This window comes from Andrographis paniculata, unplaced genomic scaffold, assembly GCF_009805555.1.
Source record: "Andrographis paniculata isolate CXL003 unplaced genomic scaffold, ASM980555v1 Contig87END, whole genome shotgun sequence".
Taxonomy (NCBI): Eukaryota; Viridiplantae; Streptophyta; class Magnoliopsida; order Lamiales; family Acanthaceae; genus Andrographis; species Andrographis paniculata.
Window position 1 is genome coordinate 2,549,330 of NW_026137625.1, and position 60,948 is coordinate 2,610,277.

Below are 60,948 nucleotides of genomic sequence, written 5' to 3' on the forward strand. Positions count from 1 at the left end.
TCAATCCCATAAGAATAATACAATTTTTCATTTTAGTTCGTTCCAAAACAAAGATACAATTTTCTAATTTAGTAATTATACTACATACCTAACATAATTAATACCCTTACAACTTATAATATATTATACAAATATTACTTTAATATCACAGAATCTAATGGCGGATATTTTGTCTTTTTTACTATACATCAATATAATACTAATATTAACAAATCTATATAAAAAAATAAATATTGCTCTTCTTCCCAGACGAGGATAGAACTCCCTCCGTTTCAAACACTTTTGCAATATTTCTTTTGTTATTTATTTCAAACTCACTGCAATATTTTTAAATTTAGAAACAATTAATTATATTTTTATATTTATCTCATCATATTAGTCAAATAAAATAAAAAATAAATAATTATTTCACTCTCAAATCACATTACTTAATCACCTAAATTCTTGTGTCGAACATTTGAGACGGAAGAAATATATATTTTTATAGTTTATAACTGCCGCGTTATCATGTCGGAAGCAAAGTACGTTTTCTGTTAAGTTTATGACATCTGCAAAACCTTCGTTCTTGCCTAAATATGGTTCCCACCATTCCCTTTATTTCCTTGCCTTTCCATTTCCTCTTTCACTTTCTGTCTGCATTAATTACATCCCCTCTCTCTCTCTCTCTCTCTCTCTATATATATATATATATTATATATACATACATATATATACATATATATGCATCCATATAAGCATCCCCCACTGTAACTCCCTCCCCCACTCCGGCAACTCTCTACAGTTCCCTCCCTCCAATTCCCTGCAGTTATGCCTAATCTCGCAACCCTAATTCTCCCACTAACCCTAATCGTCGTCTTTTTGGCACAATCTTCAGCCAACGTTTTCAATATTATGCACTTTGGAGCCCGGCCCGACGCCATAACCGACTCCTCCGCAGCTCTCCTCGAGGCTTGGTCGCTAGCCTGCGCCTCCGCCATGCCCTCCACTGTCTTCGTCCCACCTGGAAGATTCCTTCTCCGGAATGTTCTATTGCAAGGTCCTTGCCGGAACCCTGCCATGGCTGTCCGAATCTTCGGCACCCTCCTCGCCCCCGCCGACTACAATGCCATCGGAGATAAAGGCACCTGGCTCCACTTCGAAGGACTCGACGGCCTGTCCGTTCTCGGCGGCACCATCGACGGCCGCGGCGCCGCCCTCTGGGACTGTAAGAAAACTCGCCGGAATTGCCCCTCCGGCGCTACGGTACGGACCTGATGATTAATTAGCTCGATTTAATTTGGGGATTCAGTCATGGCGGTTTTAGGTCTAGGGTTTAGTTTTTAGTAACTGCTGCGGTTACTGCTCGATTAATTATTACATTTTCATTTTTTTTGAAGAATTTGGGGGTGACGAAGTCGAAGAATGTAATGATCGCCGGCGTGACGTCATTAAACAGCCAAATGTTCCACATAGTGATCCACAGCAGCGACGGCGTCCGCCTCCGGGGAATCTCCGTCGAGGCCGCCGGCGACAGCCCAAACACAGACGGAATCCACGTCCAGCTCTCCGGCGACGTGTCCATTTTCAACACTCGAATCGGCACCGGTGACGACTGTATCTCCATCGGCCCCGGCACCGACCGTCTCTTTATCCACAACGTCGCCTGCGGCCCCGGCCACGGCATCAGGTCGGAATCCGTCAAAAAAAAAAACCCTAATTAATTAATTCCCCATCTCCGGCCGCCGTGAAATTAATTAAATTAAATTAAATTGCAGCATCGGAAGCTTGGGTAAGAGCTACGAAGAACCCGGAGTTCAGAACATTACAGTTGAGAACGTGGCGTTTAAGGAAACGCAGAATGGGGTGAGAATCAAGACATGGGGAAGACCGAGCCGAGGTTTCGTACGAGGAGTGGTTTTCCACCACGCCACCATGTCCGACGTCCGTTACCCCATCGTAATTGACCAGAACTACTGCCCGGATAACAGAAACTGCCCCGGTCAGGTACCTAGGGTTTAATTCCAATCATCGACGAGGAAGACGACGACGACGACGACACTTCCTTAATTAATTAATTAATTATCAATTATTATTATTAAATTATAAATCGACAGGTGTCGGGAGTGAAGATCAGCGACGTGAGGTACGAGGATATAAGGGGGACTTCGGCGAGCGAAGTGGCGGTGAAATTCGACTGCAGCAAGGCGAATCCATGCGAGGGGATAGAGATGGAGAATGTCAACCTGAGCTACATGAACCGGCCGGCTCGGGCGTCCTGCTCCAACGCCGCCGGTTCGGCTTCCGGTCTAATAAATCCCACCAGCTGCTTGGACTGACCGACTCACCAGACCCTTTATATATGGAGGAAGACGAACGACCCGAGCCGAGCCGACACGGCTTCTGCGCTTCGTCTTTGCTTGAGCTAGCCTCATACGGTGTCGTTTTGCCTCCCACAAACACACCATACACGCACACGCATTTATTAATTTATTGATTATTGAATATATAAAATTATTACGTTCTGTTAATTAGGTTAATTAATCAATTAAATTAAATCAAATAAATTATCATTCTACTTGTTATGCTCTCTTACTTTTTACTATACTTTAGTTATAATTTTTTTATTTTTTTAAAAAATATTCATTTAATATCTATTTTGTATTGGTAACATTATATTAACTAGTTCTATATACTAAAATACTAAATAAATTTTTAAAATATATCTAACCAATTGAAAATAGTGAAAAATAAATTTTTTAAAAAAAGTAATGAATATGACATTTAAATAAAAAATATACTTCTAAATAATGCAAAAATACAAAACACAAAATTCGAAACGCGAGTGAAGACAGAAACACGCTGTAATGACTTGTGTTAACCTGCAGGGTCAGTCTATGATCCCGATACGTCTGACTTTATATAGTTTACGGGTCAGAGTGTCAAAAAGCAACAAGAAGGCATTGTTCGGGATTAACAGAAGCACTTATTGTGAGGAGATTAACCGTCATGGCTATCAAAATATACTCTTGTATACGGAGGAATGAGTGGAGAATAGAATCGCCTTATCAAGCCCTTGACATTTCCATTGCTTTTCAAATCTTCACGACACTAGATTGATTGTACAATTCCTTGTACTCTTTCATATTTACGGGTCGTGTTTTTATGTCATCACACAGACATTCAACATTAAATTTGGTAGTATTGATAGCCAAATTCCGACCTTCATTGATACATGACTTCAGCTCTGTCAACTTCATCCATAAACATAGAAGAGACACACGGTATGGGTCGAATGCCTCTATGCCGTAACATTCTTGATTCGAAGGGAAACTACATAGGAGGTCAAGAATGGGGTGAAATTTCGACGATTCTGACAAATTTAAGGCTATTCCAATCTCAAATGGCTCAAAAAGCATATTGAAGACGAAGACCCAAACTTAAAGATGGTTGAGCGGCAGCAATTAACAAATATAAATTAATTTTTTTTTATTCCTCGAAAAATAATACTTCACTTATTTCGTCATATATGATCCATTTTTCTTTTTAATTTTATCCGTTCCAAAAAAGATGATCTTTTTTTTATATATAAATTTATCAGTCTTAAACAACTTAACAAATATAAATTAATTTAATTAAATTTCTAACATCTTACGCATATCACTCATTCAAAAACCCGTTATTTCTATATCTCTTCTCAATTAACAAATATTTTTATTTACCTCTAAAACTCCCTATTTCTTTTTATAAAACTAATTTATGGCAAATGATAAATAAATAAATATAATCTTTAATGATTTGTATTATATAAAATTTTATTTTTACAAAAGAATATTCATATAGTATAGATTTTATTGAGATATAATACTAAAAATCTTTAAACACATTTTTAATTTTAAATTAATCATTAAATAACTAATTTTCATTATCTAAATTTCATTGCCAAAACAAAAGACTTTAGGTGCATTTGGCGATTAGCTGATAGCTTTTAGTTGTTAGCTATTCAATTAATTATTAGTTGTTAACTGATTCAATTAGTTGGTTTGACTAGCTCATTCAATTAGCGGTTTGTATTAAAGTGTTTAATAAAACAACTATTTTACATTAGCTAAAATGACTATTAAAGACATTGATATGTTATATTTTAAAATATTTAATTTTGTTCATTTTGGTTTAAAATTGATGAGAATTTTTGTTATTAATTATTGAAAATTATAAAATATTTATTTTTATTTATTATTTAGATTTGAAAAAATTATTTTTACTAAAAAATAATATTTTTTTATTAAAATTATGTAAAATATAAAATAATACATCTTTCGTATATATATTTTTATTATGTTAATTATTGTTTTAATATATAAATAAATTAATAACCTTTATTTTTTCTATTTGATTTAGTTTTAAAAATTTCTATATTGTACAAATAAAATAATTTATATGTATAATTAATAATAGTAATTATTTTAAATTTACAAAATAAAAATATAATTTAATAAATTAAATATATTAAAAATAATTAATAAATACTGCTATAAAAATATATTTATATGTATAAAATAAATAATTAAGTTTTAAGGGTAAATAAAGAATAACCAAAATTAAAATAAAAATGTTCTTTCAAAACGCTGGTTAAATGAGTTTTTCATAAATTAGCATTTTTGGTCCAAAAAGCTTTTGAAAAAACTAATTAACACCTAAATTAGGTTTTTGACCGGTCAAACAGTTAAAAATTGTTGAATAAACTAAAAATTTTTCAAAAAATTCTTTCTCAAACACCCTCTTTATCTTTATTGGGACATAGGGAGTATGACTCAATTTCAACCGTCGACTATCCCATCCAAATCACAAATGGACAGTTGAATTCTTTTTTTTTTTTTTTAATGACAAATTATTAAAACACAAAACTGAGGCTAGAGCCGAATATCCCTGATAGCCGATTTGGCGTGAAAAAAAAAAAAGAAGATGCAACGATTGAACAAACTCGAATCGGTCAATAGGCAGGAGAACTTAGGATCGTGTGCAATTAAGAAATGTCATTTTAACCGATTTCAATTCAAACTTGACATATAATTTCAATGACGATTTCTTAATCGATCTTAAACCATCGCTCAACCAGTAATCATGCAATTTAAACTACTCACATTCGACAGTAACCAAGTTTAACCAACCAAAACACTAAGTACCCGATGCTAGCAACAAACTTAGTATATTCAATCTTATATTCCTCCGTCTCATATCTATATATTCATTTGTTTTTTTGCACGGAGTTTTAGAAATATTAGTATTATATTGGAATAAAGTAGAAATAAAAGTAAAATGACTAAATTAACCCTATTGGTATTGTATGATATAAAGGTAATCACATTTGTGTAATATATTGTAAATTTGAAGGGTATTTGTAATGTTAGGTAGATATTACAATTACTAAAAAAAATAGATATTTTATTATAGGACGGACCAAAATAAAAAAATTGATAGATTATTACGGAGGGAGTACAATTTATTGGGGAATTATTTAAATATCACCATTTTACATGTTTTGTACTTTTATTTTCTTCGGATTTACTTTCATAACTTATAAGATTTTCAAGTCTTCATGTTATAAAAATCAAATTTGAGTCTTCGCCCGAATTTTACTAATTTTTTCTTTTTTTATCTTTTCACGATTAATAAAAGCGGAGGGGAAATGAATTAACATAATATATTAGAATATATGTAATTCATATATGAAGTGATCGAAAAGTACAAATTTAGGGAAAAAAAAAGACCCTAAATATATATATATATATAATATGTTTTTATTTATAATAATATAAATAATTAAATAAAATAATTTTTAGATGAAAACTAGTATAAAAAATTATTTCCAAATTCTTGGGACATATATGCTATAAACTCAAGACCTCAATATTAAAAATGTATATCTACACCACCAAATTACAATCTTCTATATTTACATATGACAAATAAATTATATATATAAAAATTATACATATATAATATAAATATATAATAAGCTCCCTACTTCCACTGGGCTTCGAGCTGGCGTTCTTTTCGTTTGGATCCAGGGCTGGTCCTAAGTTGATGTTGTGGTTGTAGTGGAATAATGATACGATGATACCAAATGCTTAATCGCTTTGGGTCAATATTTTTTAGAATTTTTTAAATTATTATGTCAACAATGTTTAAATAAACTTATATTTTTTTTGTTTCAATTCAAAGAATTCATTAGTAATATCAAAATATTTTTAATTTTGACCTAAATTATAAATATATAATTTGTTATACCAATTTATTTATTTGAATTTAGGTATTGTGAACATGCACTTTCTACTTATAACAAAATTTCAGCCTCCTGTTACTAATTTATTTCATTTAAATGGCCTCATGAATACACATTATTAGATTCTTCCAATCCTAATCACTTTATTTTTCAATAAAACAATATTGAATGCTAATAATTTAGTCATCCTAACCCAAAGCAAGCAAAACTAAGCCACATAATAATTAAATTAAATAAATTAGGCTTTTTAATAAGCGTTTTGAGAAAATAAAAAATTAAAAAATAAAAAAATAGGAAAAATATTTAGTTGAATAGCGTCGTGGAATAAAGAGCATATTTAATTATTTCATATTTTATATATTGCATAGTATTTGCGACATATCGAAAATATTGAAAGGTATTTGGGACAAATGATGTTCATATTATTGAATATTTAATGTAATAGTATCTTACAAGAGAAAAAAAGTATTAATTTAGTCTAGTTCTTGTTTGTTGGAGTTTTTTTTTTTTAAAAAAAAAAGAAAATTCCTATTCACTAATTTTCTCTTTTTAAATATATCAAATCAAATTCAATTTTTAAAAAATTTTTATACTCCCTCCGTCCCAATATAATAATCTTGTTTATCATTTTTATCTGTTCAAAAACAATAGTCTTATTTCCATAAATAACCATATCACCGTAAAACTACCCATACTTTTTCATTTTTGCCACTGCTTTATATTCTAATATACTCATAAGAGTAAAAAAAATCTTTTATTCATACTTTTTACCAACTACCAACGTAATATCAATATTCTTCAAATCTCGTGTCCAACCCAGTTAAGACTATATTTATGAGACGGATGGAGTATTATACTAGAATTTTAGTTTTACATTTCAAACCCCAGATCAAGTATATATTCATATCACATCTAATATTATTTAAAAAAATATATTATTATTATTAATTAATTAATTAATAGTACTTAAACTTCTTTTAATGTACATATAAACAAAGAATTGAAAACTACATTAAGTAATATAAGAGAAGAGAAGTCCCGGCAGCCTTGTCGGAAGCCCCACATTAGGCCTCACGTTGTCGTGCACCCTCCACAAGCACTTCTCCTCATGTCTCCATACATCATTTTTGCTTTTTTTTTTTTTAATTAATTAATAAATTAATTTCTTTATTTTATATTACACCCCCAATTCTCTTTCACATGATTTATGATATATGAATATTTAATTATTATTATTATATTTTTACTTTTATGAAGTTGTCTTGAATTTGCATTCTTGCCACTTTCTGCCTTCGATTGGATTCTTTCGATCGAGTTTCCTCCCAATCCAAAATCTTTCCTTCTTCACACAAACTAACATTAACTTATCTATCTATTTGGACAACACCCACTTTGTGATAATCTTGTCTTGATAGATAGATAGATAGATAGATAGATTATCTTCTTTAATTTCTATCTTCTTATTTGATTATTTAATTAAATTGGAAGAGATTATTATTACATGATAATCAGATCAAGCCCCCCAAGATTCTTTCTTGATCATTCACATGGTCGGTTTAATTTAACAATTAGTATAATTTTATATTTGAATAACTAAATCCCATTTCTGATCCCAAGAATTCATCTCACAATTCGAGATCTAAACCTAAAACCCTCTTGGAGACATACATACATATTTATATATATATATATGTGTGTGTAATCTAAAAACTGTACTTTGTAAGAATTGTAAGAATTCTTCTTTCTATATGGGCAATCGGAAACTGATCTTCTTCCTAGCCGGCGTTATCGCCGCCGCCGTACATTTTCCGGCGACGGCAGGTTACAGCGTGGTCCAGTTCGGGGCGAAAGGTGACGGGAGGACCGACTCGACGGCGGCCTTCCAGGCGGCGTGGAAGGCCGCGTGCAACACGGCCGTGTCGTCGACCGTGTCGGTACCCAAAGGCACGTTCCTGCTCCGGCCGGTGTCCTTCACCGGACCGTGCCGGAACAGAATCCTCTTCCAAATATCCGGCACCATCGTCGCCCCCGACGACTACAACGCCATCGGAAAATCCGAATTCTGGATCCTCTTCTACAAGGTCACCCGCCTAACTGTCGTCGGCGGCACCGTCGACGCCAAGGGCCAGCGGTTCTGGTCGTGCCGGAAGAACGGAAACAACCATTGCCCCCCTGGGGCTAGGGTTTGCTCCTCCCCCAATTTGACACCATTGATGCTTGAATTGTTGAATTGAATTAGGGTTTTGATTCGATTTGATGTCGATTTGATGTTGGTGCAGTCGATTTCGTTCCAGTGGTGCAGCAACGTGGTGGTGAGTGGACTATCTTCTCTGAACAGCCAGACTGTGCACATCGCCATTAATGAATGCAGCAACATGAGGCTGCAGAATCTGAGAATTGTGGCGCCGGCGGGCAGCCCGAACACGGACGGCGTCCACGTGGAGTCGTCGCGGGGGGTGACGGTGATCGGGAGCAGCATCAAGACCGGAGACGACTGCATATCGATCGGGCAGGGAGGGATGAACGTCTGGTTGGAACGAATCGGATGCGGCCCTGGCCATGGCATCAGGTACCTACTGTCTCTTCAACCTAAGCTATAATTTCTTACATTTTTGAAAAATTATATAGTTCGACTGTAAGGGTCTCATTTACTTTGCGTATTGATTTTTAAATATTAATTATTATATAAAAATATAGTACAAATTAATAAAAAATATCAAAAATATTTCTATTAGTGTCAGTATAATATTATTATAATCACGTTTGTGCAAAAAAATTATATAAATATAAAGATATCTTTAATGTAAGGTACAATATTTTGACAGCACATTATAATTCTGTATAATATAATATATTATTAATTATGTCAAATCATATTTATACGGCACAGTACAAGTATAAAACTGCAGAACATATATAATACAACTATATGTTGCTGTATAAAAACAGAACAGATTTCATATTGAATATACTAAATTTAGCATGGTGATAGTTAGTTTTCACCTTTAATTCCTAAAAACTATAATCTGTTTCTTTTGATTTATCGATTTTTTATTATTTCAATTAGGCATTTCTCAAAAAAAAAAAAAAAAATACATACAAAATATTCTATCGAATATTATTTTAATACTAAATTTTTTATCAAGCCAATTGAAAGAAAAACAGGTTAGCCTTGTTTCATTAATGACTAAGATATAAGTACACGATATTTTTCTTCATTATATATATTGATCAGTTCAGTACAAATATGCACTCTAATATTTGAATTATATATATATATATATATTTATAGAAAGTCAATTTGAATTTAGTCAACTTATCGAGTTCAGATTTATTATTATTATTATTATTATATTGAAAATAGGTACGGTCACATGCGTTGAGTTAGTATAATAGAAGAAAATTAAATTCTTCGGTCGTGTCAACACATGATAAGTAAGTTATCATTTTTATAATAGAAATAAATTACAATCGATGTACAAAAAAAAAAAAAAAAACAAATCAATTTAAGGTTATTTAACCACTAATTATGTAAATATATTGTAATTATAATATATTCTCCTTGCTATATGATCAAAAATTAAGTTACCATAATATAATAAAAGTACTTAAAAGAGTATTATTTCAAATTTCTTATTTGTAGTGTAGTTTAAATAACATTTCAATTTTATCTTCATGAAATAAAATTACAAGTCGAATAATATTTCCTTTAATTTGAAATTTAAAAAACTAAAATAAAACACACTCTTTAAATTCTGAATAATTTCCGATCAACAGTGTAGGAAGCCTAGGCAACGGTTTTAACGAAGCCGGGGTGCAAAACGTGACGGTCACAAATTCAATGTTCACAAGGACACAAAACGGTGTCAGAGTGAAGTCGTGGGCGAGGCCAAGCGGAGGCTATGCAAGGAACCTTGTGTTCAAAAATCTCGTTATGAGGTACGTCGCCAATCCCATCATCATAGACCAACAATATTGCCCCGACAACCGTTGTCCTCATCAGGTACACAATTATTTCATCATTATAAACATTTTTAGATGAGACAGTTATCCACCAACCCATCACTGACATCATATAGCACATAACTCGCCCTCCGTAGAGTTCAGGAGTGCGAGTGAGCGACGTGACTTACAAGAACATTAAGGGGACATCCGCGACGCAAGTGGCAATGACATTCCGGTGTAGCCGGACCAATCCGTGCCGTGGAATCAAACTTCAAGACATTAAGTTGAGCTATGTCGATAAACTAAAGAGGCCCGCGATTGCGTATTGCGAAAATGCGTTAGGATCGAGCATCGGAGGTGTGTTTCCGAGAAGTTGTTGGAAGTAGGAGTAAGCGTGGAGGAATAGTTCAAGATTTTGATTTCGAAATTAAAATTTAACGATAAAAAATATTTCAAACTTAAAAGAGAAATGATAATAAATTTGAATTTGAATCAAATACTAAACATAGTTAGTATTTGAATGTTGTAATTTTGTTACATGTATATATAGTTTGAAATCTTCGATCATTTTCTTATACATCAAAGCTCAAAACAAAAGAAAGGGCCACCAAAATTGTTGGAAAGTTTATGTATGTTAGTGATTATGTTGGAAGTGATTAATAAAAATATTGATTTATTTTGGTAACATGTTACTAGTATTTTTTTGTCACACAAAAACCCGATATGAGATAGTTTGATCATAATGGTCTTCCCTGTCCACCTTTGTATCGCTTATCACAAAGGATCCGCTGCCTCCGTCCAGTCCACTTTACCGTCGAACCAAGCTCTGATACAACCGACTCAATATTAGTATGATATTGTCCATTTTGAACAGAATCCGTACGGATTTATTTTTGAACTTACTCCAAAAGGTTCATACTAGTGGAATTTCTGTGACTTATAAGGTGTTAAATTTTCTTCTAATCTTCTAATATAGAAGTTGGGTTTGCACCCAATAATTTGATGTACATTCAAAGAATTATTGTTGTGAGTTCTCTCACAAGTCTAACATGAGTTTTTTAATAAATTATGAAATAATAATATTTTATTGGTGAGTAGAAGTTTGTAAGAAATTTTGATATTTTTGTCGTTTGATTTTATATATAAAATAATTGTATGTATAATGATATATTTATAATTTAACTAAAAATTAAGAGTATTTTGGTATTAATGTACGATTATTTTTACTGATTTTTGTAATTTAAATAAAAATAGGAAAGTGATAATTTTGAATTGGACGGACCAAAATAATAAAAATGATACTTTGAGTTGAACCGAAATAAATATATTATATCCACAATAAAGAGAAAAAATCAATCATTTAGGGATTCAAATAATAACACACTCATATATATTATATCATAAATCAAATAATAATTAAATAAATAACTTTAATACAACTTCCAAATTAAAATCCAATCAGTAACCAATGACATCCCTAATCTATTGTAATGTTAAAATAATAATAATAATAATAGTAATAAATTCTAATAGAAAACTATTCGAGTGTTTTAGGGATTAAACCACATCCCAAATTTCTCAAAATATTATATTAAAATAATATTTAAATCAAAATTCAAATAAGAACCTACCGATACCAAAACAAACCTAGTGTGATTCAAATCGAACTATTTGAGTCTTTTAAGAATTTAAAAATAAACACACAGAACAATACACTATTTTCAAAGAACGTCTTGAATATATACTTCAAATGAAAAAAATTAATTATTCTAAAATCTGTTGAACTTTCATTTGCGGATATATGAATAATGGCTAAATTTTTCTAACAGTTTGAGCTTTTAGATGAGACGGTCATAAGTATCCGACATAGTATCAGAGCCTAAGTTTTAGATCTCGAGTTTTGTGCGCACGCCACAAACAACTCCTAGTGTTCATAATTAATTAATCTTGGCTTGAAATTTAGTTCATTGATTAAATAAATTTTAAGATAATGTCAAATTTGGAGGCAATTAACTATGATTATTATTAAAATTTTTTTGAAGGTTATTGAAAATAAAATTTTATAATTTTAAAATAATGTCAAATTTGTGTTATTTCAAAAGAAAATTATCATTCAAATATGCCCAATTTATCAAACAATTCAAATTTAAACATTTCTTAAATATATAATAAGATTCAAAAATAATTATATATTTAATGTTCAAATTTTAATTATCAATAGAGATATTATTTTATTACACTTGTATTTATTTATATTAATAAATTTTATTTTTATATAAAAAAATGTTCACAAAATATAATCAAATTTAAAAGTTTTTAAAAAATTAGATTGGCTCAGTTTGAAATCGGCCCAAGGTCTATGTTTCAAAGCCCAGTCTAAACTCGGGCCAGGCCCAGCCTGTCATGATTTTGAAGCTGACTGGGCCAGCCAGCATAAGAAAATTTGGATATGGGCTTAATGTATATTTATAATTATATAGTATAATAAAAATATTACTACCGGTTGTAAGGGTCTCAGTTATTTATCTATTTGTTTTCATATTTTTATTAGTATTTTATAATATTATTATATGATATTTATATAAAAAATTATACAAATATAAAAATATCTTAAATATTAAATACAATAACACAAAAAATAAATGAGACCTTATACACGGACGGAGGGAGTAATTTGAAGTCAAAATAGAAATATTTATATTTTCTGGTTGTACGGAGATAGTATAATTTATCTTTAAATAAAAAAATTCCACAAATAATATAATTAAAAAAAATAAAAATAATCAATAAACTATTGTTATTTTAAAAAACAAAAAAAAAAATAGTTTGTGTGTTTGTTTGAACGTTTGAATTTTAAATTGGAATTTGAATAATTAAATTTGTGAATTGGAATGATGGTATGACTTAATATATAATTATGTTAATATTAGTATTAACGTTTGTTTGAAATAATATATAAAATTAGTTTTAAGCATAATAATTGCGTTAATAATAAATTGATTGTTATTTTTATCTTGTTATTTTTTTAAAAAATTTAAAATTATTGTAAATTATAAATATAAAAAAAAATTAAAATATTCGAAGAATATTGTGAAAAATAGAGTTATAATTTAAGTAAAAATATTGTAACAATTGTATTTTTTTAGTTACAATTGTATAAATAAAATTTATGAGTTCGAGACTACCTCAACATTGTTTTGTAAGATTATTCCCATAAATATTATTTTATATGATAAAATATATATACATATTATTAAATTATAAAAAATTAATAATTTAACATAAAATAGAGTAATTTTTTATATTATCAATACAACTTTTTATATTTAGCATAAAAAATATATTTATTTAAAAATATAAAATGAACCTACCCATTTTCTGTAATATTAATTATAATAGATATATTTTGTTTTATATTATAAAAATAAATTATAATGATTATAATATATATATATTAATTATTTATATTATTTGTGTCCCTTCTTTAAAGATTTTATATAGTCAATACTTGACTGATATTTATCCGAAATGCGGCGACGATATACTAAAACATATTTCGAAATGCAAACCATGCGTGGCACTTGTGCATATCATGGGCCTGTTTGTTTGCATTTTCTTATGTTTTTATGATATAAATAAATAAATACTCTATTCGTCTCCATACAATAGTCTCGTTTATTATTTTTGTCCGTCTCAAAACAATAGTCTTAGTTTCATAAATAATCGTATCATCATAAAATTACTCCTATTTTTTTATTTTTATTACATAATTGCCATTATTTCTTACATTAATACACTCATAGGGACAAAAAGATCTTTTATCCATATTTTTTATCAACTGTCAATAAAAATAAACCTATTGTTTGCTTGTAAATCTCATTATTGATAAAATATTTTAAAAAATCTACTCTATTATTTGTGCCAAGTTTCCATATTCTTTAAACAATATACTCATATTTTCAAATATAGTACTCCTTTAGTAATATTATTTTAGCATTTTGTATGAATAGTATTTATTGATATTTTTAAAAATTTTAGCATTATATTACAATAAAATATATACAATATAAATATTATTTTGTAAATAATAAATTTTTTTGAAATAATATGAATAAATAAAAAATATATATCATTTTACAGTTAACTTAAAACTAATTTTATAAAAAAATAAAAATTTTAAATATAAATAAAAATATTTATTTACAGAGAAGAATTGTTGATTTAAAGGGGTTTTGAATTAGTCTTCTACGTGTAAGAAATTAATTTATACTCCCTCCGTCCAAGCAATAAGTAAACATTTACTTTTGGGCCGAGTTTAAAAAATAATAGTATTTTAATTATAGCGGGTAGGTAAAAATAGTGCAATGATATTTTTGCCCTTTCTTTTTTTATAAAAGTAATGATGTGATGTAAAGTAAGGATATTTGTGAAAAAAAATGAGGGTATTTAATGAAATGATTACTTTGTAGTTGTACGTCCCAAAATAAAAATATGTATACTTTGTAGCTGGACGGAGAGAGTATTATCATTAAATACAATATATTATACATTAATATTATATATTATACTCCCTCCGTTCCACATAATTTGTCCATACTTTCTATTTTTGTCTGTCCCACATAACTTGTCATTTCTATTTTTTGGAAATATTATTATGTACTTTAATCGCATTTAAATTTTAAATTTTACAATTTTATTAATTTTAATTAAACTATTTACTTATCTTAATTTTAATCTATAATTATTTTTACTAATACACTTCTTAATTACTTACTAATTATACTTTACCTAAATTCTCGTGTCTACAGTAATATACCCATATTACATGGAACAGAGAGAGTATCAGTTTACAAAAGCTAACCGGTTAATACAATATATTATTTTTTATATTATTAACATAATTTTTCATATATATATATACTAGAACCCGGCGCGCGCGATGCTGCGCCGGTGTGTACAATAAAAATAATTTCATATAAAACATATACATACACATGTAAAATAAGTAAACAAGTTCGATTGCAACAAAATCAAAGTAAAACAACTTCAACATTTAACTTAAAACGTGATGCAAATTTTAAGTCACTTACATTACTTGGAGAGACCAGAAATGTTAGTGGCTGGAAGTGAGATTGAAAATAAAAAAAGCTAAGCCTAAACCATAGACGCCCGTTTCCATAAAATGATTTCAGTTTAAGAGGGTGTTTGGGAAACAGAGCTTTTAGTTTATTAACACTCTTTAGTTATTTGACCTGTCAAAAAACTAATATAAGTAAATACAAAAATATTTTTTTATTTATAATTAACATAAATAAATTTTATAAAAGATGTGTATTTTTAAATATAGATAAAAATATTTATTTTTATAGAAATAAAGGGGTTTTGAGTGGGTCATACGTCATTTATGATGTTATATGTTATGTAGTTAATTAAGTTGATTTATATTTGTTAAATATGTTTTTATTTAATAATTTTTACCAAAAAATAAAAATGTTTCAATTATTACGGACAGACAAAAATGAAAATAGTGTAAATTATGGTGGGATGCATTTTACAATTAATAATTAGTTATAATATTTTGAAATTTTATAACATAATTAAATTATAAAATAAAATTTTTTATATAAAGTAAAAAGTTAAAAGATGGATGAACGATGACAGGGCGATCATGGCAGAGAATCAGAGAGGACGGGAGGCCACGGCAACATAACAAACACTAATGGAGAAGAAGACCAGCAGAGGGTAGGGTAAATCCGTAATTTAAAATAAAAAGTATAATAATTTTTTAAGTGGCAGAGGTACAAAACTCTCATTTATAAGTTATAATATATATAAAGATTGCATTCATCTCAAAGTACAAAAATGAACCCGCATCTTCTCATTTCACATTTTAATTTATTTAAAACTTAAAAACTTATTTTAAAAAGATAAAGAATTAAAAAAAAAAAATGATATTATAACAGGTTATTTGTCTTCACATTATTATTAGTAAGACCTCCAATTTTGACCATTTTATTAAATTGTCCAAACACCCCTATCAATATGTTATTAATTAATTATAAGTGTTACGAAACAAAAGACAATTGACATGACAAAACACAATTTAGATTTAGATATATAACTAACTATAAAATAATTTAATATTTCAATCAAATTAAGAATATGTAAATATAATTTATATATATATTAAAATATACTGAAAATTCAACATGAATGATTGTCACTATTTTCTATTTTCATCCGTCCCACGTAACTTGTCTTTTTTATTTTTGAAAATATAATTATGCATTTTAATCGCATTTTAAATTTTTTGAATTTTATAATTTTTTTAATTTTAATTAAACTATTCACTTATCTTAATCTTAATTTATAATTATTTTTACTAAATAATAATTATTTTTACTAATATATTTTTAATTATTTACTAATTATACTTTACCTAAATTCTCGTATCTACCGTAGTAGTCCCATATTTTCTGGGACGGGGGAAGTATAAAATTATACAGTATATTTTTATATTTAAAATGGAATTTTTTATTGTGCAATTAATAGAAAAATATTATACTTTCTCATTTGCAACATTTAATAAATATAATATTTTAGTGATAATTAGAGTATTTTTTATGTAAATATTATTTTATTTTTATATCTTAATTCAATTATATTTATATAAATAAATGAATATTTGATGATATTTCTAATATATATAGCAGTAAACACTTACTAGAATATAAAATACTCCATCAGTCTCACTTTAAAGGGCTTTTGGACTTTTGTAGTAGATTAAATAAATAATAGTATTTTATTAGTTAATGAAAATTAATAAAATAATTTTAAGTTTTGTCATTTGACTATAAACTAATTGTATGTGTAATAGTACGTTTGTAATTTAGATAAAAAAATAAATATATTTTGGTTATGGCCGTCTCGAACTTTTTCAAGATCTTGAGTAAAAATAAATGATAGGTCTGGTAAACACATGATTTTTTTTTCAAAAAAAAATACTATCAACGAATAATATAATAATAAATTTCATAAAAAAAATTTATATTAATTATATATACAATAAATAAAATATATGTGTCCGGTAAGAGATGACCGATTGGTGTGGAAGTGGACTGCCGAGCCTAGTTCGTGATAAATATCTTGACTGTTATAAAATTTTACAATATTTTGATTTATAAAGCCAATAACTCAATAATAATAATAACTATAAATTCTAATTGCTACAAATATAAGATTATAAAAAGTTTGGTTAGTTTATTATAATTAGAATTGGACGGTGTAATTGTAGAAAAAAAAAATAGATAAAATTTAAATTAAATTTTAATATATCTAATAAAAATTATGAGATTTACGAATTCTCAAGGCCACGACAATGGATTAATTTTAGAAAAATTATGGTTAGAATTTAATTTTAAAATTAAAATTAGATTAGATAATTGTTGAAAAAAATATGAGATAAAATTTTAATTTTAATAGGTCGTTTTGAAGTTGAGGTTTTGAGCAATTGTTCGGGTAACTCCTCCTAAGAATCTGCTCTCATTATGGTACTAGTGTACAATTACTTTTAATGAAATATAAAATAAATACTTTTGAATTGAGACAGACAGAAACAAAAATATATATAAGACTTGAAAGAAAAGAGTCATTTTTGTTAGTTTAATTAATTAATTAATCATATTTGAATTTTGATTATTTTGAATTATCTTATATAATTAAACTAACCTTAAATTGTGCCCACTTTTCTCCCATTAAGTCTATCACATTCAAAATATACTTGAGAAGTGACATTTTTTATTATAAATAATCTCACATACGGGTTACTAAAACTACTCTCAGAAAATCAAAATACACAATCGCTATTTGAGAGCCAGAGTTTGGCAACATCATGTTAGGGTTTCAAGATCTGGCAACGGATTCCAAAGTTTGGCAACATCCTCTCAATCTACTGTTTGCTTGAAGAAGAGAGTATTGAGAACAAATTTAATTTTTAGCAATGGCTGAAAATTTATTTAAATTCCGCTTCCGCTAACATATTTGATTATATGTTTATTTTTTAACAAATTTTTTATGTTAAGAATGATCAAAACTAAGAAAATAAATATCTTCTATTTGAACTGACAACATATATGAATTTAAGCTATATGCATTTATATTTTTAAATGGATTTGTCTCATCAAATTTATCTTTGTAAAGCCATATAATTAAAAAAAAAAAAAGAAAAAAAAAATCCAAATTACTACTAATGGTGTAAATATTAATAATTATAGAATATACAATATTATATATATATATATATATATTTGTTTTGTATTTTTAGAAAGCAGAGACGAGTAAAGATTAGTGACAGTCACTATCAATTTTGTCTAATCACTATATACACGTTTACTTTTATTGATTTATTTTATTTATTTATTTTTCCTTATTTTCTAATAATAATAATAATAATAATAATAATAATAATACATCACACGCTTTCAACCGTGATATTTTCTAGAAAAAAAAAAAAAAATGTAATATAAATTTAAACGCGTTCATACCTCCAACATACAAAAATTATAATGATAATAATGACAATCATTACCAATAATAAAATGAACATGTTTGTTTGTGTTTTTTTAGATATGTTAATTTGAAATTCAAATGAAAAAACAAAAAGTAAATTTTGGATATGAAATATGAATTTGATTGAATATTTTGAAAAAAAAAATAGATATATAGTTTAACAAATATTTATTTTATTAAAAATAAAATAATATATATTACAAAAAAGCACATAATTTATTACTTTTCTTTTATTGAAAAGTGACTAATAATTTAAACAAAATGATTATATATTTACATATATATTGTAAAGAAGTTTTACTAGAAATGGTATGCTGATGAGCAATGTTGTTTCTCGGCATGGAATGAAATTAAATACTTCATCCGTCTTATAATAAAGTATCAATTTTTTTTATTTTAGTCCGTTCCAATGATAAAGTATTTATTTTCTTTTTTAGTAACTGTACTATCTACCTAACATTACAAATACTCTTACAACTTACAATATATTATACAAATGTCATTACTTTTATATCACACGTACTAATAAGATTATTTTAGTCATTTCTACTTTATTTCTACTATATCCCAATATAATATTAATATTTCTAAAACTACGTGAAAAAACAAATGAATATTTAGTTCCAGACGGAGGGAGTATTTAGTTTTAACTATAGTTTGTGATACGCGCATTTCACATTTATATATTAATTTAATATAATAATCTCTCCGTCATAATTGAAATGAATCGTTTCCGATTTTGTATATAGATTAAAAAATAATACTTCATTCGTCTCACATACCTGTGTTTGCTACATTGTAGACACCGTATTTAGAAATGGTATAATTACTAAATAAATTAAGAATGTATTAGTGAAAATAATTATCGTATAATATAAATAATTATAAATTAATATTAAGATAACTAATTAGTTTAATTAAAATTAAAAAATAAATAAATTTAAAAAAGTTTAAAATGAGATTAAAGTGTGTAATCATTTTTCAAAAAATGAAAGTGACATGAAATGTGGGACGGACAAAAACGGCAAACGTGGACATGATATGTGGGACGGAGGAAGTAGTATTTTTTATTAGTCAATAAAAATATATATGAAAATTTTTTATATTTTTGTCTTTCGACTCCATTTATAAAGTAATTATATATATAATGGTATATTTTTAATTTAAATAAAAATTAAAAATATTTTATTATTTGTGCATAATTACTTTCTTATAAAATAAGAAAGATATTTTTGAGAAAGACAAAAATAATTAAAAAAAAAACTGTATTTTAATTTATAACGGACGAAGTAGTATTTATAATTACTAAAACGAAAAATAAATATTTCAAAGTTTAAATAATAAAAAAATGAAAAATGAAAAAATAATACTTTTGAGCATTATAGATAATAACTATTCCTTTTTTTTATTATGTGCTAAAGTTATGCACATGCCATTTATAATAAATAGTTTTATCCATAGATAATTTTATTATTTTTATTAACAAATAATAACCAAAATTATTACTAATTTTCTACCTATTCTACTATTTTTTTATTTATCATTTAATAAATTTCATACTCCCTCCGCTATAATTTAAAATATTTTTTTATTATTTTTGTTCCTCCAATTCAAAATTATCAATTTTTTTTCTAGTAAAATTAATCATACAGTAATACTAAAAATATTCTTTTTATTAATTTTATTTGTCTCACACAAAAATACTTATTTTATTATTATTATTTTTAATAGTAAAATTAATCGTGCAGTAATACCAAAACACCCTTAAAGTATTTAAATTACAAACATATCACTGTATATACAATTATTTTATACAGAAAGTAAATAGTAAAAATGTCAAAATATCTTACACATTTTCACTAAACAATAAAATACTACTTCCTCCGTCCCGTCTACCGTTTCTGTCCGTCTCACGTCTCATCTCACTTTCCTTTTTTGGAAAATGATTAAGCATCTTAATCTCATTTTAAATTTTTTATTTTTTTAATTTTAATTAAATTAATTAGTCATCATAATTTTAATTTAAAATGATTTATATTATAGGCTAATTATTTTCACTAATATATTATTAATTATCTATTCATTATACTTATTCTAAATTCTTGTGTCTACAATACCCAAGACACCCAATGTGAGACGGAGGGAGTATTATTTATTAATTTATTACAAAATTGGTATATCTCTCATAACCATATTTCTCTAAATTTTACTATTGATTCTTCGTTTCTCAAAATATATGCACTTTTTCTCCCACAAAAAATCGCATCAAATATTATTTTAATATTAAACACAAACCAATTTTTCTCAAACTCACTAAAAAAAACACAACCTAAATGACTCATTTTAAAAGGGACAGAATGGGTATTCTATTTTAATTTATTTTTTACCTACAACCCATTTTAACGTTAAAATATTGTTCTTTTAGTTTTCATGCCGAATCAAATTTATACTCCTTCCGTCATACAAATGTGTACCCATTTGATCGGATGCGGATTTTAATAAAAGTGAACAATAATTATTAATTTTTTTTTATAATAAAAAACAGTACAAAAGTGAAATAATTTTTTACTTAAAAAGAAAAATAAGCATATTTTTCGATGATAACTCAAAAAAGAAAATGAACATAGATTTGAACGACGGAGGGAATATAATTTTACTTTTACTGAAAGGAGGGAATATATTTTAACCTGAGTCAAACTTTGGTTAGTCGAGTTTGAATCCGTTGAATTAGACAAATTTCTACTATATACGAATAAAGTCAACTTATTTAGCAATTTTATTAATTATTACAAGTGAAATTTATTCACTTGAAAATTTATTCAACAATTTTTATCATCTCCCACTCACTTTTCCCTAGTATGAATAAGTCAAATTTAAAAATTAAAAAATATAAAAATATATTGTTTTTCCTTTGAAATTATATTATTCTTTATAAAAACAATTATACACACTTTAGATAAAAATACAATATACTCCCTCCGTCCCGCCCATTGAAAGGTTACTATTTTTTATTTTCGTCCGTCCCAAAACAAGGTTACTATTTCCTAATTTAGTAATTGTACTACCTACTTCACATAATAAATACCCTTTTAACTTACAATATATTACACAAATGTCATTACTTTTATATTATACCATACTAATAGAGGTATTTTTGTCTTTTTTTACTACAATACAATATAATACTAATATTAAAAAATCTTCTTGCGGAACGGAGTGAGTACTATTTTTGTTCGGGAAGAATTTGACGTATTTGATTAGTGATACAATATTTAAAATAATAGAGTTAAATTAATGATAATAATTATGATATTATTTTTATTTTTTATATGAATAATATAGTTGATATAAATGATGTGTTGTTTATATCCATACCATGATGTGTATAATAATGCACAGTAATTACAACTATCAAGACAAATATCCTGTCCATCCCACATAATTTGTCTCTATTTTCTATTTATGTTCATCGCACATCACTTGTACACTTTAATTACATTTTAAATTTTAAATTTTAAATTTTATAATTTTTTTAATTTTAATCAAATTATTTACTTATTTTAATCTTAATTTATAATTATTTTTACTAATACACTTCCTAATTACTTATTAATTATATTTTATATAAATTTTCATATCTATAATAATAAACCCAAAATATCTTAGAGATGGAATACTGTATAAAATAATATCATGAATAACAGAATATTAATAAATAAGGAAAATAATAATCTCTCCGTCCCACATAATTTGTCACTATTTTATATTTTCGTCCGTCCCACGTAACTTGTCATTTCTATTTTTGGAAATATAATTATGCACTTTAATCGCATTTTAATTTTTAAATTTTATAATTTTCTTAATTCTATTTAAACTATTTATTTATCTTAATCTTAATCTATAATTATTTTTACTAAATAATAATTATTTTTACTAATACACTTCTTAATTACTTACTAATTATACTTTACCTAAATTCTCGTATCTATAGTAATACAACCATATTACATTAGACGGAGGGAATAGTAAATCGTAATTTATTTCTGGTCGGAAGTGTAGGACAGTAGGCCATTGTCGGGGTTGTGTTTCCAAAAAAAATTTGAAGTTAAATACTCTACATCATGATTAATTATACTTAAGTAAAATATAATTAAAAATATATATTCCCTTCGTTACAATACAATAGTTTTATTTACTATTTTTATCTGTTTTAAAAAATAGTTTTATTTTTATAAATAATCATATCACTATAAAAGTACTCTTACTTTTTTATTATTATTACACAATTGCTACTACTTTTTACGCTAATACACTCACAAAGGTAAAAAAAGTCTTTTACCCATGTTTTCTACCCACTATAGTTCTAGGACGGAGGGAGTATTGTTCTCTCCGTCTCGGCTATCGTGTCTGTTACTCTCTCCTTGTCGTTTATTGTGTTTTTTTTTTACTATAGGTATGAGAATTTAAAAGAAGTATAATTAGTAAATAATTAAAAATATATTAGTAAAAATAATTATTTTATTATAAAAATAATTTTATATTAAGATTAAGATTAAAACAAATTTAAAATTTAATTTTAAAATATGATTAAAGTGTATAATCAATTTTTTTAAAAAAGAAATGACAAATTACGTGGGACGGATGATTATTTTTAATATATAATAATTATTTTTACTTATACTTCTTAATTATTTACTGATTATACTTTACCTAAATTCTCATATCAAATTATCATATCTATAATAATATATCCATATTATTTAGGATAGAGAAAGTAACATTTTAAGTGTACGGTTTCTCTTATATTATCTCTTTAATTTTATTCAAAAATAAAAACCCGGTCATTTTATTCTTTCATTATTTTCATTCAAGATTACTTTAATTTTATTTTTTAATAAATAAATACTTATATTTATATTACAGTTCTCTACTTATTTAAAAATACTATTAATTTATATTAATTATAAATAAATAAAAATATTTTTTATTCAATTATATTATAAAAAAATTATTTTTTATAAAATGTTATGAGAAATAGACAATAGTGTTTAAATAATAAAATAATATCGTTAATTTATTAAATTATATTTTTTTTAAATATTAAATTATATTTTTTTATATTTTTCTTAAATTAATTATTATTTGAAGCAATTTAATTTTATTTACACTTAATTATCAATTTAAAAAGTATAATTTTTATTTACACAAATCATTTTGTAATCCCTTTGTCCCGCAGTCTAGTGTAATCGAATTACTATAAACACAAAAATATATGTTTAGTTTAAATTAAAATTAAACTAATTAATACATCTAATTAAAATTAAATTTTTTTTAATAAAATTAAAATATATAATTATTTTTTTTAAAAAAACAATGACATAAAATGCGAGGTAGAAAGCAGTAAATAGGACGAAGAAAATATATTTCCTCTGTTCCACTTAATTTGTCTATTTTTTTTATTTTTCTCCGTTTCACATAATTTGTCATTTGGAAATATAATTATATATTTAATTGTATTTTAAAATTCATTACTTATAAAAAAAATATTTTAATTAAACTATTTAGTCATTTTAATATATAATTATTTTTATTAAATTATAATTATTTTTATTAATACACTTTTTAATTAGTTACTCGTTACACTGTACTTAAAACTTGTGTAAGCTAAAAGAGTATTTTATAATTGATCACTCTATTTGTCCTGAACTAATTTACTCCCTCCGTCTCAAAAGATTTGTCTTTGTTTTTCTATTTTCGTCCGTCCCAAAACAATTGTCTTGTTTCCTTATTTAGTAACCGTGGTTCCCACTTTATAACAAAATTATTTATACTTTTCCATACTACCCATAATTATTACTCTAACATACTTTTTAAAATCCTTTAAAAACCAATGGCATTTTAGTCATTTACATTCTACTTTATACCCACTCTCAATTAAATACTGTTATTCCTTAATTTTTGTGCAATCTCTCGATAAGACACCTTTTTTTTTTGGACAGAAGGAGTATTTATTATATTATTAAAATTATATATTTATTATATCATCGGATTATATAAATATAAAATACTTCCTCAATCTCATTTACCACTATCATGTTCATTTTTCTATTTTTTGCCTCTGCTTATTTTGTCATTTTTATTCTTTTGGAAAAGAATTTTATACACTTTAATATCAGTTAAAAAATTTTAATATATGATTTTTTTAAAATTATATTAATTAGTTATTTTAATCTTAATAAAAAATTATTTTTATTATATAATAATTAGTTTTATTAATACATTATTGATTATTTACTAATTATATTCTGTCTACCCAAATAAAGATAATATATATATATATTCAAATAATCCCTTTGTCCAAAAAAAAAATGTCTTATTGGGAGTGAGACGAGAATTAAAGAATAATAATATTAAAAGTGAACATAAAGTAGAAGGTAAAAGATTAAAATACTCTTGTTTTTCGAATTATTTTTAAAATAAGTTAAACTAATAATTATGGGTAGTTTAGAAAAATAGGAATAATTTTATTATAAAGCGAGACCACGATTACTAAATAAGAAAACAAGACAACGGACGAAAATGAAAAAACAAGACAACTCTGTTGGGACGAAGATAGTATATAACAAAAATACTACTCCCTCCCGTCTCATAACTAAATATCCATTTGCTTTTTGCACATAGTTTTAGAAATATAAGTATTATATTTGAATGTAGTAGAAATAAAATATAAATGACTTAAATAACCTTATTAATACGTCTGATATAAATGTAATGATATTTGTGTAATATATTGTAAATTGTAAAAGTATTTATAATGTTAGATAAACAGTATATTACTAAAAAAATAATATTTTATTATAGAACGAAGTAAAATAGAAAAATAAAAAGTTTATTATTACGAGATAGGAATGTACTCCCGATATAGTAGTAAAAGCAAGACGTGTAGGAGTAATAAATAGAAATGTACTGAAGGAGTAATAAATATTCGTAAATCCAAACGCAATTATTAATAAATAAATAGATAAATAAAAATTCGTCACCTTCTTTTCAGTTCAGCCCTCCATGTCTGTGGGGTCCACACCTGCCTAAGGCAAAGATGATATTATCATTTTACTGACTGACTGATTGTGTGTTTCTGTGTCTCTCTCTATATATTTCTCTCTGTGTATTTGAGGTGAGGTAAGGTCGGCATCCATGGCGGGTCAGCCTTTCCACTAACCCTCAATTACTCGCTCACTCTTTTGCTTTATTCCTTTTCTTTTCTCTCTCTCTCTCTATCCGTCCTTAAAATTATCATTCCAATCCCAATTCATCCCCCCCTTTCTCTATCTTCCCATCATCAATCATCAGGAAGACAAGTGATGAAAACCACCACACGATCTATCTAATTGAAATTTTGGAATTGGACAGAGATATAATATAAGCGAGTTCTTCGTCGTCATCTTCTTCTTCTCCTTCTTCTTTCATTATTTTGTAATACAAAAACACGGCAATGATTCTGTGGCACATGTGAGAGAGAGAAATAAAAATAGAGAGAGGTAGTTTGCCTGATTCTCTTCTCTTCGCTCTTCGCGCTTATCCCCTCCAATCTCAAATTATTCTCTGTTTTTCTCTTCCCGATGATTTTACTCTGATACATACACACAGATTCTGATTCTGAAGCGGTTTTGATCTGATCGCTTCTCTTTAATTTGTTTGTTTTGCAGAGCAGTAGCGAAAGCGACATCTCACCGACCGCCGAATATTCGTTGTTCGAGCCTGTGATTTGCCCAATCGATGAAGATGACGATGATGATAGAGGATTCCTTTCTGATGATTTGAGAGATTTCTGCCACTGCGAGGCTGTTGATCTTTCCAGTTAGGTAATTTTGTTCTTCCTGTTAGAAAGGTTTCTGGAGTATTCTAATCTATAGGTTTTTGGATTTCTCTAGAAAGTCAGCTAGTTTTCTTTGAATTTCTGATCTCGCAGAAACCGTCAATTAGGGTTTCAGAATCATCGCCTCAAGTTAAGAAATGTTTAGACACTGAAAAACTTTCGATACTAATCAAGTGTGGACGAGATTTGTGGATTGGTGATGATGGAGAAGCAAACGAGCTTCCGTACGCTGGAGAAGCAGCAGAGTTTCATGGAGAAGCAGAAGAGCTTCAGAGGATTAATGGAGAAGCAGAAGAGTTTCCGTATAGCAATGGAGCGCCAGCTCAGCTTCGGCGGCGACCGCCGGAGGAGCAAAGATTCTCCCGGTAAGCGCGGCGATTCTCCGCTGCATCTCGCCGCTCGGTCGGGAAATTTGGGGAAAGTTAAAGAAATCATTCAGAAATCCGCCGGCGCCGGCGCCAAGGATTTGCTGTCAAAGCAGAACGGCGAAGGCGAGACTCCTCTCTACGCTGCCGCCGAGAACGGCCACACGTTGGTCGTCGGCGAGCTTTTGAAGCATTCCGACGTCGAGACTTCGTCTATTCCCGCGAACAATGGCTTCGATCCGTTCCACGTCGCCGCCAAACAAGGCCATCTCGGTACTCTCCGATTTCCCCTGCCTCCATTGAAGCCGCCGTAGTTTCGAACAAAATTAATCCGTTTATAAATCTGCAGAGGTGTTGAAGGAGCTGCTGCGGTTCTTTCCGAGCTTGGTGATGACGACGGACTCGACGAATTCGACAGCCTTGCACACGGCGGCAGCGCAGGGGCACGTCGACATTGTCAATCTGCTTCTCGACATCGACTCAAACCTTGCCAAAATTGCGCGAAACAACGGCAAGACCGTGCTCCACACGGCCTCCCGAATGGGCCATTTGCAAGTGGCCAAGGCTCTATTGGAAAAGGATCCGACCATCAGCTTCAGGACCGATAGGAAAGGCCAGACTGCATTGCATATGGCCGTCAAGGGACAGAGCGTCGAGATCGTCGCGGAGCTGATCAAACCCGATCCGTCCGTGCTGCGGTTGGAGGATAACAAGGGGAACACGTCGCTCCATATCGCAACGAGGAAGGGCCGTAATCAGGTTACGGCTATACCTTCATTTATAATCGACGCCTTATTAAACGAGTCGACTATAACATATCTGCGATGCTTTGCGTTCGACAGATTGTGGAATGTTTGATACAAAACGAGGGTATCGACATAAACGCGACTAACAGCATCGGGGAGACGCCTCTAGACATCGCCGAGAAGTTTGGAACGCCGGAATTGGCGGCCATTTTGAAACAAGCCGGAGCCGTCCATTCGAAAGATCACGGGAAGCCACAGAGCGCGGCGAAGCAGCTGAAGCAGACGGTGAGCGACATCAAGCACGACGTAGAGTCGCAACTCCAGCAGACGCGCCAGACCGGGTTCCGCGTCCGGAAGATCGCAAAGAAAGTGAAGAAACTCCACATCGAGGGCCTCAACAACGCCATCACCTCCGCGACGGTCGTGGCAGTCCTCATCGCGACGGTAGCGTTCGCCGCGATCTTCACCGTCCCCGGCCAGTACGTGGAGGAGGAGACGCCGGGGTACTCGTTGGGGGAGGCCCACATAGCCAACGACACGGCGTTCCTCATCTTCATCCTGTTCGACAGCGTGGCGCTGTTCATCTCTCTGGCCGTGGTGGTGGTGCAGACGTCGTTGGTGGTCATCGAGCACAAGGCGAAGAAGCAGCTGATGTTCGTGATCAACAAGCTCATGTGGCTCGCCTGTCTGTTCATCTCCATCGCGTTCATCTCCCTCACCTACATCGTCGTTGGCCCCCACGAGCAGTGGCTGGCTGTTTACGCCACCGTGGTCGGAGGCACGATCATGACGGCCACGATCGGGTCGATGTGCTACTGCGTGGTTCGCCACAGGCTAGAGGATTCGAAGATGAAGAGTGTTAGGAGGAACGGGACTCTTTCGCGGTCCTTCTCCATGTCTATGGCGTCGGACCCGGAGATGTATAGCGAAAGGTATAAGAGGATGTACGCCGTGTAGACAAGGTTAGGTATATACGTCGGATGTAAGCTCGAATTTGTCGGACGGGCGCTCGGAAGCGAACTTTCCGGAAACTTCTATACAACACAATATATATCCCTCTCTCTCCGTATATACATATATACTTGCAATATATGTACGGTAGGAGATCAAGAGGTTCCTATTAGCCATAGATGTTTTGTATATAAAATAAGTATCGAATCGAAAGGTCGAAATCTAAAACTACATTATCTTATCAACAATTAAACTAAAAACTAATTGCTTAGTTAAAATTAAATCAATACATGATCAACGATCATCTCATCTCATCTCTAGAGGATAAGAAGGAATGAAAATAATATACCTCTTATATATGTATATTTTGCTGCATGAAATAATTATCGACGAATGTTCAATACGTGTTAGTGAGATCTCCGGTTGGAACTTCCGCTGCGCTTTGTGCTACCATTGCCCTTCGGGTTCGCGGAAAGATCCCCCAAGAAGTTGCCTTTCGAATTCACGCAAATATCGCCCGAGAAATGGTGCTGCACAATTGTTCGATGAGTCCTCGCCTCCGTCGAGCAACTTCCTCGTACGGACACTAACAGAACCACTTCTTTATCCTGAGTGTCCTCGCACCACCAGCTTTGAGGAAACCCGTCACCGCCGAGCTCTTCCTGCGCATGGAAGTCTTCGTGCCGTATCGAGATCTCTATAGCTTGATCGGGATTTATCATGCCGGCAGCAGGAAAGACCTGTAGGACAAATTCGATCGATAATAATAATTTCCGGAATTCGTAGTCTTCGAAAACCAATTTTGCGATATGTACATAGGAAACATACCTCGAGCCATCGAGGCAAACCGAGTGCGCCTCTGGGGAGGACATCGGAAGCTACTTCGTCCTCTGCCGCGATCGATTGGCCGAGACATCTAATTTCAAAGAAAACGATGTCTTTCCCGCTTCTGTTAGTGATTTTCAAACCGGATGATTCGTGGTTCTGTAGAGTGATTCTTTCGGCACTGATGCTCGTTTCGGGAACAAATCGAAGTGCTTCTCGGCTGGACCGTATATTATCGTTCGACTGAAGTATAGTCCCGAACTCTTCCCTCCTTATTGATCGATCGACATGAGCAATTTCCAAATGGAACTTGCAGCGCACCGGCTTATGATCGCTTTCAGTCACGTCCATGCACGCCCCGTACCTTCGACACCAATCGAACAAAACGATTATTACAAAAAACTAAGGTATCTCAGATCGAAACATAATCGAGGCAACGTACAAGAACCTACTCGAATATAGAAGCCACAATAGGGCAGACGAGGCTACATTGTTCGAGAGGGAATGATCGGTTGTCCCGATACAATACTCTATCACACCATGCCGGGATTCGCTTCTTCTCACCCGAATCATACCCTACGCGAACAAAATGAAAGGAATCACACGAGTTTTTGCCTATAATCGCAATCCAAGCGATAAAAAATAGTTCTCGAAATGGAACTAATCGACTAACCATCAATCCAAAGTGCAAGACATTACCTCCTAATCCAGGCTTTCCGCGTTCGAATTTATAAGTAGGCGGGAATTTGATGATCGCCTCGCGCATTCCTTGAAAAGCTTTACCAGCCTTCATCTCAGCTCTCAGCTGATCTTTCTCGCGGAGCCAATCGAAGCTCCTTTGAGAAACGAAGTCTCTAGCTTCGTCGTATGAGATACCGAATAAGCGATAATTAAAATCGCCGAAGAAAATGACCATATCTGCTTCAGCAAGATCTGGCCTGTCCTCATCAGGAGTTTCTTCTGTGACCTATAGAAGTAACAAAATCGCAATAAGACGATAATCGAAAATAAGAAAGCAGAAAAGGGAAGAAGTCGTGGTCGACATTCAAAATACAAAAACACGGCGTACATTTGGGGAGCGAAGCATCTGAGCAGCAGATGAAACGCTGGCTGCAATACAGAGGATCCATGGCCAGCCACAAGAATAAAGCAGCCAAAATAAATACGTGGAGAAGACAATAGTGCAAGACAAGTACAGGTTGCGCAGCATACCAGCAGCGTTGCCGAGATTGCTAGATGCTCGGATGAAATTCATCGTCCGATATATATGATCGAAATCAGCGTTTCGACGATTCACTGCTTCCAAATGAGCAGCTAGATGACAGTTCACGAAACATATGATTCGATCGAATACCCTCAATCTCAAACCAACCCCTCCCTGCATTTGTCGAAAGTATCGAACTGATTTACATCGTGCTTGTTACGAGAAAAAAATAGACCTAAACTTTGATCGGGAAATGAAACAACCTCGTTACCTTGTTCCCAATTGCGCGGCCGAATCCACAAGCAACTGCTGCGACGTCGAGATCCCCAACATGAGTCCGGAGAGTCTTTCTCACCCTGAGAAGAACAACAGACAAATGATCAGAAGATGTATATAAACAAGAACTATGTTAGAACTTTATCGAACGAAATTATTGGCAGAATTTGCATCGGTATGATAGTTATAGGCTTCAACAATTCTATTCATACATCGAAAATGCGATGAACACAGCAGCAATGCGAAAATATACCATATTGCTATCATTAGACCAGCCAATTGCCGAGAACCCACACGTTCGAATATAGATTCTTCGTCCAAAACTTCACCTATGCGATCTTGCCACCACTGGCCGGTAGCACTTCCTTCGATCCCTACCTAAAATAACCGATAGCTGTTATGATGAAATCGAACATTTATGAAGTGGTATTCAAATCTATAAATGTTTAAAGAAACTCTTAAACATTTCTTACTTACGCTTTCTTTCGCGGCAGACATCGCTAGAAAACCAGCTCCCATTTCGACTTCTTGCAGTCCAACAACTACGATGCCAACATCCGATACTGCAGAACCGAGCCACGACTTGATGGAATCACGAGAAGCCTTTTCTTGGCCAACATTCCATGTCCCGACTAAGATTCTTATATTCTCCAACCTCGTATACGTCATTTCTTTGTCAGCTAATTCAGATCGAACTATGCTATCCACTTGTTCTGGCGACGAAATGTTCCATCCCCGTATACCACCATGAGTTGCCAAACTATAAATCGAACCATTGCCTACGACTAACTTTATAACCGATCCATTATGCGCCACCCAGCTTGCAAGAAGCTTTCCTTCAAGGTCGAGCAACTGCACCATACCGCTCACGTAGCCAACCCATATTCTCGACCCGTACGAGCAAAAGCATAGAATACCACAAGGATGATGAGTGAAGTCTTGCAAACGGTTGCCATTCCCATCCCATTGGATCAATAAGCCATTCGAAGATCCGGTCCAGATAGAGCCGTTGGATGCAAGCACTATAGCTTCTGTTTTCTTCTCTTCGGTAAAACTCCCCTTTGTTGCTCTGCGAACTGCGTCTGCAGCGCCTATTAAAGCGTTCCGAGACCGCTGCAAAAAGCTTTGCGATTTCTCCTTCTTAGGCTTCGAAACGACCTTAACATTTGTCTCATCTTCGCACCCTTGATCTTGAGCTGTTGGCGTCTCGACTCGATTCTCCACCTGGCCCTCTATGTTGAATACTTTTAGAAGCTCTCGTGTACGAGCATCCCTGTTGAACCAAATAATCACCGAGTAAATTGCCAAGAACGAACAATACATATTGTAGTAACTATAATTTGATATAACTTGGATTAGAACAGACAGAAGATGCAGATTAGAACAGTACCATAGCGAGAAGGCCATAGAACAAACACCCCAGATTCTGCCTCGGACGTTATCGGATAGCAAACACTTAACATCGGAAGAAGGAATACTACAAGGACCACTATTCGCAGCTTGGCTTTTGAGATCAATAATCGATTTCTCGACCAACAGAGAAGCCATATGTTTTTCCTCCGGCGACATAGACATTGATTTTTCCACAGCTTCCCATGGCCAGACTTTTATGTATCCATTCTCAGTCCCCGACCAGATATCGCCTATAGATCCACGCCATAAAGTTACTTACGAAACGAAATTAAATAATAGGATTTTGAAAGGACCTTATAGAATGAAAAAGGATTCACCATAAGAAGAAATCTCCAGGGCAAGAACAGGATTTCGATGCGCCTGCCAGGAAAGACATTCCTCGAAAGTATTGTCATCGGAGAGCTCAAGATCCATCTTCCAACATCGGATTCTACCGTCTTTATGCCCACTCCACACCAATTTAGCCCCTTGATCGACAACCATACACATTGCTGGGGATGTGCTTGTTGATTCGCAAAATGGAGCTGCATCCTCGTCGCCTCTCGGCAACCTCCCTCCAACCCCAAGCCCCGGCTTGTATGTATCCGAATAGCTCCATACTCTCACTCCTGATTCCAGCCCTGCCCATAGCTGTGTTTCTGTGCTGGCGATTGTCCGTAGAAATCTTCCGACCTGGATAGCATCGACATATCGAAATGGATTTTAGAGAGAACGGAATATCACTTAGCTAAGAACAAACTAACAGCAGAAGCTTAGCATCTCATTACTAAATTGTGGTTAGCATCAATGGCGTTTCAGGCAATTCATCATTCAATTAGGTTACAACACCTGAACAATTTGAAATTCTCACAGGCAATTCAACAAGTTTGCAATCCATGGTGTTCAAGCTATGTCGATGATGTTATGTATGAAGTCACTGGTCGAATTTATGCTACAGATCGAAATAAATGCACTGCAAAAAAGCAAGGGGAAAATACTACGTACCTGAGTTTCCCTCAGAGGGTGTGGCCGGAGTTCGACGCACGGCGGGCGGCTAGGGTTCACCGGCGCTCTCTTCGGCACCTTAAATATTCCTGCTCCACCGCCGCTCGCCGTAAACTCCGTCAGCGGACAATTCTGAGAGCCATCGCCGCCGCCGTCCTCCGCTGCACCCATTCCCTGGCTATACTGACGGTAATCGACGAGGCGATCACTGACGAACCCCACGGGACCTGACGTCGCGGAACGAGGATATATCCCGGCGCCGCTCTCGCCGCCGGCGGGATGGTGGTTCGAAATCCGGTTCTCGTTGAGGCTCCGGTTCCGGAGCTGGTGGTGGCGCTTGTGGTTCGTGCCGGTGCTCGTCCTAAGCTGCTGGCTAATCGATTGCGCCTTCCGGCGCGGCGGCGAGTCGGATATCCCCGCCAACGCCAGCCTGTCGTCCTCCTCCATTTTCGATTAGGGTTTGCCCTTCCTCCAGAACTTTTTTCATAACCGTCGCAACGGAATCTCTGCGCAAGGTTAGGGTTACCGAATTTCCTAAGGAAAAAGTCAGAATGGGAGAGTGAAAGCATTGCGGTGGTTGGTGGTGGCATTCCACCGCCCGGAGAAGGCGGCGGAAGACGCTGCAAATGTACGGACAGGAATTTCCCTCCATTTCCCATTCCCAATTTTTCAAAAATCAAATTCAGCCATTAGAACAATCACAAGCTATTTATAGTGCTACAAAAGTAATCAAATTCAAAAATCAAAAATCAAAACCTAAACATCAATCAATTCTTCTTCAACAATAATCTGCAATTCAATTCCTCCACAAACCGATCAAAGTTCCTACGTGAAGATCCATTACTGCTTTCCCATGCATTCTTCAAAACCTCCCTTACTTTCTTCACCTCTTCCTTCAACAACACACATTCATTACCTTCCATGATCATCTCAATCTTCCTAACAAACTCCTCCCTACTAACCTTCTCTTTGTCGCAAAGATTAATCCCAATTCTCCAATCATCGACGACAAGCTTCCTATTCGTCGGCTGGTCGACTAACAACGGATGGCAGATCATCGGCACTCCGCTCCATATGCTGTCAAGAACAGAGTTCCATCCACAATGAGTCAAGAACGCGCCGACAGAAACGCTACCAAGGACGGCATTTTGGTTGCACCACGGGACTATAATCCCCCGGTTTTGTACATCGTCGAGGAATCCATCGGGGAAGGCATTTTTGGTGCCATAATCTGTCCTGAGGACCCAAAGAAAGTTGACTTGAGTTAAAAGAAGGCCATGAGCTATCTCCCTGAGCTCATGCTCGTTGATTCGGGCGATGCTGCCGAATGAGATGTAGAGGACTGAGCCGGGAGGCTTGGAGTCGAGCCAATCCGTGCAATCTGATCGCGGCCAGAGGGTGATCTTGTCGACAAGATGCTTGTGGACATGGCTGATGGAGGAAGTGATGGGGCCGACGGCGAAAGTTGGGTGGCGGTGGTTGAGGGCGGAGAGGGCCTCCGGTTCGAGTTCTTGGACTGTGTTGCAGAGGATGAAGTCGGCATTTTTGACCTGTTGGAATGCCGTGACGGCGATCTTTGTGACCCCTGGTAGTGCCTTCGGTTGCCGGATGTAGGACATGAGGTCGTTGGTGCTGATGCTTCGGACTCCTGGAATGTAGTCTATTCGACTCTCTCCGGAAGCTGCGGCCAGACGACGACGTGATGTTCATGTATGAGAAGGTGAAATTCAGAAGAGATGAAACTTTTTGAAAGGTTTTTTTTATAACATGGAACTTGCATCCGCTCCCTAATGCTTGCAAACTAGGCCCAACACAAATTATAGGCTAACAAATTAGGTCCAGACGAATCAGCGAATCATGTGTGACAAATGAATTTAAAATTGCGAAGATTTGAACTCACGTGGTCACAAGTTTATTTGTATAATTATAATAGTTGCTTATAAAAGATTAGTATTGAATGCGGATTTGGTTGCCAAACTAATGTTTTTAAGACATATTTCCTCCATCCTATAGTTTCTGTCGGTCCCATGTCTCAATGTCACTTTCCTTTTTTTTTTTTTTTAAAAAAAAATAATTATCTATTTTAATTTTTTTTTAAATTTCTTAATTTAATTTTTTTAATTTTAATTAAACTAATTAGTTATCTTAATCTCAATTTATAATAATTTATATTATATATTAATTATTTTTACTAATACATTATTAATTATCTACTAATTATACTTATCCTAAATTATCGTATTTACAGTGACCAAAACACCAATTATGGACGAAGATAGTAATTTTCAATATATATAATATTTAATATTATTTTTAATATTAAAAGGCATCATTTATATTATTTCAGATTAAGAAAATAACTCAAATTAAAATACTTAACAAATAAAAAGTCCTATATTTAAAAGATAAAATTATAAAATTAAATATTTTATTAGGTCGTTTAAAGTAAATAGGGTGTGTTTGTTTTATGTTTTGGTTTAAAAGTACTTTTATAAATTATAGAAAATTATGCAAATAATATAAAAATAATAATTGTATGTAATATATAATTTTTTTTTAAAAAAAATATTTAATTTTTTTTAATAAAAAATCATAATTCCTCGAGAAAATATTAATAAAGTCTAGGTATAGCTCAAATTTCATTTTTTCTTTAAATTTCTTTATATTTTACTATAAAGTATCTTCTTAAAAATATACAATTATTTACCTATTGAATTTTAAATTTGAAAGTTAGACTAAATATAGTTTATGTAATTATTGTTTGATATATTATATAATATATATAATTAAAAGAAATATATGATATGTATTTAAATATTTTAACAATTAATATTTTAATAAAAAAATATATAATTTAAATATTATTTTGTAGAGAATAAAATTTTATATAATATAAATAAATAAAAAGTATAAATATTTATTTATGAATAATATAAATTAATTTTATAGAAAGTAAAGATTTTTGAATATATATATACATTTTTTATTGAAGAAAGAAATATAAACCCAATTTTTTTTTGAATAAATCTCGTATGATGTAATATTTGGAAAAAAAAGAATTAAATTATAATATCAACCAAAATTATTTTATTTAGTTGTGATTTGAAATTGATTTAAAATGAATATTGATAAGAATTTTTGTTTAAATAATATTTTGATACAATATTTTGTCAGAAAAAAATAATATATTTTTATTATATTTTGGATTCAAAATTTAAATAGTAAAAATTTTGAATTAAACTAATTGTAAAATATAATATTTTGAATATAAAATTACTTATTTCAGTTTTATATAACAAATAAAAAATAAATATTTAATTTAATAGTTTGAAGAAAAAAAAATGATGACTAATTAAATTTTAGTAAAATTTGATATACATTCGTTGGATTTCAATGATTATAGCAAAATTAAAAATGGTTCAACAGAACACTTATAATAATTAATTATTTTTTGTATAACTATTCCTCAGCCAAATGTACATTTGCTATTTTCATTTCTCCTTTTATTTAAAAGGTATATTTATTTAATGTAATATTTATTTAAAATATACGGTAAGGGTGTGTTTGTTCGGGGGATTGAATTGAATTTACACTATTTATCCAATTTTTTTTCCCCAAAAATATCAAATTAAACACTTATTTTTTATTTTTTATATTATACTAAAAATCAATTTTACATTCAAAACATCACATCAACACCTATTTATATCACATTATACCACTATTCAAATTCAAAATTTTTACTATTCAAATTCAAACTCAAAATCCAAACTCCAAAACAAAGTTGTATGATGTGATATAAATAGGTGCTGATGTGATGTTTTGAATGTAAAATTGAATTTTAGTTCAATAGAAAAAAATAAAAAATAGATATTTAATTTGATGTTTTTGAAGAAAAAAAAAAGAAATGAACAGTGAATTTAAAATCCAATCTTCCAAACAAACACACCATAAATGTTTCTTTTAACACAATTTTAACTATTTAAAAAAATTGAATTTTTTCAAATATATATATTTATTTACAAAATATACATGAAATATGGTTCTATAATGCAATGAAGTGATTTTTTATTTTTTTTACGTGTTATAAAGAATTATTTCAAAAAAAGTATAAAATATATTGGTTAGTGTAGATAGAGGAATTTAGGATAAATATAATTAGTATATAATTAATATATAATATAAATTATTATAAATTAAAATTAAAATAATTAATTAATTTAATTAAAAAATTTAAAATAAATTAAATACTTAAATTAAGTGTTTGATTTAATATTTTTTTAAAAAAAAAAATTAAAAATAAAATCTTACAAAGCAGCCATTGTTTCAAATTTATTTGACATTTTAGGCAACAGACTGAATGCAGAGAGATTGGTAGAAATGGAGATCGAGATCAGTAAAGTAAACTTACCAGCAAAGTTGGGGAAATGGCCGTTCTCTCTCAGTAGATCCAAGTGGTAGTTTATAGAGAACACCGTCGCCGGCTCCGTCCAGAACGTCACGTTCACCAGGCCGTATTTCTCGGCGACGGCAGCCGGCCACGAGAACAGAGAATCCGCAACCAGGACGAACTTCGCCGCCGGGTAAGATCTCGTAATCCTTCCGATCACCTCATCCGCGCGGCCGGCGAAATCGTTAATCAAGCTTTCTCTGAACTCCTCGCTCAGACGCCGGTTGAAATCGAGCGGAAAGCCGTCGGAAATCGTGGCGCACCGTATGTCAAGGCCGGAGAAATTGAAATTGAAGTCGCCGAATTTGGAGGCGGCGTTGTGAACGAATTCGGTGAGGACGCAAGTGACGACGAAGCCGCGGGAGGCTAGCGCGACGGCGAAGTTTAGCGTCGGAGAAATGTGGCCTTGGAAAGGGTACGGAAACACGATGGCATGGCGGTGGCTGTGGGAGTTGTTTGACTCGCCCATTTTGAGTTCTTCGCAGCAGCTCTTCCGCCTTCGTATTTAAAGGTACACACCTTTTTTCTGTTTTTTTTGTCCAAACACGTCCTCGCCTCAAACTCCAGTAGCCTATCACTGATCTCAACCTTATTTAAATATTACTAATAACCTTCCCTAGCATAACTATAATTTTAATTGAATTTAAAAAATATTAATATTTTATTAGTAATTGGTAAAAAATATAAATAAAAAATTTATATTAATGTAAAAAATAGCGAAAAATATATAATATAAGAAAATAATGATAATTTGATGGTAACATAGTTATTTATGGGTGTGTTTGTTTGGGAGTTTGGATTTTGAGTTGAGATTTGAATAGTAAAAATTTTGAATTTGAATAGTTGTATGATGTGATATAAATAGGTGTTGATGTGATGTTTTGAATGTAAAATTGATTTTTAGTATAATATAAAAAATAAAAAATAGGTGTTTGATTTGATGTTTTTGGGGGGAAAAAATTGGATGAATAGTAAAAATCTAATTAAATCCCCCAAACAAACACACCCTATATAAATAAGACTATTATTTTTTAAACGGACAAAAATACTAAAACATAACTATTATATATATTGAGATGGAGGGAGTATTATTTAGAAAATGGATTATACTGTGTTAAAAAAATATTACACTAATCTCATCTTCACTCCACATTTTTTTTTTTTAACTCTTTTGTTTTTCTCTCCTATCCTAAACATAAGTAAACACAGGAATTTAGAAAAATTAGTAATAAATAAGTAATGAAGAATTATATTAATAAATATAATTATAAATTAATATTTAAAAAATTATGAATTTTAAAACTTAAAATAAAATTAAAATATATAATTATAATAAAGGGTAAATTGGTTTTTTAGTTCCGGAACCTATTTATCATTTTAGTAATGTAAGTGGAGCATGTCGCAAACTAGTCCCATAAGTGAAAATTTTTTGCTGGTTTAGTCCTCCGGCGGCAGAGACGCCCGCGTGGCTCGCGGGAGGTGACGTGTCCGCCAAGTGTCCTGCCAGGTCAGCGACACCTGGCGGACACGTGGATTTATTTATTTTTCATTTTTTTAAAATTTTTTAATTTTTTTTAATTGGACCAAATAAAAAAATAAAAAAATACAAATAAAATTAAAAATAAGTTTTAAAAAAAAAATTAAAAAAATAAAAAATAAATTAAAAAATCCACGTGTCCGCCAGGTGTTGCTGACCTGGCAGACAAGTCACATCGGGCTAGCCACGCGGGCGTCTCCGGCACCGGAGGACTAAAACAACGAAAATTTTTCACTTATGGAACTAGTTTGTAACAGGCTCCACTTACTGGACTAAAATGATAAATGGTCCAATTACGAGACTAAAAAAATAGTTTATCGTTAAAAAAAAAAAAAAAAAAAAACTTTTTATGTGTGACGAACATTGGACAGAAGGACTATTATAGCATGTGGCCTTACAAATCAAATCAATTACATTCAACTGTCTATTTATATGTAGGTTTTTTTCTTGCTATTTACAAAACCTCTAATATAAACATAGTCTTAAATATTTATTGCTCACAATAATTACTTATTACTACAAAAAGTAAATAAATTAGAATTTATAAAATATTTGTTACAAAAGTCAAATATTCAATTTTCATATTTTTTATATTATACACCAAATAATCATTCGTCTAAACAGGTTGGATGAATGAAGCCAAAATTTAGAGTTTTAAAAATGTTCCGAAAATATTTAAAATATATATCATTGATTCGATATTTTTATTAAAAGAAGATATATTTAATACTCTGTGTGCCAATTCCAAGTTTTTTTTTTTTTTTTCATTTTTATTCGTCTCATTTCAATGTATATTTTTCATATTTTAGAAAAATAATCCTACAGCTGAATATATATTTAAATAATAAATATACAATTATACATACTAAAAACATCAAAATTTTTTACATATTTTTATTAACCAATAAAATATTACTTCATCCGTCCACAAACTAATATCCTACTTTCCTACCTGGAGCCTCCAACAATTATTGTCCTATTTCTTTTTTTAAACATAAATTTTATATTTTTATCCTTAATTCATTTATTACTTTTAATCTCTATCGTTCAATAAATGACAAATTTGTCAATTTATAACAAAAAAGACAATCACCTAAAAAATTGTACAAATATACTTTTTAGGACAATAGAAATTCGACGGGGGAGTATTATTTTTAAATAAAAACTCCTCTTAAAAAAAAAGGAACAGAGAGTAGTATATTTGTTTTTAGAAAAATACTTGATGATAATTTGAATTTCTAAATTTGTATAAGCAGAAACATTGGATGTGTTCTTTGGGCAGGAGTTATTTTAACTCAATGGGTGTTTGTTCGTTCATTTTAGTTTTTGGGTTTAAATTTTTGGATAGTAAAAAATTGAATTTAAATAGTTATTTGATGTGATATAAATAGAGGATGGTGTGATATTTTGAACTTAAAATAAATTTTGTAGTATAATATAAAAGTAAATAAATAAATAATTTTTTGATGTCATATTTTTAAGAAAAAAAAATAAAAATTCAACAATAAAAATCTGTGATAAAATTCACAGAAGAATACAACTACTGTGCCGCTACTATTGAGAGTAAATTAGTGTAAATCCATCTTAGGAAACAACTCTAAAATTGTTATACTCCCTCCGTCCACGGATAAAGTATACATTTAATTTTGGCGCGAAGTTTAAGAAATAATAGTATTTTAATTATAGTGGGTAAATAAAAGTAGTGTAATGATATTTTTGCCCTTACTTTTTGGTATAAAAGTAATGATGTGATGTAAAGTAAAGGTATTTGTTGGAAAAAATGAAATATTTAATGAAATGGTTACTTTGTAATTGGACGTCCCAAAATAAAAATATGTATACTTTGTAGTTGGACCGAGGGAGGGTGGGAGTATTACCTATCACTATCGTGTGAAAGAAAAAAATATAATAATAATAATAATAATAATAATAATAATAATAATAATTCACTATATATTATATAAAAAATAACAATAGAGCAGACTTTTTATTTATTTATTTTTATTTCATACTTTTAATTTAAAAATAAATAACTTATTTTATTTATTATATTACGCGTTTACATCATTATTTTTATTACATATCAAATTAATACACATAAAAAAAACCCCTAAAATCCAAACAAAATATATCAACTCAAATAAATACACATTTTCAAACCTATCTTAAAATTTAATATAATCCAAACGTAAACCAAAAATTTTATTTGATGTTGTTTGAAATTAATTTAGAATGAAATATTAATTTAAAACTTTATTTAATTAATATTATATTCGTCCGACTTTAAAAGTCTCATTTAGCGTATTAATATTTAAATATTAATTATTATATCAAAATATAGCATAAATTAAAAAAATATTGTAAAAAATACTTTAATACTATATAATATTAAGAGAATGACATTTTAAAAAAAAAAATTATACAAATATAAAAATATTTTTAAGATCAAGAACAATGACAAAATAAATAAATAAATAAATAAATGTAACACTTAAAAGCCGACAAAAAAAATATTTTAATATGATATTTTTATTATTTTTTATTGAAAAGTATATAGAACGAATAATGATAGGTGATTTGTGTTTTAAATTCTAATAAAACAAACCCAAATCTTTATCTTTTTTCAAAAGAATGCACCCTTTTTTTGGTAGTTTAAATTTTAGATTTGAATTTGAATAATAATATTTAAATTGATATAATTATTTGATTTAATATAAATAGATATTGATATACTCCCTCCGTCCCACATATCATGTTCATATTGTCGTTTTTGTCCGTTCCACATACCATGTCACTTTCTTTTTTTGAAAAATAATTATACACTTTAATCTCATTTTAAATTTTTAAATTTTATTTTTTTTAAATTTTAATTAAATTAATTAGTTATCTTAATCTTAATTTATAATTATTTTCATCAATACATTCTTAATTATCTATTAATTACACTCCTCTTTAAAATACTGTATTTATTAATTATCAAACACGGTATGTGGGACGAAGGTAGTAATACATTTAATATAAAATTAAATTTTAATTTAATATAAAAAAATAGATATCATGATGTTTTTTGTGGATATTTTTTTTTTTTAAATTTTTAATGAACAATAAAAATCCATTAAAATTTTGAAACAAACACACCCTTAAAATTTTTAAAATTAGCATCCGAGTGAGTCAGCGTCCACTACAGTCAGTAATTACCCATACATTTATGTCTTTATCTGTTCAGATTATTCTTCAACTTTTTATTTTTTATTTTTTATTTTTTATTTTTTATTTATTTTTAAAATTTGTCCGATTGTAAATATTTTAATTTAGGTTTGTTGGAATCCGACTCAGTGGCCAACGTCAACACGACGGAGTCATGTATCCTTTCTAGTATTATTTTCTCCGGCAAAATTTATTCTTTTTTATTTTATTTAAATTTTTCGCATTACTAATTTTAGCAAAAATAATAAATTAATACTCCCTCCATCCATTTACAAAGTTTACATTTACTTTTGATACCGTATTTCAGGGAATAGTTAAAAGTAGTAAAATGACATTTTTGCCCTTACTTTTTGTGTAAAAGTAATGATGTGATGTAAAGTAAAAGTATTTGTGGAAAAAAAATAAGGTATTTAATGAAATGTTAACTTTGTAATTGGACGTTCCAAAATAGAAATATATAAATATTGATAGTGGACGGAGGGAGTATTAGTTACTCTCTTCGTCCCAAAAGTATAATCTTATTGTGTTTGACAAGACATTTAGAAAATATTGATATTATATTTGTAATTGGTAAAAGTAAAAATAAATGACTTTTATGCTCTTGTGAGTATATTAGTGTAAAAAATAGTAGAAATAGTTTTCTGGTGATATAGTTATTTATGAAAATGAGACTATTGGTTTAAGACCGACAAAAATAATAAACAAGACTATTGTATTGGGATAGAAGAAGGATTATTTTTCATTCAATATTTATTTACACCAATATTATTAACTTTATTATTATTATTATTATTATTATTATTATTATTATTATTATTATTATTATTTTCTTTAATTTCTAACTAGATCTACCGAAGCATTGTTTTTTATAATTTGAAAACAATGATTTGAGTTTGTTTACATTATGTTTTTACGTGGCATAATTATTCATAAATATTTACTCTTTCCGTCCAATAATTAAATATCCATTTGATTTTTATCCGTAATTTTTAAAATATTAATATTATATTGAAATATAGTATGAATAAAGTAGAAATTAAAATAACCTTATTAGTACGTGTGATAAATATAATGACATTTGTGTAATATATTGTAAGTTATAAAAGTATTTGTAATATTAGGTAGATAACACCGTTACTAGAAAATGAAATAAATACTTTATTATGGAACAATAGAATATACACATTAACACTGTATAAAAATACATACTCCCTCCTCCTATGCATCAGGGTTATTTTATTAAAAATGTATTAATAAAATTAATTAAAATATAATACAAATAATTATAAAAGATTAACATAACTAATAAAAATTAAATAAATTATAAATTATTAAATTTAAAATATGATTAAAAGGTAAAATATTATTTTTTTTAAAAAAAATGATATAATGAGACGGACACAAATAATAAATGTGACATAATATTTGGGACAAAATAAGTACATTTTATTCATTTACAAAAATGAACTTTTATTTTTTATTTTTTATATTATCGATACAACTCTTCATCTCTAATATAAAAAAACCAAATTCATATAAAAAATGAACAAACTCAAAATGTTTATATTAGAAATAAACTAAAATATAATAATTTAAATAAAATAAGTGAATATTAACATTATTTTTACCTTTTTAAAATATATTGTAAATAATACTCCCGTAAACACAAAAATTTAAAAGGAATATAATTAGTAAATAATTAAAAATATATTAATAAAAAAATATATGTTATAAAATTTAAAATAGAATTGAAATGTATAATTCTTTTTTTTAAAAAAAAAACATAAAATATGGGACGAATTTAATAAAAATACTCCATCTATCATTCAAATTTATTCATTACTTTTTCTATTGTCATCTAAATTTATTCTTTTTTTTTTTTTGTAAAAGTTTTCTATTTTTATTTTTTTTAATTATTATTATTTTTTTAATTTATGTTCGATCAAATAAGCACAAAACTGAATAACAAAGGAAGTACAAATCATTAAAAACTATGTAAAAACCGAAAAAAGAAACTATTATATGCACAACGTAAGTTGCATTTAATTAAATCCAAAGAACCATAGTCAAGAAAACAATTCTCTTTCTCAACAAAATTACTCCATCCGTCTCACATACGTCTCACATAATTTGTCCCTATTTTCTATTTTCGTTCGTCCCACATAACTTGTCATTTCTATTTTTAAAAATATAATTATGCACTTTAATCGCATTTTAAATTTTATAATTTTCTTAATTTTAATTAAAATATTTACTTATCTTAATCTATAATTATTTTTACTAAATAATAATTATTTTTACTAATACACTTCTTAATTACTTACTAATTATACTTTACCTAAATTCCCGACGAGGAGTATTTAATTGGACAATATTCTTCTGGCCAACAATATGATTTTTTATTTTTATATTATTTTTGACTTAACAAGACCCTATTTACCTATATCATTAAACATCTCACTTCATATTATTTCAATCTCACGAAACAATTCACATTAATATATTCTTTTCAAAATTTTCCAAAACTTTCAAAACTCTAGTCCACACAGAACCTGACTTTTTAGTTTGTAATACTCCCTCCGGCCCGAATATTTTATTAACTTTAGTAGACACGGAAATTTATGAGAAGTATAATTAGTAAATAATTAAAAATGTATTAGTAAAAATAATTATCGTATAATAAAAATAATTATAAATTAAGATTAAAATAACTATTTAGTATAATTAAAATTAAAAAAATTATAAATTAGATTTTTTAAAATAAGATTAAAATATATAATTCTTTTCCAAAAAAGAAAAGTGACAAAATAAGTAGGACAGACGAAAATAGAAAAGTAGACATGAAAAGTGGGACGGAGGAAGTATTAGATTGCATCCCAAAGCATGACCTAGTGGCAAATCCCAGACATAAAACCATCAAAATAAATAGCAAAATACTATACATTTAATATATATATATAGATAGATGCATGTGTATTCTTGAAAATAAAAATAAATTGAGTGAGAGAGGATGGAGAAAACCATAAAGATGAATCATGAGTCTGGAAAGGCAAGCAGCTGTGTGTGTGTGTTTTTGCAAAGCTCTTTCCAGCTATGAATATGATTAATATATCAAATAATTAGGAAGAAGAAGAAGAAGATGACGAAGAAATCAAACCTGAGCAGTGAAGTCAGCCGGTGAGTGAGATTTTTAGCTTCAAACATTCAATCCAGGTAGAACAGCGTCACGATTTTCCGCATGTTCTTCGCTTCCTGGCACGTCTCCATCAGCAGCCGGCTGTCATGGAACGCGAAGCAGATCACTTGCTGCACCTGGGAAATGATGCTCATATTGCACAGCCTGCACGTATTCTTTTCTGTTTATTCGACACCCTAGGAAAGAACTAATTACCGATGAGAGACTGAGAGTTTGCGCATTACCTGCTGGCTTCGATCAATGGAAGATGATCGTTCTGGGGCTTCTCGATCACATTTTTCACCTGCCAAGAAGTAATTTAGAAGTTCAATATTTTTTTTCTAAAAAAATAAATGGTTGGCTACACGAACAGCGTTAAAAGTTCAGGTTGAAATCAACATTGTGGATTCGGAGCAGTGTGAGCATCTTTGGAGCATTTATGGAAAAGCACATCCCGATAACCGGTCAAGAAATGTTACTACAGTCAGCTCCTTGAAAACATTGATCTAAATATCCTGTAGAAATAAATCATCTTTGGAGCTGACTGTTGAAGGCTCGATACTTTTAATTACTTCAAACCATCCATTTGTAGGTAAAGTTCTGAACATTAACCCGACTTAAAACAATATAGCATCTACATGCCATGTTTCGAGAAAATAAATGTAAACCCTACAAAAGCTCAGAGTTTTGGCAAGAAACTAAAAGGAATTTAAGACTGCAATACAAACTCTAGTTTTCATATACCAAAATGTATGCATAGTAAAAGAAACAGAATAAATAAATAAATAATCTTAATTATATTAGAACTATATGATACGATAAAACCCAATGGATTAAATCACAGTCAACGTTAATGAATGAAAAGCAGAAGCCACAAAAAATTTAAGAATTTAAAAACCAACAAGGTGTTCAAAAAATGGGTGGAGTCTTACTTTAGAAAGTAGTTCTTGACTTTCAGGGGGCTGTTTTTTCAAACTTTGCGGCAATATCACAGTGAGCAGCTCAGGCTTTTCAGCGCGAAGAGCTCCTCTAATAACAGCAGCATTAGTTCCCGCTGCTCCGGAGGTAAAAATGTGGTTTTTCTGCAAAGAAATGAATGGGGATGCTAAGAGCCTAAGAGCATGAAATTTGAAAGAAAATACAGTGAAAGAATTGAAACTATTGGTATTTGATTCAAATCACTGCAAAATTAAAGTCCGACCAACCACACAAATGTGAGAAATACCGTTATAACCAGTGCATAGCTCAGGATCTCAATAAGTTCCTGGTGCATGAATCCCATGTTTCGTGTCCCGAAAAAGCCAATTGCTCTAGGACCTTGTTGTTGAATTGCTAGCAACTCCTGGAAAGGAAGAAAAGATATGTACATAATATATATTGACGGTTACATCTCAAATATTAGCAACATAATTCCCACGTCAATAAGGCCAATAGCACCCATTTCTATATTTCACTTGATTTAAAATATTTACAATTTAAAACATGTGATTTTCTATGTGTATATTGGCTGCATGGGATTGAGAAATTTTCTTTAATAACGGCTCTGTTAATATATATTCGATTTCAAAACTAACTTAGACTCAAATCAACTTCAGGAATGCATCAAATATTCATGCAACATCTAAAGGTCCCTAGAGAAGGTAATTAGGCAACGATTATCAATTCATTGTGTACAGAATAGAATTCCCAATCGTTATTACTACCTTTTGAATTAATTTATCAGGGGAATAATAACAATAACCTGCAGTGGTATTCAAAAATAAAGGGAACTATCAACAAACCTGTAGGTAATCGACATCAGGTGCAGGTTTATACTCAGATGCCAAAACTGCTCCAGACCCCTCAACTAGCGTTTGTGCTTGAGTCGGAACTTGAGCCGGCACGTCTTCATCAGATCCAAACATCTGGATTCCATTTTCATTTCCATCTCCTAGATTCTCGCTACTTCGGTTTCCTTTTTCACATCCACAGAGCCACTATACGAGCACATACAAAACAGAGGCCCCTGGTAGTAAATCATTAGTGAAAATCAAATGGCTCATGGAAATGCATGTAAAGATATATCTGTAAGAATGCAGCCGAAAGTCATTATCTTCTTAGTATCCGAGTGAGCAACTATTTTCTGATGGCTACAGAGATATACACATATACATACATATATATATACATATTGATTTATATTGCACTTACCTATCCACATATTCAAATAAATGGACCCTTACTTGTTAACAAGATTCCCGAAAAGCATGTTTAAAGGCATGCTTGTAAAACTTACAAGTAATCCAACACATAAGCGTAGAAACCAGGATTATTTCCATTAGGCTCATTCAATTCCAAGACCTTGTATCTATCACTAGAGCAATTGTTTACAATAGACTAATAGTGATATACAGAGTGCACCTATCTCAGTTACCACGACAGACCTATGAGTATGACCGTGCAAAGTGTTGATAACAGTTCAAGATGAGCCAAGAGCAATTATTGTGGAAAGCTAAGATAACCCTTCAATTTGAAATGAGGTAAAGTCAGCTGGGATTGCAGTAGATATCATTTAGGATATTATAGTTCATTGATTTTATTGGATGATTTCTCAATCAATTAAATCCCCAAATAACCTGACGGCTTTTGAATAATACATATCAGCCAAATAGAAACATGATCTATGGATGGATCATTTTGGTAGTTCAACAATTTATTTTATTTTTTTAGTCTCTAGACAAGCATGCAACTTTTTCAGTTTTTTATAGGAAAATATGCGGCTAGTCGGCTACTGAGCTACAAAAATAGTGAGGTCTTTACTTTTAGCATTTTTGGTGGAACAGTCTGAAGGAGCTAAGTAGGTACTGTGGAGGAGGCCAGTATAGAATAATAGACATAATCGAAATTCTCATAAGTTCACACAAGTAGGAATATCTGATACCAATTTTGCGGATTGCACATATCCACAAATATTTATACATATATATATATATATATACATATATATTCTGATTCATAAGTGAAACCCATGAAAGAGGATAGCAGTTCTATCTTCAGGCAGTGTTCCAAAATGATTTGTTGAATAATGAGATGACAGTTTTGCAAGAAATTAAAATGCAAAATTTCTTACTTTCATGCGCAACTAACTAAAGACCTGGAAAAAAAAGAAACTACTTAGGTTCATCTAAAAAGCACAAATGTAACAAAAAGCGCCGATTCTGGAAAAGGTTCCAGTGTTCTTGATTACATTCAATCATTCTGAAATCTGAATGAACTAAAAAGTTTCAGCAAGAGTCAAAAAGAAAAATCAACCACATTTGCTAAGAAAATACAATAAGAAGGAAAGGAGAGCAGCCTAAGCATGGCTAACAGGGATTTGAATTAATAAGGAAGCAAAATAAGACAAAAAAGGAGAAGAATAAAGAAGCAGAGTATTGTGTTTACTTTATCAGGCTCTATTGGTGGGCCCAGAACCACAAACGTTTAAGGACATAAATCACACGCCATGGCATAATGAATGTTCAATGCACCCAAAGTAACATGTTGAAGAAGGATTAAGCAGCCAATTTTGGCATCTTGTGCCACGGAAAACATTGGCAACTATGACAAATTGGCAAATCCAAACAGATCAAGCATGAACCAGTGACAAAACACTGCGTAGTAAGTTTATATTTTTTGGTGATAGCTGATATGGGATCTTTTTTACTGAGACTTGATCTTAATCTTATAGATGCAGAATTTAAAGGCCTTGGTATTTGTAAGATACACACGTTCAATGTTAAAAACCAACACGTCAGCTACTTTTGCCATTTGGACACGTATCAATCAAGATTCGATCACCCTCACGGGAGATTACATTACCTAGATCATAAAAGGTAAGCCACCTATAATTCTTGTTTCAGATTGATTACTGCCAATGAGATACTCAAATCACAAGCTGTAAGATGTGGCTGAGACACGCAATAGATGCTATACGTACAACAAAATTCAAAATTTTCATTTACCATTTCTCCACCCAAGCTTACCATATTACGCGTCAGACACGTTAAAACAAAAGATGATCATGGAAACCAGTGTACTAAATTACCAAATTATAACATCAGAAAATCATATGAAGGGGATCAAATTCCCAAACTATGTTACTCTTCAAATAATATCGGTAGTTCATCCGTGCACAAACATATAGTTCCCATTGCTGAGATTTTAATTTATCTAACAGAATTTATCTCAAACAGTCTAGACATCCATCATGTGCTCTTTGAAAATATGCAAATAATTGACTATAAGCAAACTTTTTAAATAGGTTTTTCTTAATTTTCCCAAACCAATGCCTGAAAAATCCCTTTCAACCCTAAAACTAAACTAATGGAAACTAATTTCATAGCCATAAACATCAATTTTCACAAATCCTCTAATTCCTAAGCCTATACAGTGAGCAATTCCACATACAGCACACACTCGTGTGTTTCCAAAGTTCAGAAGAGGATTCTCGAAAGCAAGATGCCTACATCAAATCCAAAGCCATAGGATCTTAAAACTGCAGCGAATCAATCACAGCACTAAATCCACAGGACAGAAAACAATATTGCAGTAACTTATCCACACGCGAGCGTACGTGATTTACCTTCTGTTTACGCAGAGAAGGGCATAACGATGAAGCAAACCGTTTGCCGATACCCCTAGAATGAAGCGAGAGGGAATGGAAATGGCTGAAGCCACCCCCAGCGGCGGCTTCCACGCCGGCCGAGAGCTTGAAAGCATCCAATTGAGGAAGGGGCGACAGAATCAACCTGAACGAGTGCGTTGTCATCTCCGCCCCCCTTCTTTAGCCTCGAGAATATCGAATAGTCCCCAATCCCTCCGGCGCCGAGCCAATTGGAGTTTGCTTCTTGCGTATTAACAACGGCGGTAACTGCAATGGGTGGCTCTATAAGGTCAGTTGTCGAGAGTACGGAGTGGCTTAATCATCGCCGTCGCTGCGAGAGAGGAAGCCGTGCCGGTGAATTTCCCCGTCAGTCGGTCGGCGGCGGATATCGGTGGGATGAGGGATGGGGTTGGAGGCTTGTGTTGTGTTGTCTGGGATTTGATTTGATGGAAAAGGGGATAGCCTTTTTTGTTGTAGAAAGAGTTACGTATAATAATAATAATAATAATAATAATAATAATAATAATAAAATATTTTATTTTTTTAGTTATTTTTAATTATTAATGTAAAATTTATAAAAAATACTTTATTTATCAAAATTGATGTAAATATGAAATTCCATACAAATAAAAAAACTAAATATATTAAATATTTTTTTTTAATTAAATAAATAAATAAATAATCCATCCTTTGTTTTTATGATTAAAAAATAATAAAATAAAAAATTAAATCTAATTTTATATTTTATTTGTTCGATTTGTAAAAACTGAAATCATAATTGAACCAAAGTTAACAAAACTAATTCGCTTCGATTTAAATTTTTTTTTTTTTTTAAAAATGAATTTGTATTTATTAATTGAAATTTATAAAAATTAAATTTTAGATCAAATTAAACTAATTATTTGAACATTTCAAAATAATCTGATTTTTTTTTTCCAACTTGGACTGACTATGCTCACTCATAGCCTATGCAACTCACCATGTGCAACTATATACGGGAGAGGATATCACTAAATGAGATAGATAAAATTAGCTAAGACTTCAATTTCATTTAATAAAATTACACTGGTCATCCTTGCTATCAACAGTGAACTTGTAATCATAAGGTCATGAGTTCAAACTTCGAGACTTTCAAATTTATTTGTCACATATGATTTGTTTAGTGTAACTTGTTTTATCGGACTTAATTTGCACCCGAGCTTTACCCTACTGTCACAAATTATGACGCAAGCTCGATGACCTTAGAGCAATTAACACATGCAACGGTTCTTTTCTAACGGGCAAACTTTCGGCCGCCTGTCCACGTCGCCTCGTTGGACCAAGATTTTCTTTCTCTCTCCACGTTACTATCTCTCACTTTTTTTTTTTTTTTTCTAATTTTGCCCCGTTTGCCGGCGCCAACAAATCAATCGTCGACTCCAATCAACCTTTGAAAACAAATTCTAGTCACGAGATCTATAGAAATTTTAGAAAATCTAAAAAAGACCTCATAACACAATCTCATACACAAATGAGCAGATTGAAGAAAAAAATAAACAATAAATACCGAAATCGAAATGGAGAAAAAGAGTATGTAGAGAAGCAATTTTCTCAAAATTTTGAAGGGAAAAGAAAAGTGGACGGTGGGAGAAAAAATAAATTATTATTATTATTATTTTTATGTTCGTATATGATTATATTTACTTTTAAAAATAAAGTTACTAAACGATTTAATAAAATATTTCATCTCAAGTACTCCAAGAGCCTTGACACATAAGTATCAAGAGGTTATTTTTTTTCAATTCTCATTGCAATTGCTCTTAGGCGAGTACCCCTCCCGAGTGCACTGGAGATCACCAACCTAGGCCATGGCCCTCATTGATTCCCCAATCGACCCGTCTAGGTATGTAACTCAATATCTTTCTGGGTGTGTTTGTTTGGAGATTTGAATTTTGAATTGAGATTTGAATAGTAAAAATTTTGAATTTGAATAGTTGTATGATGTGATATAAATAGGTGTTGATGTGATGTTTTGAATGTAAAATTGATTTTTAGTATAATATAAAAAATGAAAAATAGGTGTTTGATTTGATATTTTTGGGGGGAAAAATGGGATGAATAATGGAAATTAAATCCAATCTCCCAAACAAACACACTCTCTTTTTATTATATACTTTGCTTTTCTGATCATGTTTGTTTTTTCTCGTTGTGGGATCGAAAAATAAATATCTCATTCGTCTTCGTATTTAAATAAAAAAATTCTTATGCATTTTGAGGTTGAAACACATGTAAAATTATCGAAAATATTTGATTGACAGGATGTTCAAAAACCTTTTATTTATTATTATTATTATTATTATTACTATATTATAACTTGATTTGAAAATATTTTGGGAAACTTAGACTCTAACTTTTAGATAGATTATACATGTTTAAATTTAATTATTTGGATAGTCGAATTAGTTAAGTTTTTGAATTAGAGATCCTAATTTGGCTTAAAATTGAAGTTGTCAAAATTGTCCAAAGACGGAACCAATTAGATTTGGCCATTCGGTTCTGAACTGTCATTTGACAATTTTAGGACGGAAGGTTTAGTGGTTTTCAAGTTGACAAATTGCCTATAGACCAAATCGAAACTGAAATTCCAACGGTTTGTTATTAGTTTTATTTTTATTTTTTATTTTGAAATTCAAATCAACAATTCGAACCAAAATCAGTTAATTTCTATTAAAAAATTTTAACACTCAAACGACAATTTGATTCAAAAAATTTAGCTCTCAAACCAACTGTTTGAAATGCCAACTTATACGGGTTTTTCTTTTTAAATTAATATATATCAATTTCAATTTTAATTATTAACTAATTAAATTATAATATGCATTAATTAATTTTAATCTTAATTTTTAGTAATAGACTAATAAATCATTATTTTAAATTTTAACTATTATATATATTTCATATAATATAAAGATTTATCAAATTAAAATTGGAATAAATATTAATAATAAAATTTAAAATTAAGAAAAAAATTAGGAAAAAATCTAAACATAAATCAATATAAACCAACTTATGAAATCGAAATCAACTGTTTTTAAACTTGAACAAGTAGTTCTGAGACCATTAAACTGTAAGCAAAATTGATTTGGCTGGGAAGTTTTGAACACTTTTTCACATGTTGTGAAGTTGAAACTTTAATTACCGTAAAATTCGTGAGTATGAATGTATGGATAAAAATAATAAAAATTGTGATTCAAAATATTTAATTTTAATTTAATTTTTGGACAAATGAAAATCGACGATTTCATATATAACCGACAGTTCAATCGATTAAGACAAATTTAGATCCAATACATAAGTATCTATTTCTTTGTTGCCTCATTTTTAAATTTCTAAGTATTTTCTTACTCATTTAATTTATCTAAGTAGTATAATTTATTTAATTAAATTAATAAATTAATTATTTATATAATATACAATTTTAAAATATTTTCTACACTATTTTTTTTATTTTTTATTTTATGTTTTTATATTATTTATTATGTAATTTTATAATTTCCCAAAAAATACACATTTTTTTGTTACTATAATATCACATACAAATTGTAATTAAAATCATAACTTAACTAAAGAAAAAAGGTATTATAAGAGCATAAGTTGAGTCATTCCCTCTCCTTCATTTTTTTTTTTTTTTTTTTTTTATCTCTCTCATCCACGTGGTATCATCTTAACATTCAAATTACTTTATGGTATTACTTTATTTATCATTAATCACTTTTAACATATTATCTTTACTATTTTATAGATCCATAATAATTTATTTATTTCTATATATTTTTATTACATAATATATATTTCTTATACATATTTTTATATATTTTTACTGTCTAATAATATATTTATATAATATTATACTAGTATTTTAATTTTTAAATACTATTAATCTATATAAATATATATTAAGAGATATAATTTACTATTTTAAAATTTGAAATTATTCAAAATAAATCAAACATATATATTTATAGATAATTTTTGTTAAATTGAAAATTGAAAATTTTAAAATTTCAAAAAATTGAAATGATAACTATATTGCCTTATTATTAAAGGTATAGCAAAAATTATAAAGGTAGTAAAATAGGTGATTGTAACAGATGCTTTAATACTCGTGATAAAAAAAAATATTAGAAATATCCATTTGTTTTTTTTCACATGTGATAAAAAATAATGATATTTGTGTAATATAATGTAAGTTGTAAGGGTATTTGTAATGTTAGACAGATAGTACAGGTTACTTAAAAAAAATGGATGCATGAGACGGATTAAAATGAAAAAATGGATACTTTTTTATGGACGGAGGAAATATTATTGATTGTTTTACTATAAAAGACAAATAAATAAATAAAAAAAAACTTATCATTTTAAAATTTGTCTTAATTTTTTTTGAATATGTCTTTTTATTTATTTTTTTAGGTAGGTAATATAATTTTCAGTATATATATATATATGCAGAAAAGGCGATAAATACCGAGGCTTTGTCTGCGTCCCTTCTTTCCGCTTCTTCTCACAGTCGCCCTTTCTTCTTTTCACTTTCTCCTCACAGTCGAAGGATTTCTACTCACTTTCTACAGTGGAACCCAAACGATTTCTTCCTGCTCTTTGATCTACGGATCATTCAACTGATTTCGGTTCCGCCAATCGATCCAACTCCCATGGATCAAGACCATCCCTCCGCCGATTCTTTGGCCTCGCCCGCCACCAAGAAGCTCAACGCCAAGGCGCCAGAATTCGTGCCCCGCTCCTCCTCCTCCTCCTCCGCCGCCGCCGCCGCCGCGCCTCCTCCGCCTCCGCCGCTTTTGCAGCCGGTCTACGCCCGGCCGCCTTCTTTCGGACCGCCGACTTACTACGGATACGAGAATTTCTACCAGCCCGGCGTGGCGCCGTTTTACGGTTACAATGTGAATCCGGTCGGCGGAGTGGAGTTTTCTGCTGATGGAAACAATGGCGGCGGCGCGCCTCCGGCCTCCAAGAAAACTGGATTGCCGGATGCGCATCAGAAGATTATCAATCAGGTGGATTGTTGTTGTTATTTTGATTTTTTTTTTCCTTGTTTGGAATTGATATTTGTTGATAGTGCTGATCCTGTTGTTCGATGAATAGCGTAACTTAATTGCTTGTGGAAATCTTGATGTTGTGGTTGGTTTCTAGTACGGCCTGCGGTTATTCATTTTTCTCTATCTATTCACGTTTTTATATGATTTTTGTTTAGGTATTGGTTCATTGAACTTGAACTTTTGTTAGTATAGACTCTCTTAATCTTGCACAATTAGGTCTAAAAATATATCTGTTGCTTTTCAGGATTTCAGTTCAGATTCTTCTCTATAGATTAGTTTGTGACGTGAGAATGATATTGATTAGTTTTTCTGTAATTTTGTCCATGGCTAGTTATTTGATTGGGGAACAAATGGTTTATATGCAGCAGTTGGGTGAATTTTGGTTGGATAATGTGTAAGTTTCGTCGCGTAGCTCGGGGTTGTAATAAGAATTTTTTTTGTCTGCAGGTAGAGTTTTATTTCAGTGATATCAATCTGGCTACAACTGATCAATTATTTAAGTTCATGAGCAAAGATCCGGATGGATATGGTGAGTCATTAATGTTCAATATTTTCTTCTTCTGGATATCGGGTTTGCTCTTTGTTTCCTCTTCCAAATTGGATATAGAATGATCGAGAAAATAGCCTTTTGATTTTTAGGTAATGAAATGATCCCTCGATAAAGCCATTAAGGGAACTAACAGTTGTCGCAGTGTTTATGTTACATTTCCAGATATCCCTCGATACAGTCATTTGTAGTTTTGTACAAGCATGTTATCCGAGATAGGAAAGGAAGATTCTGATTACCATCTACAATCGACGAAGCACACCTACTGCAGTTCATTAAATTCTAATTTATTATTGCTACGCATCTGGTCGGGAGCCATTTCCTACCGAATTGATAGTCTGATTTTTGTCTTGATATTTGAATAATGAGATATGGGCTAGGTGATGGGCTTTGTTACTTATCTTGGCACAGCCATGACATGAATGTACCTTTTTCATCCTTTTTTGAAGAGAGCCACTATCTTTTTCATTCCTTTTCCTTTTTCTTGTGCCAGCTTTAAGAGTGAGAAAATCCAAAAAGGCGGTATTCTAGGACTTAGGTTCTTATTTTAGTAGCCCTTAGGTTTAATTATGCTAGAAAAATCGTCGCATTGTAACACATAAGAGAACTAATGAAAATGTGATGTTGCAAATTTGCAGTTCTTAAAGATTTGTTATTGCAGATATTTATGACTAATGTAGTTTATAATTCTTTGATCCTTTTGTTTCCTTCGACACGAATGGGGATTAAGAGTTAGATCCTTTTCAATACTAGTATCTCAACTTTTATTTTATGATCTGCTATCCTGAAATGCAGTGCCGCTTTCTGTTGTCGCATCATTCAAGAAGATCAAATCTGCTGTTTCTGATAGTACACAGCTTGCTAATATTCTGCGAAGCTCCAATAAACTAGTAATTATTTCTTCGCTTACTTGATATTGAGCGATATTCTCCATTCCTGCGTGGTATCTCTGTTGTTAATATTTCATGTTAATTTTTCCTTTGTGGTAACCTTTTGCTTTCCAGTTAGTCAGTGAAGATGGGAAAAAGGTTAAGCGCCAACATCCGTTGACTGAATCAGAGATGGAGGAGCTGCAAGTAAGTCGTCAATATTAGCGATACGTTTGTAAGGGGAGATTAAAACCCTTACTAGTATTACAATATCGAATAGTCGACTTTAGCAAACATTGCTTTTTTATGCTTTCACAGTTATTTTAGAACTTCTTATAGAATTTTTTGGTTGTTTGTTATAACTATTCATTTATCTCAGTCTGATAGTTGATTGGCATCTCCCCTTTGCGTGCAGTCTCGTATAATTGTTGCTGAAAACTTACCTGAGGATCATTCTCACCAGAACTTGATGAAGATTTTTTCTTCAGTAGGGAGGTATGCATAACTCATTTTCTGCAGCATATCGAGCACACAATACATATTGTTTACAACGAACAATGTTTGCTCTTTCTTATGCACTTTGTAAATGATTCTTCCAGCGTGAAGTCTATTCGCACCTGCCCCCCTCAGAATTCCAATGCTGGTTCATCATCTTCTTCCAAATCAGGAAAAGATGGGTTACATTCGAGTGGCAAGGTATACACATTTTGTAAAAGTGTTGGCCTTGTAGCCTGCACTACTTAGTTGTTGAGTGTTCCGGATAGACGAAGCAACAGTATTTGTGTTGCCTAGACTTTCTTCATCTAACAATTTCAATTTTTTGTAATCATTCAGGAATACCGTATAATATAATCACAGCATTTTTTGCTGTCTAATACGTGCTTTACTTGACACGCCACATTCGTATCTTAGTTAAAATTGAGTTATGCCACCCGTGTTTTCTTCTTATGATTTGTGTCAGCCCATCATTACTTCTAAGAGCAATTTAAATTTGGAGTTTTCATAAGAGTTTGAATATATTTTTTTCTTTTTTCATTTACATCTGTTTACTGAGTCACTTATCGAAATATTTGTTGTTCGTCATGGTTGGGAAGGAATTAATAGGCATTGAAGTAGCTACTCAAGTTTCTTATTTATAACTCCCTTTTTACTTTTTTATAATATTATATTTGGATTCTTGTAATATTCCGTGATCTACTAATTTTTTTATTTATCTTTTCTTGGAATATTCCAATAAAAGCTGTTTTTATTTTTATTTTAATCTTTTTAATAAAGATTTCCCTAGACATCTACTTTTTAGTTGAATCTTGAAATAAGATTATTACCTCTTGACACTTGTTTGATTCAGCAATTTGCATTTACACTCTGCATACCTCCTGGAGAAACTTTATTATGTGAATCTTTGCAACTCTTTTGGAATTTGCTTGCTACAATTAAAAGAATTTAATTTATAACAGACAATTGAACTGCTTCAGCTCTCATCTTGTTTCCTTTTTTAATTGTTGCGAAAAAGTTCTAATCTCCGAATTTTAATTTCCATGTAGTTTCATGCTTTTGTGGAGTATGAATCTGTTGAAGCAGCAGAAAAAGCCGTAAGCCACATTATTGCCAATTTTCTATTATTGGATTCAATTACTTTCATCATCTGCACCAATATTGAAATCTGTCGCTTTTGGCTCTTTATTGTTGGTATTTCTACCCAATTCTTGCTTAGGTTGCTGATCTGAATGATGAAGGCAATTGGAGAAACTGCCTAAAAGTTCGATTGCTGAATAAAAGTTCGGTATGCGACTACATCTTGTTTTACTCGTTTTTACTACGTTTTATTCCTTGTTAAAAAAAAATAGAAGTACAATTCTTGGCTTCTTGCTGCTTACACCATTTCCAATTCAGTGCTCTTATATGTGTTATCCTTTCTTCTTTGTCCATCCGGAATTTTGTACACTGATTAAAAGCAAAAGCCAATCATCAAGTTTTTCAATAAATTTCTCACTGTTGATCGTATAATCGATTTGTTTGTCTTTTGGATGTGCCTCTTAATATTTGCAATCTATAGGTGAAACCTGCTAACACAAGAGGGAAGAAAGCTAATCGCGAAGTTCAGCTTGCTGGCGGCAAGCGAGACGAGGCAGTTGCGCCAGAGATGCAAGGCTCAAAAGATAATCACTCAGAGGATGCATTACGACAATCCGATGCTCAAAATATTGAGCCTCAGGTATGGGGTTTTGGTTAACTTCAAATAATGCTACATTACCTACACTACCCCATACTTCTAAAGTCAATTTGATAACCTTACCATTGACGGGTACGGTACCTTGATAACTTGGAAACCCATGAATTTGCATCTATGTTAACTGAATTTCAATTTATTCGATGATTCTTTACCCGAATTAGTACTTCATTTGAGTAAGGTTTTGTTACTTTCACTCATTTGACATTATTTATTTTTAAAAAAACATCACATTAAATACACATTTTCTATCGCAAAACATAAAATCAAATAGGAACTTTTTACTTTTTCCCAACTTTCAAAATTCCAAAAGTCTCCAAAAACTCCTATCTAAACAGAAATTCTTTGACATTATGGTAATTCATTTCTGAACCTTATCTTAATTCTGAGTAACCTATGTATAGTTGGAAGCTTTTCCGAAATGCTCAGTATTCGAAACTTGAAATCTCAAGGCATGCCTTTTCCTGATCTTTATGTTTGTGTCGGCAGATGGAGAATAACGCAAAAGGAAACAATGTGCATAGAAAAGGGCGCAACAGCGGCGGAGGCAAGGGTAAAGGAAAGGGGCAAGGACGTGGTCGGGCTCATCACCCGGGGGGGCATGACGGAAATGTGGTGGGATCTCCGCCATGCGAAGCTCCTGTAGGCACAGCGAAAGCATCTCCCGTCCCTCGCATGCCGGACGGCACGAAGGGATTCTCGATGGGTCGAGGCAAGGCTGTAGCTGTAAAAACTGCTTGAAACGGTAATATTGATATTTCTATTCTCGAGAAAAAGGGCGGAAGGGAAAGCATGTTGATATTAATGTCGATATATCAGCTTCTGTCTTCGGAACCCCTTTTTCGAAATAGCCTTACTGCATATCATAAAAATGGTATAAACTACAGATGGCTGAGTCCGATATATGATATAATATGATATGATATGATATGACGAATGATATTGAATTGCGACTGACTATAATATGGCCCGTTTTTTCGGTTTGTTTTTGAATTGGGGAGATTTTTACAGTTTTGGAAGTGAAGAAAGGGCGTGTGTAGACAGATACATATACATATAGTGATTTTGCTGTGGCATTGTTAAATGTTTGCGCCTTCTTGTAGGTTTTTAGAGCTGTTAACGAACTGAGCTGAATTGAATCGAACTTTTTATGGTTGAATAATCGAATTGGGGATCGAGAAGTGAGCTTTTAGTTTTAGTTTTAGTTTTTGAGTAACCGAATCGAGCTTTTTATGTTTGAGTTTGGTTCGTTTATAGTTATAGTTTGGGTTTAGTTTATTGGCTAAAAAAATGAAGATAATTTTTTTTTTTCTTTGGTTTTAAGTTCATTTTATTTTGTTAAGATAATTTTATTTGAATATTTTTCTATTTGAATTTTAAATTCAAATTTGGTTCATCATTGTAGTATTTCTTATGATTATAAGGCCTTTTAGACCTTTGGAGCTTCAGAAAAATGAACAGTAAAAAGTTGGTTTTGGAAAATAACATAATAAAAGGAGAGAATATTTATTTGATAAGAATAAATAGATATTTGATGCTGATATTTTTATCAAAAATTAGTAGTGTTGAAAGTGTTGTATATTTTGGCTTATCAATTTAACTTTTGACGAGGATATATTCAACAATATTAATTATAATTTTTTATTGTGTTTGTTTGGGATTTGAATTTTGAGTTGGAATTTGAATATTCAAAATTTTGAATTTAAATAGTTGTATGATGTGATATGAATAGGCGTTGATGTGATGTTTTGAATGTAAAATTGATTTTTAGTACTCCCTCCGTCCCAAATAAAAAAATAAAAAA

The 60,948-nt window shown here is 30.7% G+C and overlaps 7 protein-coding genes across 12 annotated transcripts; 4 read left to right on the forward strand and 3 right to left on the reverse strand.

Moving 5' to 3' along the window:
- Positions 1-675: 675 nt before the first annotated feature.
- Positions 676-2,563, forward strand: LOC127242663 (polygalacturonase-like). The gene is made up of 4 exons (XM_051262298.1): positions 676-1,242; positions 1,377-1,666; positions 1,755-1,983; positions 2,094-2,563. The coding sequence occupies exons 1-4, from the start codon at positions 808-810 to the stop codon at positions 2,313-2,315; spliced, it is 1,176 nt and encodes a 391-aa protein (XP_051118255.1). The 5' UTR covers positions 676-807; the 3' UTR covers positions 2,316-2,563.
- Positions 2,564-7,997: 5,434 nt separating this feature from the next.
- On the forward strand, positions 7,998-10,807 carry LOC127242691 (polygalacturonase-like). 2 transcript variants are annotated; one of them, XM_051262341.1, is made up of 4 exons: positions 7,998-8,445; positions 8,542-8,831; positions 10,040-10,265; positions 10,363-10,807. In XM_051262341.1, the coding sequence occupies exons 1-4, from the start codon at positions 8,011-8,013 to the stop codon at positions 10,591-10,593; spliced, it is 1,182 nt and encodes a 393-aa protein (XP_051118298.1). In that variant the 5' UTR covers positions 7,998-8,010; the 3' UTR covers positions 10,594-10,807. The 2 variants fall into 2 exon arrangements, with proteins under 2 accessions (XP_051118298.1, XP_051118299.1); XM_051262342.1 differs by having other exon boundaries at positions 10,370-10,482.
- A 15,126-nt stretch (positions 10,808-25,933) lies between these two features.
- On the forward strand, positions 25,934-28,891 carry LOC127242546 (ankyrin repeat-containing protein At5g02620-like). Of its 4 annotated transcripts, none has more exons than XM_051262119.1 (5): positions 25,934-26,313; positions 26,482-26,637; positions 26,745-27,289; positions 27,366-27,775; positions 27,859-28,891. In XM_051262119.1, exons 3-5 carry the CDS (start codon positions 26,851-26,853, stop codon positions 28,717-28,719), a joined length of 1,710 nt encoding a protein of 569 aa, XP_051118076.1. In that variant the 5' UTR covers positions 25,934-26,313; positions 26,482-26,637; positions 26,745-26,850; the 3' UTR covers positions 28,720-28,891. The 4 variants fall into 4 exon arrangements, with proteins under 4 accessions (XP_051118076.1, XP_051118079.1, XP_051118078.1 ...); XM_051262122.1 differs by having other exon boundaries at positions 26,482-26,632; XM_051262121.1 differs by having other exon boundaries at positions 26,487-26,637.
- Positions 28,892-28,915: 24 nt separating this feature from the next.
- Positions 28,916-33,881, reverse strand: LOC127242545 (type I inositol polyphosphate 5-phosphatase 12-like). Of its 2 annotated transcripts, XM_051262118.1 has the most exons (12): positions 33,416-33,881; positions 32,749-33,103; positions 32,409-32,661; positions 31,496-32,291; positions 31,272-31,396; positions 31,014-31,098; positions 30,751-30,916; positions 30,608-30,648; positions 30,238-30,505; positions 29,991-30,114; positions 29,542-29,902; positions 28,916-29,453 (listed from the first exon to the last, which is right to left on the reverse strand). In XM_051262118.1, exons 1-12 carry the CDS (start codon positions 33,860-33,862, stop codon positions 29,121-29,123), a joined length of 3,354 nt encoding a protein of 1,117 aa, XP_051118075.1. In that variant the 5' UTR covers positions 33,863-33,881; the 3' UTR covers positions 28,916-29,120. The 2 variants fall into 2 exon arrangements, with proteins under 2 accessions (XP_051118075.1, XP_051118074.1); XM_051262117.1 differs by having other exon boundaries at positions 30,608-30,916.
- Positions 33,882-34,035: 154 nt separating this feature from the next.
- On the reverse strand, positions 34,036-38,468 carry LOC127242548 (UDP-glycosyltransferase 86A1-like). Its single transcript, XM_051262123.1, has 2 exons — positions 37,827-38,468; positions 34,036-35,096 (listed from the first exon to the last, which is right to left on the reverse strand). Exons 1-2 carry the CDS (start codon positions 38,332-38,334, stop codon positions 34,183-34,185), a joined length of 1,422 nt encoding a protein of 473 aa, XP_051118080.1. The 5' UTR covers positions 38,335-38,468; the 3' UTR covers positions 34,036-34,182.
- Positions 38,469-44,472: 6,004 nt separating this feature from the next.
- On the reverse strand, positions 44,473-50,872 carry LOC127242734 (uncharacterized). The gene is made up of 6 exons (XM_051262409.1): positions 50,388-50,872; positions 47,566-47,760; positions 47,010-47,126; positions 46,717-46,866; positions 46,030-46,088; positions 44,473-45,949 (listed from the first exon to the last, which is right to left on the reverse strand). The coding sequence occupies exons 1-6, from the start codon at positions 50,571-50,573 to the stop codon at positions 45,814-45,816; spliced, it is 843 nt and encodes a 280-aa protein (XP_051118366.1). The 5' UTR covers positions 50,574-50,872; the 3' UTR covers positions 44,473-45,813.
- Positions 50,873-54,919: 4,047 nt separating this feature from the next.
- Positions 54,920-60,133, forward strand: LOC127242746 (la-related protein 6B). Its single transcript, XM_051262429.1, has 10 exons — positions 54,920-55,456; positions 55,946-56,027; positions 56,841-56,935; positions 57,050-57,121; positions 57,330-57,409; positions 57,514-57,610; positions 58,459-58,506; positions 58,629-58,697; positions 58,971-59,129; positions 59,634-60,133. Exons 1-10 carry the CDS (start codon positions 55,097-55,099, stop codon positions 59,883-59,885), a joined length of 1,314 nt encoding a protein of 437 aa, XP_051118386.1. The 5' UTR covers positions 54,920-55,096; the 3' UTR covers positions 59,886-60,133.
- Positions 60,134-60,948: the final 815 nt, after the last annotated feature.

Coding starts and splice junctions, on each gene's coding strand:
- LOC127242663 (XM_051262298.1), top strand. CDS start 808: ATGCCTAATCTCGCAACCCTAATTCTCCCACTAACCCTAATCGTCGTC. Junction 1,243..1,376: donor ATTGCCCCTCCGGCGCTACG/GTACGGACCTGA, acceptor TTTTTTTTGAAG/AATTTGGGGGTGACGAAGTC. Junction 1,984..2,093: donor ACAGAAACTGCCCCGGTCAG/GTACCTAGGGTT, acceptor ATAAATCGACAG/GTGTCGGGAGTGAAGATCAG.
- LOC127242734 (XM_051262409.1), bottom strand. CDS start 50,573: ATGACAACGCACTCGTTCAGGTTGATTCTGTCGCCCCTTCCTCAATTG. Junction 47,127..47,565: donor CTGATGTCGATTACCTACAG/GTTTGTTGATAG, acceptor CTTCCTTTCCAG/GAGTTGCTAGCAATTCAACA. Junction 46,867..47,009: donor GCTATGCACTGGTTATAACG/GTATTTCTCACA, acceptor ATTTCTTTGCAG/AAAAACCACATTTTTACCTC.
- LOC127242548 (XM_051262123.1), bottom strand. CDS start 38,334: ATGGGCGAGTCAAACAACTCCCACAGCCACCGCCATGCCATCGTGTTT. Junction 35,097..37,826: donor CCATTTCCCCAACTTTGCTG/GTAAGTTTACTT, acceptor GTCTGGCCGCAG/CTTCCGGAGAGAGTCGAATA.
- LOC127242546 (XM_051262119.1), top strand. CDS start 26,851: ATGATGGAGAAGCAAACGAGCTTCCGTACGCTGGAGAAGCAGCAGAGT. Junction 27,290..27,365: donor CGCCAAACAAGGCCATCTCG/GTACTCTCCGAT, acceptor ATAAATCTGCAG/AGGTGTTGAAGGAGCTGCTG. Junction 27,776..27,858: donor CGAGGAAGGGCCGTAATCAG/GTTACGGCTATA, acceptor TGCGTTCGACAG/ATTGTGGAATGTTTGATACA.
- LOC127242545 (XM_051262117.1), bottom strand. CDS start 33,862: ATGGAGGAGGACGACAGGCTGGCGTTGGCGGGGATATCCGACTCGCCG. Junction 31,099..31,271: donor GGTCTAATGATAGCAATATG/GTATATTTTCGC, acceptor TGTTCTTCTCAG/GGTGAGAAAGACTCTCCGGA. Junction 30,917..31,013: donor GCCGCGCAATTGGGAACAAG/GTAACGAGGTTG, acceptor CGACAAATGCAG/GGAGGGGTTGGTTTGAGATT.
- LOC127242746 (XM_051262429.1), top strand. CDS start 55,097: ATGGATCAAGACCATCCCTCCGCCGATTCTTTGGCCTCGCCCGCCACC. Junction 57,122..57,329: donor CAGAGATGGAGGAGCTGCAA/GTAAGTCGTCAA, acceptor CTTTGCGTGCAG/TCTCGTATAATTGTTGCTGA. Junction 57,410..57,513: donor ATTTTTTCTTCAGTAGGGAG/GTATGCATAACT, acceptor TGATTCTTCCAG/CGTGAAGTCTATTCGCACCT.
- LOC127242691 (XM_051262341.1), top strand. CDS start 8,011: ATGGGCAATCGGAAACTGATCTTCTTCCTAGCCGGCGTTATCGCCGCC. Junction 8,832..10,039: donor GGCCCTGGCCATGGCATCAG/GTACCTACTGTC, acceptor TCCGATCAACAG/TGTAGGAAGCCTAGGCAACG. Junction 10,266..10,362: donor ACAACCGTTGTCCTCATCAG/GTACACAATTAT, acceptor CGCCCTCCGTAG/AGTTCAGGAGTGCGAGTGAG.